The sequence below is a fragment of the Lithobates pipiens genome, unplaced genomic scaffold (assembly GCF_037356315.1).
Source record: "Lithobates pipiens isolate NorthernLeopardFrog02 unplaced genomic scaffold, aLitPip1_a1.2 Scaffold_28, whole genome shotgun sequence".
NCBI classification, from domain to species: domain Eukaryota; kingdom Metazoa; phylum Chordata; class Amphibia; order Anura; family Ranidae; genus Lithobates; species Lithobates pipiens.
This window is the reverse complement of record NW_027507789.1, coordinates 209835855-209907943: the sequence shown is the minus strand read 5'-3', so window position 1 is coordinate 209907943 and position 72089 is coordinate 209835855. Positions and strand designations below refer to the sequence as shown.

General features: G+C 44.4%; 2 protein-coding genes across 2 annotated transcripts; both read right to left on the bottom strand.

Annotated features, from left to right (window-relative positions):
• Window positions 1-17381: 17381 nt before the first annotated feature.
• On the bottom strand, window positions 17382-32149 carry FKBP1A (FKBP prolyl isomerase 1A). The gene is made up of 5 exons (XM_077460431.1): window positions 31993-32149; window positions 28352-28399; window positions 22451-22563; window positions 18824-18976; window positions 17382-17914 (listed from the first exon to the last, which is right to left on the bottom strand). The coding sequence occupies exons 1-4, from the start codon at window positions 32027-32029 to the stop codon at window positions 18848-18850; spliced, it is 327 nt and encodes a 108-aa protein (XP_077316557.1). The 5' UTR covers window positions 32030-32149; the 3' UTR covers window positions 17382-17914; window positions 18824-18847.
• A 9170-nt stretch (window positions 32150-41319) lies between these two features.
• On the bottom strand, window positions 41320-64661 carry NSFL1C (NSFL1 cofactor). The gene is made up of 9 exons (XM_077460430.1): window positions 64503-64661; window positions 55878-55975; window positions 54448-54522; window positions 50620-50785; window positions 50127-50219; window positions 47859-47968; window positions 43673-43810; window positions 42450-42614; window positions 41320-41828 (listed from the first exon to the last, which is right to left on the bottom strand). The coding sequence occupies exons 1-9, from the start codon at window positions 64605-64607 to the stop codon at window positions 41666-41668; spliced, it is 1113 nt and encodes a 370-aa protein (XP_077316556.1). The 5' UTR covers window positions 64608-64661; the 3' UTR covers window positions 41320-41665.
• Window positions 64662-72089: the final 7428 nt, after the last annotated feature.

Genomic DNA, 72089 nt, shown 5'->3' with positions numbered 1-72089 from the left:
GGGGGGGAGGAGACAGGTAGTGGTGCAGATACCTGCGGGTGGCGCGGGTATCTATGCCCGGAAGTGGGAGCAAGATTCCTGTATTAGACAGGTATCTGCTCCCCACTCCCCCCTGAAAGGTGCCAAATATGACACCGGAGGGGGTGAGGATTCTGAAAAGCGGAAGTTCCACTTTAACACAGCCTTTTCCCGATTCAGTGCAGAGTTCTCTGCTCACAGCTGACAGCTGTCAAAAAAAAAAGAAAAAAAGGCAGCCTGCCAAGTTTAGCTTAGGCAAAGCTAAGTATGAACATTGTAACAATTTCGTTCTTTAGATCAAAGGGAAGAACCTCTGTCTGTAAATTAAGTCAGTTTGAAGTTGAACTTCCGCTTACAGTGCCTTGCGAAAGTATTCGGACCCCTTGAACTTTTCAACCTTTTGCCACATTTCAGGCTTCAAACATAAAGATATAAAATTTAAATTTTTTGTGAAGAATCACCAACAAGTGGGACACAATTGTGAAGTGGAACGAAATCTATTGGATAATTTAAACTTTTTTAGCAAATAAAAAACTGAAAAGTGGTGCGTGCAAAATTATTCGGCCCCTTTACTTTCAGTGCAACAAACTCACTCCAGAAGTTCAGCGATGATCTCTGAATGATCCAATGTTGTCCTAAATGACTGATGGTGATAAATAGAATCCACCTGTGTGTAATCAAGTCTCTGTATAAATTCACCTGCTCTGTGATAGTCTCAGGGTTCTGTTGAAAGCGCAGAGAGCATCATGAAGACCAAGGAACACACCAGGCAGGTCCGTAATACTGTTGTGGAGAAGTTTAAAGCCGAATTTGGATACAAAAAGATTTCCCAAGCTTTAAACATCCCAAGGAGCACTGTGCAAGCGATCATTTTGAAATGGAAGGAGTATCAGACCACTGCAAATCTACCAAGACCTGGCCGTCCCTCTGAACTTTCAGCTCAGACAAGGAGAAGACTGATCAGAGATGCAGCCAAGAGGCCCATGATCACTCTGGATGAACTGCAGAGAACTGCAGCTGAGGTGGGAGAGTCTGTCCATAGGACAACAATCAGTCGTACACTGCACAAATCTGGCCTTTATGGAAGAGTGGCAAGAAGAAAGCCATTTCTCAAAGATATCCATAAAAAGTCTCGTCTAAAGTTTGCCACAAGCCACCTGGGAGACACACCAAACGTGTGGAAGAAGGTGCTCTGGTCAGATGAAACCAAAATCCAACTTTTTGCCCACAATGCAAAACGATATGTTTGGCGTAAAAGCAACACAGCTCATCACCATCAACACACCATCCCCACTGTCAAACATGGTGGTGGAAGCATCATGGTTTGGGCCTGCTTTTCTTCAGCAGGGACAGGGAAGATGGTTAAAATTGAGGGGAAGATGGATGCAGCCAAATACAGGACCATTCTGGATGAAAACCTGTTGGAGTCTGCAAAAGACCTGAAACTGGGACGGAGACTTATCTTCCAACAAGACAATGATCCCAAACATACAGCAAAATCTACAAAGGAATGGTTCACAAATAAACGTATCCAGGTCTTAGAATGGCCAAGTCAAAGTCCAGACCTGAATCCAATCGAGAATCTGTGGAAAGAGCTGAAAACTGCTGTTCACAAACGCTCTCCATCCAACCTCACTGAGCTCCAGCTGTTTTGCAAGGAAGAATGGGCAAGAATTTCAGTCTTTCGATGTGCAAAACTGATAGAGACATACCCCAAGCGACTTGCAGCTGTAATCGCAGCAAAAGGTGGCTCTACAAAGTATTAACGCAAGGGGGCCGAATAATTTTGCACGCCCCACTTTTCATTTTTTTATTAGTTAAAAAAGTTTCAAAAATCCAATAGATTTCGTTCCACTTCACAATTGTGTCCCACTTGTTGGTGATTCTTCACAAAAAATAAAAATTTTATATCTTTATGTTTGAAGCCTGAAATGTGGCAAAAGGTTGAAAAGTTCAAGGGGGCCGAATACTTTCGCAAGGCACTGTATATGCTCCTTCCCCCCCTCCGATGTCACATTTGTGAAAGATGATGTTACGCCATGAAAATTGTGATTTTTTATTGTAAGCAAAAAATGTGTGATTCTCATTTTGGCCAGAATCGTGCAGCTATACTAGGCTGGCATACAGAGATGGGCAAAGTACCTGTCTCTGCAGGCTGTGTAACAGAAAGGCCTCCACACATAGTCCTCACACAACAGGGATTTGTGTGCTTACACACACACACACACACACACACACCACTCCCTGTCCTGCCTCTTATGCCCGCGATCGCTTGCAGCCGGCGGTCATCACGACCATCAGCTACGAGCATCGGCACCCCCGCAGTGCACCGAGCACGCGCCTGCTATCCCACTTAAAGGAGCCAACGTACAGCTGCGAATGCTCGTGGGATCGTGCCGAGCCGCCGCAGTATAATGACGGCGGCTGGTCGGCAAGTGGTTAAAGTTGATTTTAGTGCACACAATTGCAATATATTACCAAATTCTTTGGTAATTTATAAAAGATGAGGTTGTTCAGGGTAAATAGATACCCAACATGTCAAGCCTTAAAATTGTGTGCGCTCATGAGATGGCAACAAATATCGGTACCCCATATTTTCCACAGGCAAAGCTTTAAAGGTTCCAATAGGTTACCAGTTTAGAATAAAAGTTGTTATAAAGGCAGAAGTTTTTTTTTACCTTAATGCATTATTAGGATGTACTCAAAGCAGAGGCTCTCTCTGCTCTCTCCTTATTGGCTCAGAGACAGCCATTGGCTCCTGCTGCTGTCAATCTCAGCCAGTAATGAGGGACCGAGGGGCAGGGCCCAGTTCCACTGTGTGTGTTAACAGATGCAAACAGTGAGGCTCGGGAGCGAGCCCGCATGGGTAGCCCTATAATAAGAGGCTTGCTATGGGGGCACCCGAGAAGAGGTAGACTGGGGCTGCTTTGTGCAAAGCCATTGCACAGAGCAGCTCAGTATGACACGTTTGTCATTTAGAATCACTTTAACTGTGAATAAGGGGCCTAAAATTATTGCTCTTACTCCGTGTCTGCAGCGATATTTAGCATCTGTAGTGCAATGGACATTTACGTACGCAGGCTGCTGCTTTTGCCAAACATCTGTGGCAACAAGAAGGCAATTAGCCCTTGGTTCACACTGGCTGCGGCTTTGAAATCATGCGACTTCATCTGAAATCTCATGATTTCAAAGCCGCATGTCAGTGCGACTTGGAAGACATCTGTGTGGCTTTGCAAAATCGTCAAAGGCAGTGCAGGAACTACTTTTTTCAAATCCATGCGGCACCGCAAAGTCAGCGTCACATTGATTTGAACACTGCCATTGCCAGCAATGAGGTCAAATCGCATGTCAAGTCGCTCCAATGTGACCGAGGGTTCAAGGTGCTGAACAATGGAGAATTAATATTTAATGGTCGAGAATGTGTCGCATTGACTGCAGAATACTGCCTAGAAGTTTAGAAAAGCCACCTTGCCTGTCACCAATCTAAAACGCAGATAAAATCATAGACTATTTGAGTATTTGTAAATACTTACTTGCAGCGTTTTTCCTTTTCATTAATGATTTGTATTCACTTGCAATGTGCCTTTGAAACGGATAAAACAATGTGACTACTTCCTTCGCACAGCCGCCTCCACCTTGCATGTCACAACTTCTCCTTTTCTAGGAGTGTCTAATTACTGTCTGTGCTGACCCAGCTTCTTCATCCCCTCCCTACATACGGTGCCTTGAAAAAGTATTCATACCCCTTGAAAGTTTACACATTTTTTTCATGTTACAACCAAAAACATAAATGTATTTTATTGGGATTTTATGTTATAGACTAACACAAAGTGACACATAACTGTGAAGTGGAAGGAAAATGATAAATGGCTTTCAAATTTTTTTTTTTTTTTACAAATAAATATTTGAAAAGTGTGGGGAGGCATTTGTATTCAGTCCCCTTTACTTTGATACCCCCTAACTAAAATCTAGTGGAACCAATTACCTTCAGAAGTCACCTAATTAGTAAATAGAGTCCACCTGTGTGTAATTGAACCCGTTCATGACTAAGCCTATTTTTGACATTTGGTGTTTACAAGTTAAAATCCATATTTTTTGCTAGAAAATTACTTGGAACCCCCAAACATTATATATATTTTTTTAGCAGAGACTCTAGAGAATAAAACGGCGATTGTTACAATATTTTATGTCACATGGTATTTGCGCAGCGATGTTTTAAACGCAATATTTTTGGAAAAGGGACACTTTCATGAATTAAAAAAAAAAACGAAACAGTAAAATTAGCCCAATTTTTTTGCCTAATGTAAAAGATAATGTTACGCCAAGTAAATAGATACCAAACATGTCACACTTTATAACTGCACGCACTCGGGGAATGACGACAAACTACGGTACCTAAAAATCTCAATAGGCGACGCTTTAAAAAAAAATTCCGGTTACCAGGTTAGAGTTACAGAGGAGGTGCTTTAAATAAAAAAATTTCTTATTTATTTTCAAATTAATAAACAGTTTTTTTTTTTTTAATAAAAAATTTTGATCACTTTTATTGCTGTCACAAGAAATGTAAATATTCCTTGTGACAGTAATAGGTGGTGACAGGTACTCTTTATGGAGGGATCGGGGATCTAAAAGGATCCCTCCTTTACACTTCAAAGTATTCAAATCGCCGTTTTCGGCATGACGTCGCTTCCTTGTTTACGTCAAGGAGACTGGAATGAAGCAGCTTACGGCTTCATTCCAGTCCCTCCCTAGCCGCCAGAGGCATCAGATTCGTATCGCATCACATCGATTGAACGGGAGCCCCGGTAAGAGCAGCGGGGGACGTCCCTTCCCGCTCCTCCGGCATAACAGCCGAGCAGCTTTTAGCCACATCGGTTGTTATGGCTGGAAAGCCAATCGCCCGCTATAAAAAATGGTACCGGGATGATGCCTGCAGGTGCGGGCATCATCCCGGTATAACCCCCGGAATCCGAGTACACACATCTGCGTACGCTTGGCGGCAAGGGGTTAATGTCTATAAATACAGCTGTTCTGTGAAGCCCTCAGAGGTTTGTTAGAGAACCTTAGTGAACAAACAGCATCATGAAGGCCAAGGAACACACCAGACAGGTCAGGGATAAAGTTGTGGAGAAGTTTAAAGCAGGGTTAGGTTATAAAAAAATATCCCAAGCTTTGAACATCTCATGGAGGACTGTTCAATCCATCATCGGAAAATGGAAAGAGTATGGCACAACTGCAAACCTACCAAGACATGGCCGTCCACCTAAACTGACAGGCCGGGCAAGGAGAGCATTCATCAGAGAAGCAGCCAAGAGGTCCATGGTAACTCTGGAGGAGCTTCAGAGATCCACAGCTCAGGTGGGAGAATCTGTCCACAGGACAACTATTAGTCGTGCTCTCCACAAATCTGTGGCAAGAAGAAAGACATTGTTGAAAGAAAGCCATAAGAAGTCCTGTTTGCGAGAAGCCATATGGGGGACACAGCAAACATGTGGAAGAAGGTGGTCTGATCAGATGAGACCAAAATTGAACTTTTTTGGCCTAAAAGCAAAACGCTATGTGTGGCGGAAAACGAACACTGCACATCACCCTGAACACAACTTTTCAGCACGGACAAGGAAGCTGGTCAGAGTTGATGGGAAGATGTATGGAGCCAAATACAGGGCAATCTTAGAAGAAAACCTGTGAGGCGGAGGTTCAGTTCCAGCAGGACAACGACCCTAAGGCTGCTTTCACACTGGGGCGGTATTCAGGCGTTACAGCGCTAAAAATAGCGCCTGTGTAGCGCCTGAAAAAAACCGGCCCCTTTTCACACTGGAGCGATGCGCTGGCAGGACGGTGAAAAAAGTCCTGCTAGCCGCATCTTTGGAGCGGTGAAGGAGCGGTGTATTCACCGCTCCTATACCGCTCCTACCCATTGAAATCAATGGGACACCGCGGCAATACCGCCGGCAAAGCGCCGCTGCAGCGGCGCTTTGCGAGCAGGTTTAACCCTTTTTCGGCCGCTAGCGGGGGTTAAAACCACCCCGCTAGCGCCCACAGACCGCCGCTAAAATGACGGTAAAGCGCCGCTAAAAATAGTGGCGCTTTACCGCCGACGCTGCTCCCGCCCCAGTGTGAAAGCAGCCTAAACATACAGCCAGTGCTACAATGGAATGGTTTCGATCAAAGCATATTCATGTGTTAGAATGGCCCAGTCATAGTCCAGACCTAAATCCAATTGAGAATCTGTGGCAAGACTTGAAAATTGCTATTCACAAACGCTCTCCATCCAATCTGACAGAGCTGGAGCTAATTTGCAAAGAAGAATGGGCAAAAATGTCACCCTCTAGATGTGCAAAGCTGGTAGAGACATCCCCAAAAAGACTTACAGCTGTAATTGCAGTGAAAGGCTGTTCTACAAAGTATTGACTCCGGGGGGCGCCATACAAATGTACCCCCCACACTTTTCACATATTGATTTGTAAAAAAAATTGAAAACCATTTATCATTTTCTTTCCATTTCACAATTATGTGCCACTTTGTGTTGGCCTACCACATACAATACATTTACGTTTTTGGTTGTAACATGAAAAAATGTGGAAAATTTCAAGGCAGTGTATATACATAAAGGTGATTAAATTATAATACATAAAAAAAACTTAAAACCCAAGGAGATGGCAAAGTTCAAGGTACAGTTGAAAAATCCTCAGAGTAGGATAGGAGTGTCAGTTCCAAATAGAGAATGGAAATTGTTCACAATCATAAAGGAGAAGTCCTTCAAAAATTCAATGCAGGGGTGTCAACAGAAGAAAAGCTATCCAAAAGAGTATCACACCACCCGGGTGTAATAAACAGGAGGGTTACCAGAAATATTTGACCGCTAGTAAATAGTGATCAACACACGCTTTTGATTGATAATACAATCCTCCAGACCCTTCGCCATATATTCCAAACATCTGTCATATAGCCTTAAGGTATATCTCTTGGACTCCTGTTTGTCCAAACAGGGCAGTGGTTCCCAGCCAGACCAATCAATCTCATCAATCAGACATGAAAGTGGAACAAAAATGCTAACCATGGTGAAGTCCCATTTATACAATGAAAAGTGTATTAAAAGTATTGTACTTACAATTATCCAACTGAGTATGAAGCATATACAAAATGCTAGAGGACCACCAGTCTCCAAAATGGGCGTGAGTATATCGAACGTGCGTGGAGTGACGTAAATCCTAGCTCCGCCCTACGTGTTTTGTCACATATGTTATCAGTGGCTGCGCACAGTAGCACTTCTCCTGTTCTGTATGCTGGGTATAATTCTTGGTGTCTGTTCCTATTTTGCATTCATTGCGCACGATAGCACTTCTCTTGTTCTGTATGCTTGGTGTAATTCTCAATAAATGTTATTTTGTATGAATTGCATAATATACTCCCCTCTTGATTTCAATTAAACGTTTGCTACACTATAGCTGAGCTACCACAAAGGATCACTTCATTGAAGATGAGAAACATTAACCAACGTCATAAGAACCCCATTACATAATATATTGGGTACTCTCATTTGAAGTCCAGGCCTCTGTAAAAAAAAAAAATGCTGGTCAATAACATACTTGCAGACACTGATTAGTTTACTTGCTTTCTAATGAATTATCTTACTCCATAAATAGACATGTCACAAGTTCACACACCCTCAGATAACAAAAGATTACACACCACATTCTATGTCACACGTACCCAGTCTTGTGATCTGCCAATATCTGACTTGTATATTGTCTCATGTCAATTCTAAACTTTCCATGATAAGGTAATCACTGTAGCAGAGGTGGATTAAAATTGACTAGGTAGTCATTTTACTTTGAGATCTGCATTTTCAGTGATGTCATCAGTTTCTGGTAAATTGACAGGCTGCATTTTTTTATGTCACTGGTCTCTGGTGAATGGACAGGTTGCATTATCAGCGATGTCACTGGTCTCCAGTTAATGGATAGGCTCCATTCTTAGCGATGTCACCAGTCTATGGTGAATGGATAGGCTGTATTCTCAGTGATGTCACTGGTTTATAGTGAATGGATAGACTGCATTCTTAGTGATGTCATCGGTCTATGGTGAATGGATAGAATGTATTCTCAGTGATGTCACTGGTCTCTGGAGAATGGACAGGCTGTATTCTCAGTGCTGTCACCAGGCTATGGTGAATGGATAGGCTGTATTCTCAGTGATGTCACTGGTTTATAGTGAATGGATAGGCTGCATTCTTAGTGATGTCACCAGCCTATGGTGAATGGATAGACTGCATTCTTATTGATGTCACCGGTCTATGGTGAATGGATAGACTGTATTCTCAGTGATGTCACTGGTCTCTGGAGAATGGATAGGCTGTATTCTCAGTGATGTCACCAGTCTATGGTGAATGGATAGGCTGTATTTTCAGTGATGTCACTGGTTTATAGCGAATGGATAGATTGCATTCTTAGTGATGTCACCGGTCTATGGTGAATGGATAGACTGTATTCTCAGTGATGTCACTGGTCTCTGGAGAATGGACAGGCTGTATTCTCAGTGCTGTCATCAGGCTATGGTGAATGGATAGGCTGTATTCTCAGTGATGTCACTGGTTTATAGTGAACGGATAGGCTGCATTCTTAGTGATGTCACCAGCCTATGGTGAATGGATAGACTGTATTCTCAGTGAGGTCACTGGTCTCTGGAGAATGGATAGGCTGTATTCTCAGTGATGTCACCAGTCTATTGTGAAAGGATAGGCTGTATTCTCAGTGATGTCACTGGTCTTTAGTGAATGGATAGGCTGTATTCTCAGTAATGTCACCACTCTCTAGTGAATGGATAGGCTGCATTTTCAATGATGTTACCGCGTTGTAGTATATGGAAAACAGAACAGAATACTAAAGGACCCTTTCACACTGATCAGTTTTAGATACCCTTTAGAAAAATGCATGAAAAATGTGTTCCTTTAGGGGGGGTGCTCGCAAGCAGTGAACTAAGATGGCCGCCTGGACACATCAGCCACAAAAGCACCAGTAATAAGGGCACGCTTGGCTTCCCCCATACCTTTCAGATTCCCCGCACCCTTGTGCACTTCATGGAGAGAAGATCCATGGCCACTCGATCCTCAAGTGCCAAGTCAGCTGACCGGGATCTCCCCACGTCCTCCCCTCCTGACGCCATCATGGAAGCTTCGGTCTCCAGCCAGGACCTATTCCAGCAACCTTCTCCTGAGGAGGCCATAAGTGATGCCTCGGCTGTGGCCCCACACCAACAGCCTGTGTTTCGCCATGCTGACTTCCTGGCATTCTTCAAAATTATGCTGCAAGCAGAACTCTCAGCCACGACCATTAAACTTGCCACACACCTTACCAAGGGGATCAGGGAACTTGGCTCCCGCAACAATGATCTTGAAGACAAGATGGACGTGGCCGCTACAGTCCTGGAGAACCATAAGCAGGACATCACAGATCTTAAAAAGTACCGTATTTGCCGGCGTATAAGACGACTGGGCGTATAAGACGACCCCCAACATTTCCAGTTAAAATGTAGTGTTTGGGATATACTCTCCGTATAAGACTACCCCTCTGGTACTGTACTGTAGATACTGCTGTACTGGTATACCGGTAGATATTTTACTGGTACTGTATGTGGTATAACAGCCACCTTACCAGCGATTTGCTTGTTGCTTTAAACAAATCATAGTCCGGTAAGCTCTCCCTGCCTGCCCAGCCCTCCCTGTCTCCAAGACTAATGCAAAACACGCCCCTTTCGCTTGTCTGGTCCGCCCTTGTATCCTATTACCGTACATCTGCCTCTCAGAACTAGCACATGCGCGCCTGCTCCTCTTCGCTCCAGTCCTCAGGAGCGAAAGCTCGTCAGAGAAGAGGTATGGTAATAGGATAGAAGGGCGGGCCAGACGGGTGAAAGAGGCGTGTTTTGCCGCTGTATGTCTTTTTTTTTTTTCCGGCATCCCAGACGCCTGCAGCTTGTAGCTTGCATACAGGGCGGATGTCACGGCGGCTGCGGTATTTTGGAGCTCCCTCCACGGCGATCGCAGAAGTTTCCTATAAGACGACCCCCGGCGTATAAGATGACCCCCGACTTTTGAGAAGATTTTAATGGGTTAAAAAGTCGTCTTATACGCCGGAAAATACGGTAGCTGGAAGCTGCCCACCTCCGTCTGGAGGATTTTGAAAAAAAAATCGAGCCCGCAGGGGTAACCTGCGGCACAGAGGCAACCCCAAGATGGTCACAGACCTCAGCTCCACAGCAACAGCTCTTTTCCAAGAGCTCGTTCCATTGATAGGCTGGAGTTCAACCACATCCACCGTGCGCTCGGCCCCAAGATATCACATTGTGATAAAATTCACTTATTAACAGCACAAAGGAAACCCTCCTGTGGGAAGCCAGGGACAAGTCTGATGTGATATTCCAAGGACACCGCAATCAAGTCTTCGAAGACCTTTTCCAGACCACGATCGTGAAGAGGAGACAGATGAAGCCCTACACTTCTGCACTGCTGGCCCAGCATATCCGATACCGTTGGGGTTTCCCCTTCAAGCTTTCCTTCTGCTACAAGGGCCGCAGCCACATCCTGACCTCCCCAGTTGAAGCTTAACTGGTTTTGGAATCCCTTCGCCTTCTCCCATCCACAGGAAGAAAACGGAGCCCGGCTGAATCTGCCTCCTCCTACCCTGCTACCAACCTCCCAGGCCGCATTTGGGAAATAGCGAAAGGCTACACATGCTCCCTTCCACGCACCCTGCCTGCAACTGGCTCCCCACGTTCTGACCCAGGATAAGCCCTGGAACCGTAAGTTTGGTTTTATCTGGACTCACCGGCTCCCCTCTACTACCGTCCACTGTCAGATGGTAGGCACAGCCATCTTCTCCTACCCCAACCTTAATTATTGTCATTATCCCCCACCGTTGCGTCACACATTAACTTATTATGAAATACTTCCCTTAGAATGATGCTGTTGCCCCGCACACCGCTGTGGCCGGCGACATGTGGTCCTGGGAGTTATTCCCAGGTTCGCGGGCTCCGGCGCTGTAATTGACCGCAGCAGAGATGAAGACAGCCCCTGGTAACGGCACAGCAGCTGAAGTAACGTCACGAGCAAGCCATTTCTTCAGTGCGTATCTAGTATACAGTGAATATCTCCTAAACTGTGCAAGTTAAAGGGGTTGTAAAGGTAAATGTTTTTTCACCTTAATGCATTCTATGCATTAAGGTGAAAAAACATCTGACAGTGCCTGCGCCCCCAGCCCCCCCGTTTTACTTACCTCACCCCTCGAAAGTCCCACGCTCGTCCCCCGACGTCCTTTCCATCGTTCAGCCTGGCCGCTGATTGGATGGAGTGGATGGATGGAAAGCAGCGCAGCCATTGGCTCACGCTGCTGTCAATCACATCCACTGACGCGGAGCGCTGGGGGGGGGGGGGGGGGGCGTGTGATACAGCGAACGGCTATAGCCGCCGGCTGTATCACGGGAGCGCGCCCGCAGATGCTTCTCACCATGCGAGGGAGCTCGCATGAACGTGAGGAGTACCTGCGGGAGGAAGCCGAGACAGCCGCCGAGGGACCCCAGAAGAGCAGGTTCGGGGCCACTCTGTGCAAAACAAGCTGCACAGTGGAGGTAAGTATAACATGTTTGTTATAAAAAAAAAAAAAAAAAAAAAAAAAAATTCACTTTACAATCCCTTTAAGGAAATATTCACGGTACCTACAGGTAAGACTTATTATAGGCTTACCTGTAAGTAAAAGTGGTTAAAAGGGTTTATAACCACTTTAAAAAAATTAAATAAATCCCTTTAAGCACAAGAACTGGAAGCGACTTCAGAGGTCGCTCTGGTCCTCCAAGGGCATAGAGCCAAGTGGGGGCGATCTTACATGATTTCCTGTCTATCCATCAAACAGATCAGATTGCTCCCGGGTTTACCGACGGCTCTGGTAAACTCAGAAATTACCAGAAATCGTGAGGGGAAGCACCTTTCCTACCGCCTCTAAAAGTGAGGCCGTGGTGACTCCGCAACCTGGATCACTTTTAGCAGATCCTGAATTGCCAACAGTACAAAATGATAGCATCCTTATAGCAGCTAGCTGTTGCCAAACCCCAGTATTAAACATCAAATTAATGATGTGTATATACTAGAGCTGCAACTAACGATTAATTTGTCTGTCGACTAATCTATCGATTATTTCTTCGATTAGTCAACGACTATCCGATTATTATTTTTAATTTATTTTTTTATGAATCTAGTGTTTTTTTTTGATTAGCTAATTAATCCTTTGGATAACCTTAAGAGTATTGTATTGCAGAGTATGGGCTGGCAGAGTATGGGCTGGGTATGGAGGGATGGCTGCTTCCATCCGACCTCTCCCCTCCACTGCACAGATCAGTACAGAGAGGGGAGAGAGAAACCGTCGTCATGTCATGACGCCGGTTTGTTTACAAGTGATCGCTCTGTCGGAGCGATCACATTGTAAATGCCTGGGTGTAGAAAGATGGCCGCCGCTTCGGAGCTAGGACCTCTCCTAAGGCCGAGACCGCGGCAATTGCCAATCCGAGCGGGGCGACCCGTTCGGATCACGGATCGTCTGCGATCCGTTGCACCCCTAGGGACGGTGGCGCGGAGGGGGAGAAGAGAGGGGGACAGCGACACGGGGAGGGAGAAGAGAGGGGGATGGCAGCACGGAGGAGAGCGGGAGATACGGAGCACTGTGACGCATGTTATATAAACAGGCTACATACAATACACATTACCTTTGCAGTGGACCTCACCTTTCACAAAAACATCAAGTTCCCCTAATTTAGTGAGGGGGTCCCTTCCCCTTGCTGAACAGTTCACTGAACTAACAACAACTCAACAAAACTTAGGCTGCATTCACAGCTGAGCAGAGCAATTATCTAGGATCCTTTTTTGTAATGTTTTGTGCATAAGTATACCATTCATTGAAAGGTGTATTTCATGCAGTTTCCATGTGTATTCAAGCTTGAGACAGTTTTGTTTTAGGAATATGGGGAGGAGATCAGTTCCTACAGGTTAATGTAAGCGCTTGATTTACTCAATTTAGGCATTCCCATTCATGTCTATGGAGTCAAAAAGCCCAAATTGGTCTCAAAAGTGGCTGACGTAGCCTGTTGGAGAATCATATGTGAATAGTCACCATTGAAATAAATGAGACATAGGATGTTGAGTATTTTCGAGCTACAAAGTGCTCATGTGTGATTTGGGCCTTAAGTGATACAGTGAGGGGAAAAAAAAAAGTTTTTGATCCCCCGCTGATTTTGTACATTTGCTCACTGATTAGAAATGATTAGTCTATAATTTTAAAGGTAGGTTTATTTTAACAGTAAGAGACAGAACAAAAAATAAATAAAAAATATCCAGAAAAACGCACTTCAAAAAAGTTCTAAATTGATTGGCATTTTAATGAGTGAAATAAGTATTTGATCCACAATCAGCCAGCAAGATTTATGGCTCCCAGATGTCTTCTATACAGGTAACAAGCTGAGATTAGGAGCACTCTCTTAAAGAGAGTTACAGGTTACCTGTATAAAAGACACCTGTCCACAGAAGCTTCCAATCTCTCCACCATGGCCAAGACCAAAGAGCTGTCCAAGGATGTCAGGGACAAGATCGTAGACATATACAAGGCTGGAATGGGCTACAAGACCATCAGCAAGCAGCTTGGTGAGAGGGCGAGAACAGTTGTTGCAATTATTTGCAAATGGTGGAAACGCAAAATAACTGTCAATCTCCTTCAGTCTGGGGCTGCATGCAAGATCTCACCTCGTGGAGTTTCAATGATCATAACTGTGAGAAATCAACCCAGAACTACACAGGAGAATCTGGTCAATGATCTCAAGGCAGCTGGGACCATAGTCATCAATAAAACAATTGGTAACACACTACGCTGTGAAGGACTAAAATCCTTCACCGCCTGCGACGTCCCCCTGCTCAAGAAAGCACATGTGCAGACCCATCTGAAGTTTGCTAATGAATAGGTGAATGATTCAGGGGAGAACTGGGTGAAAGTGTTGTGGTCAGATGAGGCCAAAATAAAGCTCTTTGACATCCAACTCAACTCACTGTGTTTGGAGGAGGAATGCTGCTTATGACCCCCAAGAATACCAACTCCACCATCAAACATGGAGGTGGAAACATTATGCTTTGGGGGGCGTTTCTCTGCTAAGGGGAGAGGGCTACATCTAAGAGACGATAGACGGGGCCATATACCATCAAATCTTGGGTGAGACCCTCCTTCCCTCTGCCAGGGGATTAAAAATGGGAGGGGACCCCCCGCCACACACCTAAGTTAAAAAAAACAAAAACGAAAAAACAAAAACCACATACCAGACCCTTATCTGAGCTTGCAGCCCACCAAGTCAGGATAAGGAGGGGATGAGCGATCAACCCCCCCACTCCTGAACCATACAAGGCAACATGCCCTCAACATTGGGGGGGGGGGCGCTTTGGGGCTCCACGCCTCTCCCCACAGCCCCTTGCCCCCCATGTTGCTGGGGACAAGGGCCTCTTACCGTTCTCGACAACCCTTGCCCAGTGGTTGTCGGGGTCTGCGGGCTTATCGCAATCTGGAAGCCCCCCCTTTAACAAGGGAACCCCCCAGATTCCAGCCTCCCCCTATATGAATGATTATCAGGTACATTGTACACCTACCCATGCAACATGCAAAAAAGTGGTGGTGTTAAAAATACATCAGACAGTTTGTGACTTTTTTTTTTTTTTTATTAAAAATATCTTCCCCCCACTTCTTCCTCCGGTCTTCATCCATCTTCTCCTGCATCTTCATCCTTTGGGCTTCTCCTTCTCCCATCTTCCTCTGCCACCCCTCCTCCAATGCGGTGTCCCACTGATCTGTCTGTGTGTCGATGTCAAGCATGTCTTTAGACAACGCTGGGGCTTAGCCAGATGCCACCACCCAGAGGACCCACCCCTTATGACATCACCACCCAGGTAATGATGGGTTTGTGACCTCACAAGGGGGCAGGGCCCCCAGATGGCATCATCTGATGGCCACCCACCCACTGTTATCAAAGACATGCTTGACATTAGCGTGGTTGTAGAATCGGAGGAGGGTCGTCGAGGAATTACACTAACGGACAAAGAAGAAATAAGAGCGTAAGGAGAAGCCCAGAGGAGGAAGAAGATATTTTTAATAAAAGACTTGTCAAAAACGGTCTATTGCATTTTTTCCACACTACACTACTTTTTCTTGGTGAACAGGTAGGGGTACAATGTACCCGATAATCACATAGGAGGGAGCCCCCCCACCCACAGACCCACCCAACCAACCACCAGGTAAGGGTTGTCAGGAAGAGTGCCCCGCCCCAAAGCGCTTGCCCTTCCTTTCCTGACCTGCCAGGCAGCATGCTCAGATAAGGATCTAGTATTTTTTTATTTATTTTTTACATTAAAAAAAAAAAATCCAAAGTTGGCATTGGGGTCCCCTCCAAATTCATACTAGACCCAAGGGCCGGGTATGGACTTTTTTTTTGCCAGAAATTTTTCTTCTTTTTACATTAAGCAGGGAAGCCCACTGAAGACTCATCAGTTAAGGACACAGCGGTCAGCTTCCCAGCCCCCTCCTTAGCAACCAGCAAATTCACATCAAAAATGCAGCATTTGCATTTTTTTGATGTGAGCCCATTACATGCAAAAAGCTGCATTTTGCAGGGAAAAAGTCCCCGACCCTTTCCAAAAAAAAATGCAAAGGCACAAAAATGCATTGATGTGAACATGTTGCATATGAACCAATTTAAAAAAAAAAAAATTCCCTGCATTTCTGCAAAATGCATCAAAGAACACATTAGTGTAAATAGAGCCTAAAGCGGAACTTCACTCTTTCAATCAACATTGACTATTTTAACCACTTGCCAACCAGCCACAGTACATATATGTAATTTTGCCTGTTCCAGTTTGAGGGTGCAGCACAGCCCCACACCCAGGAAAAAGTTGTCGAAAAGCTGCGGGATTATGGTTGGCTGTTGAGGAACCTATCAAAAAAAATAAATAAGGATGTATATTTAGTGTTTTATTTTCAAAATGATCTTGCTATTTGAAATTTCTTTAGTTACGTTATGGTTTATCATTAGTAATATTAACCTCTTCATGCTGGGCGAACACATAAGCAGCCTCTCTGTGTGTGGACTTTCACGCAGAGCTGGCGCATTTATGCAGCCCTGTGTAAAACACTTACTGTGCTGAGTGCTCCCCACACAGTAGCCGATGATTACCGGAAATCTCCCAATGCATACAGGAGCTAATCATGTGACCACTGTGACATCCACATGACTCGAATGCCCACCTCCTGGCGTTTAGAACACCGAAAGAGCCAAAAGGCCAGCGGGATGGGGGGTTAATATTTAATTCATTTTGATTATCACGATTATTCATTTCAATGATAAACTTTTTTTTGTCTTTTTTAGCAATTATGTTTATAAGTGTTTTTTTAAACAAATAAATCCATTTTTTGTTTTTTAAATAAAAGTATAATGCATCAGCTACATACAGTGCTGTGTTCCAGCAGTGGTATGGTGGACTTGCTGGCAGAACAAGATCATGTCAGGCTGAGTGATTCTCAGTAATTCACAGGAAGTCTTGTATTTATCAATGAATACAAGGCTTCCTCTGATTGGATGAGATGAAGATCATGACATCGTCCACCTTAGAGCAGAGGAAAATGTGTATTTTTTTTTCTTCTTTTTTTATAAACCAACCTTTTACCTATTAAAAAAAAAAAAACAATAAAAACACACACACACGTCATACCTACCTCCTTGCCCCCAGGGAGAGCAGCTCTCCCTGGGGGCACTCATGCAGGTACGCTCCAGAGTCCTGCTGTTAGAGCCATTGACAGACAGCAGGTCTCAGCCCCGTGTCACTGGATTTGATGGATAGTGTGTCTGCACGGCTATCAATCTATCCAATCAGGACTCAAGACACCGGCTGAAGCTGGTGTGCTCGTCCCCATCGCTGGACAGACCTGGCTCGGGCAAGTAAAAGGAGGACACTGGGGGGCTGCTGCATCAAAGGAGGTTTTTTACCTTAATGCATAGAGTGCATTAAAGTGAATAACCCTGGGGGTTTATAACCCTTTAAGTCTTCCTATGAATGGCCAAGAAGCACTCAGTCCCACTTGATTTTGTTCTGTCCCCATACCGCTGTCAGAACAGACCTGTACACTGTTTGTAAATGACGCCATATATAGTGTATACAGTTAATCGCTGACAGGAGTTTTTAGCCTTATAAAAAAAATAAAAAAAAAATAAAAAAAAAACACAACATGGAAGTTTGTTTTTCCTCCATTAACAAACAGATGCAGTATTTGAAACACAATCATAAGTAACACAGATTTACCAAGTTACAGATTTATTGTGACTTCAGAGCAGAGACACGAGACCTTCCAGTAGAGAAAAGCTGTTTAATGTGGACAGTGTGCGGTTGGGGCTGCATGCGGTGCAGACAAGACAGGACCCTGCCACGTGAGGGGAGGAAAGCAGGAGCTGCAGGACACTGGAATTGGGCTTGGCAGGCTCTGTAGCACACAGACAGGCAGCTCTGGAATGGTTCACAGTGCCAGTCCTCTAGCCCTACGCAGGCGGCATTAAAATAACGGAAAGAACCCCCACCATCCTTGACAGCGTTGGGACGAGGCCGGCTCCACAGAGTGACTGTCCAGCCGCAGCTTAAACCGTTTCATGAAAACATCCAGTGAAAATTTGCTCAGTAACTTCAGCCAGCCAGAAGGAAGGACACGACTCGTGGTAAAAGAAGGCAGTTTGTGGAAGAGTGGAAGGAGGGGAGAGGGTCAAGCTGTGTCCACGCTGTGATCCGCACTCTGCCCACAACACAGGGTAATCATTGCGGGCAGACCGCTCCCGACACCTGGAAGGAAACAGAAGGCACAAAGCCGAGGAGGAGACAGTCAGCCTGTGATGGAAGAGTCCGGGGGGTTAGTGTGTGTGTGTGTGTGTGTGTGTGTGTGTGTGTGTGTGTGTGTGTGTGTGTGTGTGTGTGTGTGTAACAAATTATGAGGAGTTAGATAAGTGAAGGGTGCCAGGTACAAGAGGAAGTCTTGGAATACCTATAGTAAATATAGAAGGGATCAAAAGAAAACAAAACATGGAGATATCATGCAACACTAGACAGCAGTGAAAAAACTATGGTGGATGCGTTATCAGGTAAAAAACAAAAAAGGGGGGGGGGGGGGTGTGAAGCATTACAAAAGGAGAAAAATGATTGCAGAGCTCAGCCAAATGAAAGAAAGGGCACACAACATGGAGGCAGAGTTACCAAGATAGAAAGAGAAGCAAAAATTAAACTGGCAGGTAGAGCTAGCAGAAACAAAGCAAAAAAGTCACATCATGCAGTGATAGAAGAAAAGGGGAAACAATGATAGAACTGTTGCCAGGAAGAAAGAGCTCAGGGTGTAGAATTCCAATAAAGGAGGAGGATAGCGATAGAGGAGAATTAGAATTGGGGAGTGCTTCTGAATGGAAAAATCGGACAAGAAAATTAAAAAGAATAGGAAAAATCATTTCTTAAGGTGCAGAGGCACTGATGAGATATAATCATTTTTCTCACGCAGGGATGGCAAGCACAAACTGAACAATTAGGCAAAGAGGCGATGGATGAATTGATATGGATGAGACGTCATGCAGTTAAGAGGAGATCAAGGAAAGGCAATGAAGCAGGAACTCGAAGCAGCAAACAAAGGACGGCGTATCCAGAGACCACAAGGAATGAACATGCAGACCAATCATTGGAGGAGATGTCTTTGCATGCCTTACGTACCCACAATCTTGTCCAGAGCTTCCCTCACTCTATTCGCAGCAGCTCCACTTCAAAAATTAGCGTGGCGTTAGGAGGAATGATGCCTGGATGTCCTGTGGCGCCATACGCAAAGTCTGGGCTACAGATGAGACGCGCCCTTTGCCCAACACTCATCTATAAAATGGAAAACAAAAAAAACAAAAAAAAAACATGGAGACTAGCCAATGCAGGCAGCGCCCTGATCAAAGACCTGTTTTCCACCCACCTTACCAGCACAGTATACCATATCCTACTCTCAATATACTCCTAACAGGAAATGTAATTACCAGCATTCCTTGCATTATGGGAGAAAAGTCCCAAAAGCTCTAATCTCACTTTAGGCATTTTAAAAAGCAACACATGATGATATTTAGTGAATAAACCTACAGATATCACAAGAATCAAAGCAATTTACAAACAGTAACTTGTGCTGTGTGGCAATTGCTTTGAGGAGTTGAAAAACAAATCAAATAGTATTAAAACCCTTTATAAAATAAAAAACATTTACTATTTTGATTTTGAATGCACTCCACTTCTATTTTTTTTTTTAAATGCCCCCACCCCTTGGTTAATATCCCTGGTGCAGCAGTTCTGTCCAAATTCCAGTCGGGAAGCATGGACAAAATCTCTCCCTGAAGCCCTTGTTGGCTACAGCAGACTGCACATTTAATGGAGAAAAAAAAAAAAAGTGTTCCCCATGTACAAAAATTAATAGACACACGTATCTACATAAAAGGCAATAAATCACTTTAAAAGTATGTAAACTTCTTAACCATTACCTTCTGTGCTGCCTCTGGCAGTATAGGAAAAATTGTTTCCGTCTGTCAGTCTTTATATCTCCTATGCCAGGGATATGCAATTAGTGGACCTCCAGCTGTTGCAAAACTCCAAGTCCCATCATGCCTCTGCCTCTGGGTGTCATGTTTGTGGATGTCAGTCTTGCTAGGCCTCATGGGACTTGTAGTTTTGCAACAGCTGGAGGTCATTAATTGCATATCCCTGTCCTATGCCGTTAACTGGTTGGTAGATTTTTTATTTTTTTTTATTATTATGCTGCCACCTTGTGACCACTGTTAGCATTTGTTTGCAATTATCTGTTTTCCTTCCCTTTATTGTGATGTAATTTCCTCTTCCTCCTGTGTGAGTTTCTTTATCCCCCTTCCTACAAGTCACACATGGAGGCTAGAATATTCCCTTTGACCTTCTTAAAGTGGTTGCAAACTCTTACAACCAACTTTGACCTACAGGTAAGCCTAGATTAAGGCTTACCTGTAGGTCCAAGAAATATCTCCTAAACCTACACGGTTTAGGAGATATTTGCCGAAAGACAGGCACCACTGTCTACGGCACATGCACCGTAGACAGTGGCGCGCAGGCGCACTCGCGCTTCGCTGAATGACAGCGGCAGAGAAGCGAGACCCACCAAGAAGATGGATGCGCCGGACTACAGGGGACAGCGGCGACTTCGCTGGCTCCTGTGTCAGGTAAGTGACACATAATGGGCTACTATACAATGCATAGTAGTCCATTATGCTTTACCTTTGCAGGGAATGAAAGAGGAAGTAAACGCATCAGGGTTTACTTCCTCTTTAAAGAGATGTTCCGTCTTTCCCTTTAAAATTTACATTAGGACACTTACCTGTCCTGGAGTCCAGCGATGCAAGCAACACCGCAGCTGTTGCTTACATCAGCCGTCAGGTGCTGCCACCACCACGGGGGCCCCTGCAATGTAGCCTTTCGGCTTCATGGCCGGGTCTCTACTGCACATAGCGAGTTGCTTTCTCCAACTGGTCTGGGGGGGAATTGGATAAGCGGAAGTTCCACTTTTGGGTGGAACTCCGCTTTAACACTTCCATATTAAGTCTACTGCATCTTATTGTATTGCCTCAGCATTCCACAAAAAAGAAAAAAAAAAAAAAAAAAAAGATATTAATGGACACCAAATGTTTGGTGAGCTCAGCTATCCAAAGACGACTGTCTGCGGTGATTGTCCATGCTTCATTCAGGCCAGGTATATAGGTCTGGAATGTATAGCTACTATTAGAACAATTGGAGTCAGAATTAGCTATATATTTTTTTTTTTATGGTAATGTCTGATAAGTGCGAAAAAATACCTGTAGTCGCTGCTAGAAATCTAGAGCAGTCTACAGTGTTATCCCAAGCTGTATTAGTCCTCCCCAATTCTCGCTATGCACTACACAACACACATTACCTATGGCATGGAAAAGATAAAAGCCAGTATAACCCCAAAAGACTTTGTCCTAGAGAAAGAACATTGCTCTCAAACAGGACAGGGAGTGAGCGTTGTAGCTCTACGACAGGAAGTGTGCTACTGGCAGGATCACCAAGTGAAAATGAATGATAAAAAAATAAAAAAATAAAAAAAAATAACACATGAAAAGAAAAATGAATGCAGCCACCACACCCAAGAACTAAAAAGGTGCAATATATAAAAGTTTAAGGCTATTTTTACCTTTTAAAATAAATAAATGCATGCAATTTCGCAGGTAAAAAAAAAAAAAAAATTTAACACTGCAGCCCGGAAAGCATTGCACCAGCAATCCAAGCACTGTGAATGCAATGTCAGACTCCTGCGGACACTCAGCACAGATGTCTGCCCGTGCCTCTGTACAAGCAGACAGTTAAGTGCAAGAAGAGTCAAACTACGAGGGAAATCATCAGCACTCTTGCAGTTCACTGAAAACTAGAAGCCAAGCGTGGAAGACAGGATTAGTAGTTCATTCATTAATCTCTGAATCAATAACGCAGCTGTGTTGACAGAACCCCACGGGCTTAGAGGTAAAGGTCAGCTGCTGCATAGCAACATATTATACCCTAAAGAAGGGTGTAACATGTTACAAAAAGGTGAAATTATCCTTTAATAGGTTTAGTTATGACAAAGTTAAAAAAGAAACGCCACTTTTTCTATAGTGGTCTCAAAAGTGGTGTGCTTTGGAGGATCTACGAGGACTAAAACCAGCTGCCAAACCAATCTGTGCAACTTTCCTTCCTTAAAGCGATTATAAAGTTAAAAAAAAAAAAGAAGCGGCCCATGTTATACTTACCTGTTCTGTGCAGTGGATTTGTGCAGGGCAGCCTGGCTCCTCCTCTTCTTGGGTCCCCTTCCTGTCGAGTGCCCCCACAGCAAGCAGCTTGCTATAGGGGCACCTAAGCCGAGCTGCGTCTATCCATTCAGACATGGAGCTGCAGTTCTGCCCCATCCGGACTTTCTCCTGATTGGCAGGAGCCAATGGCGCCGCTGCTGTGTCTCAGCCAATCAGGAGGGAGAGTCCCGGACGGCCGAGGGACTCGTGGATATCGCTGGTTAGAGATAGGGCTTCTGTGTGCAGCAGAATGCATTTATAAAAGCCTTCTGCCTTTACAACCTCTTTAAAGTCACTATATTCAAATGCATTCATATTTTACTACGTCAGTCCCAGGGAAAAGGATAATTGCAGTACCTGAATTCCAGCCCTTACCGTTTATGGTGACTGTGCTATCAAAAAAAAATAAAAATTCTGGAGAACGCAGCCTATCAGTTTACCAGGAATACCTGTGGAGAACACGGCAATTAAATGGTAAAAGGAATGTGCTGAAAACAGCATTTACCTGTGCAACACCTTCCTCCCAGCCACGGATCACCTCCTTCCTTCCAATGATGAAGCAGAAAGGCTTATTTCTGTCTCGGGAAGAGTCAAACTTCTTGCCATTCTCCAAATAACCTATAGATGAATGGTAAAGCATGAAAGTTATAAACCACACACCAGAGGTTATACTGAAAATAAAGGAAGAAATGGTATCACCTTGAGGAGCAAGAACAAACTGCAGCCCATTACTAACAAAAAGGTCCTATTCAATGACTAGAGAAGACCCAAAAATGTGCACCCAATTCAACCATTTCCTGCAAAATTACATAGCGGTACGTCTTTTTAAGAGCAGATGGTCAGCGCGCTCTGCCAGCTGGCCAGAGACCCAAAAAAAGCCGCAATAGCCTTTGATTGGGTCTCTGATGTAATAACCCAGAAGCAACGTCACTTCCGGATTACACGGCAGCCAAAAGGAGCCGATTAAAAAAAAAAAAAAAAAAAAAAAAAAAATACTTGAATACTTAGAAGTGCAGAGGAGGGGTTTGGGGTCTTTAGACCCCAGATTCCCCCCCCCCATAAAGTGTACCGATCCCTGCCTATTACCGTCACAAGGGACGTTTACATTCCTTAAGACAGCAATAAAAGTGATCAGAAAAAGTTCTCTTCTTTAAAAGGGACAGTGTAAAACATCCCCGTCCTCGCACATCAAAGAAAACACATACGCAGGCCCGTAAATGTAAACAGTGTCCAAATCACACATGTGAGGTATTGTCACGATCGTTAGAGCGAGAGCAATAATTCTAGCAAAAAGACGTGAAACCTTTAACTCAAAACTGGCAAAAAAAATAAAAAAGTAAAGTGTCGCCAAAGGAGATTTTTTTTTTTTTTTAAGTACCGTAGTTTGTTGCCCTACCATGAGTGCAATTTTAAAAGCGCAACATGTTAGCTATCCATTTACTCAGTGTAACATCTTTCACAATATACAAAAAAAATTGGACTAAAAATTTCGTTTTCAATTCAGTAAAGTTTATTTTATCCAAAAAACTTGTGTTTGAAAGAGCGCCGCGTAAATACCATGTGGCATAAAAAAAGTTGCAATGATCGCCATTTTATTCTCTAGGGCAGTGATGGCGAACCTTGGCACCCCAGATGTTTTGGAACTACATTTCCCATGATGCTCCACTACACTGCAGAGTGCATGAGCATCATGGGAAATGTAGTTCCAAAACATCTGGGGTGCCAAGGTTCGCCATCACTGCTCTAGGGTCTCTGCAAAAAATTATATAGAATGTTTGAAGGTTCCAATTAAATTTCTAGCAAAAAATACCGATTTGAACTTGGAACTTGATCTGGTATCAGCCTCTTGAAGCCCCTGCACTGCGGAACCAACACTGTTAGAGGAAGCATTAGCAACACAAGGCCCATGCTGCCGAGAGTGGGAAGGAGGGGCGGGGGTGAGTAAAGTGTCAGAGCTCATCAGTCCCCTTCTCCAACCATCTCCAACCACTATCTGGTAAGCCCCGATTCACACACAGGCAGCATGACTTGCAGCGCGACTCTGTAAGGCGACCTGCACACGACTTGCAAAATCATTTCTGGAACCTTTTTCTAAGTCAGAGTTGTTCCTATTAGAACGGTTCCATAGTACAGAACGTGACTTGTCAGGTGGCTAAGTCGTCTGACAAGTCACCCCTGTGTGAACCGGGCTAAGCGTTCCACAATTAAAGCAGAGAGGAAATAAAAATATAAGGACTGCTGCCCTGCTACACAAGGCTGTGCTATCTGACAGAACTCGAAGCCTCAGGGCTTTATGAACCGAGGGCCTGTTCACTGTCATTCTAGTGCTTTGCATCAACATGCATTATTTTCCACATCAAGGAAGCCTATTCAAATAAATTATTGTTGCACCAGGTGGGAGGAGCTAGAGATCTCATCCTATATACAGTGAAGTTCTCAGTGACTTACCACCCCCGATATATATTTGAAGTGGAACACCAGGCAGAGGCATTTGTTAAAATTCCAGCGTATAAAACACTGATGAGGTGTGCCAAATCAGCATTGCATCTGCCCTTTAAACCTGTAGTAAACCCCCGCTTTGCTATATTTACCTACAGGTAAGCCTATAATGCTTACCTGTAGGTAAAATGAATATCTCCTAAATGTGCACAGTTTAGGGCAGGGATGGAGAACCTTGGCACCCCAAATGTTTTGGAACTACATTTCACATGATGCTCATGCACTCTGCAGTGTAGATTAGCATAATGGGAAATATAGTTCCAAAACATCTGGGGTGCCAAGGTTCGCCATCACTGACTTCAGCGGTGCATGCACTCTGAAGGTCTGGCATACTGTGCCAGAGCTTCTTGCTGGAACCAAGACCTCCCACACGCATGCGTGGGAGTGACGTAGTCGCTCCAGCCACTCGCATCGCAGCGCCGGAGCCTGCAAAACCGGAAGGAAGGACGGGAGAAGATGTCAGACGTCTCAGCGGTGACCGGGAGCCACTGAGAGGGCTTAGTTCTAAGTTAAGAATTTCATAATATGCAAGTATGTGATGCATACTAGCACATTATGCCTGTGTCTTGCAGATTTTTCTTTTTTTTTTTCTTTTTAAGGTTTACAGTCGCTTTCAAATCTATACTCATTCATGCCAGACAGTACACCTCTAGCTATAAGAAATTGACATACACTCGTGCCATTTATCACCTCCCCTCAGCCATTCACAGAACAGAATTTGTTGTGAACGTCCAAAGGGAGAGAAGGAGCGGGTAGACAACACTAGCGCTCTCATGTATGGGAATCACTATGCTCCAAAACTACAGCAAGAGCTGAAAGTATAGATTCTGAAAAGCAGAGCTGATTCTGACAGGGCATACACAGAGGTAACCTTTTATATGACAGAAATCCCTTTCAAAGTGAAGCTGCAATTTTAGGTGGACTGACCCTATAACCAATGGTTTCTTTCTCCCCTAAATACAAAAGCTCAATGCAAATATCTAAGTGTTGTTTACTCCATTTATTGTTCGCAAGGAGTTTGCATATGGCTGGCCATAAAAGGATTCATTCTTTCCGATCAGCCAAAAGGTTGAGATATATATAGATATAGCTAGAGAGAGAGACCTGGCAGCAGGACTCCTCCGCTGTCAGAATACATTGATCAGAGGCTGCAAAGAGCTGATTGACAACAGTTTTCCAATGTTTCTGTTCAACAGAAGTTGATGGTTGGATCAACTTCTGTTGAGCATGAACATAGATCAAAATTTGCCTGGGCCCTGCTGAACCTGCCCAATTTTTAATACATCTAGCACCAGCTTAATTCCAGGCGCCTGTGCATCTTCATGCACCACTCACACAACAATGCCAAAATACACACATTTGCAAAACGTTACCCATGGTGGCAGGAGTTAAACTGTATTGAGGAAACCAGGTCCAAAAAGCACACAAGGTGTTTAACTATCAAGACTGATGGTTAAGCACCAGTCTGCTTCAAGCAGTAGTAAAGCCGGTGTCCTATCATATATGGTCCCCCATCGATTCCGAAAATAGCCAAGGATGAACAGCGCCTGCACCGTCAGTCCAGGTTCTATCCCCACCATCCAAGTGGACATAGAGTAGGAATATAAAAAAAGAGCCGAGCGCAGCAATGCCGAGTGGCCCTCTAATTTTTACAACCCTATGTCCGCTTGGATGGTGGGGCTACCACCTCCACTCACAGCGCAGGCGCCATTCATCTTCGGAAATTTTCTGAAGCTTCTTCTGCCCCGTACTGCGCATGCGCAGTACGGGGCGGACACTATATGATGGCAGGACACTATCCGCCAGAACACCGGCTTTGTAATTTCTACCTACAGGTAAGCCTATGATAAGGCTTACCTGTAGATAAAAAGTGAATACCTCCTAAAATGTCCAATCTTTAGGAGATAGTCACCCTGGATGCAGCCAGTGATGTCACCGGCACATGTGCTCTGAAGGTCTGGCACACCGTGCCAGACATTCAAAGCTTTGTGCAGGAACTGAGGGCTGGCATTGTGGATCCAGAGCCTGTAAACCTGGAAGAAAGACCAGAGGAAACAGGTCAACCCTCTCAGCGCACCGCTGAAGGGCTTCATTCTAAGGTAAGCATTTCACAATGCATACTAGTACATTATGCCATTGTGTTACGGGTGTTTGTTTTAAAACTCTGCCACGGTTTACTATCGCTTTCATGACGCAGTGTCTTAAAGTGGTACAATTTGTAAAACAAAAATATGATGTAGGTTTCAGAAAGGCAGTCAATGTACAAAAGAAACCCAATAAGTATAAGATAAGATAAGCAGTCAGAGAATCTGGAAAGTAAAACAGTCAAAGCAAATCTCTGGTGACAGAAGCAAGACAGGAAATCAGCCAGACTCCAGGAAGATCGAGGCAGCTGGACTTCCTGTACCGGAAAAGGGAACAAAAACAAATGTGTACTAATTCAATCAACCGCCATGAGTGTGTTCCACTGCAGCCTTATGCTGAGATGGTTCTACACCTTCATTTTAGTCCAGCTGTGTTTGATTATAGCGATTGAACTTGATTAGGAAATCCACAGACCTGTCTATACAAGACCCCCTTTCACACTGGGGCATTTTTCAGGCACTTTAGCGTTAAAAAAAAGCACCTGTAAGAAGCCCCATCTGCAATCCCAATGTGAAAGCCCAAGTGCTTTCACAGTGAGATCCCTTTCACACTGGGGCATTTTTCAGGCACTTTAGCTTAAAAAAAAAAGGGCCTGAAAGAAGCCGCGACTGCAATCCCAATGTGGAAGCCTGAGTGCTTTCACACTGAGGCGCTGCGCTGGCAGGGAGTCAACGTCCTGCAAACAGCTTCTTTGCAGCACTTTTGGAGCGGTGAATACACCGCTCACAAAGCGCCCCTTCCCATTGAAATCAATGAGAAACGTCTGCAAAATGCTTTTGGCAGCAGTGCTTTGTGGGCGCTTTTAACCCTTTATTTGGCCATTAGCAGGGGTTAAAAGCGCCACACTAGCGCTCGAAAAAGGCAGGTGAAGCGCCGCTAGTTTAATCGGTGCTTTACAAGCTTTTTTTTTTGGGCGCTGGCAGTGTGAAAGGGCTCTTAAAGCACTTGGGCTTTCACATTGGGATTGCAGATGAGGCTTCTTTCAAGCGCTTTAACGCTAAAGCGCCTTAAAAACACCCCAGTGTGAAAGGGGTCTTAGACCTTACAGCTCACAGTACATGTCAGCAAATGAGAATCATGAGGTCAAAGAAACTGCCTGAAGAGCTCAGAGACAGAATTGTGGCAAGGCACAGATCTGGCCAAGGTCACAAAAAAAAAAATTCTGCTGCAGTTAAGGTTCCTAAGAGCACAGTGGCCTCCATAATCCTTAAAAGGAAGACGCCTGGTACGAACAGAACCCCTCCTAGAGCTGGCCGTCCGGCCAAACTGAGCTATCGAGGGGAGAAGAGCCTTGGTGAGAGAGGTGAAGAAGAACCCAAAGATCACTGTTGCCGAGCTCCAGAGATGCAGTCGGGAGAAAGTCAACCATCACTGCAGCCCTCCACCAGTCGGGGCTTTATGGCAGAGTGGCCCGACGGAAGCCATGAAACACAGGAAAGGCCGCATGGAGTTTGCTAAAAAAAAAAAATACCTGAACACCAGTGTGTGTGTGTGTGTGTGTGTGTGTGTGTGTGTGTGTGTTAGATATAAAAATATGCCATATCTATCCCCTATTTTGTAGACGCTATAACTCTTGCTCTAATATACGCTTTTTGGGATTTCTTTCTTTTTTTTTTTTTAAACCAAAAGTATTGGCCTAAATTGATGAATAAATATTACTTTATTTTAATATGCTATATTTTATAGCCTAAAGTAAAAAAAAAAAAAACCTTCTGGGGCTGAAGTGGTTAAAGTGACAAGAATTCAGAGCAGCGTAACTTACCATCATAATGTACATAGACTTTCTGCCCTTTCTTTGGGAATGTCCGCCCTGAGAAAGAGAAGACAACATAATGAGGGATGGTGCAACCTTCAAAACTAAAGCTACCCATACACAGGAGGGAAATATACCATCAGATTATACAGATTTATTAGCCCATTATCTACAAACGCTATGCAGCTCTTTTTTTTATCTATTTTTTATTAACTCATACCTGCTCTGTGTAGTGGTTTCGCACAGAGCAGCCCCGATCCTCCTCTCGGATCCCTCACCAGCGCTCCTGGTTCCACCCTCCTGCCAAGTGCCCCCATAGCAAAACAGCTTGCTGTGGGTGCACCCAAGCAGGCACCTGTCCCTGGGCCGCTGCACTGCATGTCCATCCAGCAACGGAGCCCAAGCGTGGCCCCACACACTCTCTCCTAATTGGCCATGATGGACAGTAGAGTGAGCTTGTGGAGCTGTCTCAGCCAATGAGAGAGTCCCCGAAGACTAACCTAGACCAGTGATGGTGAACCTTGGCACCCCAGATGTTTTGGAACTCCATTTCCCATGATGCTCATGCACTCGGCAGTGTAGTGGAGCATCATGGGAAATGTAGTTCCAAAACATCTGGGGTGCCAAGGTTCGCCAACACCGACCTAGACCTTCATGCAGACTGCTGGATTGCAATGGGGCAATGAAATGAAATAGGACAGGAGACATTTCAAATGTGCTTTATGTACAGGATCTCCAGAGCTGTTATGGTAGCCCACCATGCATTGATGTGCTACAACGCCCATCCTTCGGACGTGGTGTGCTGGGGGTGCCATTAAAAATGAATGAAACGGCACTGCAACACCACAAGTTATGTGCTGCACTGCCACGCGACAACAATGCAATCATGTTGATCGATTGTTAAACTCCCCCGCCCGGCAAAAAAAAAAAAAATCTTTCAATGGGGACACTAAATTTGGGATTTCCTCCCATTGGAGAGATTTTCTCTCAGTTCCTGTTTCAGCCATGAGACAGAAAATGAAGGGAAACCAGAACTGGAAATCTTTAAGTGGGGACACCAGATCTGGAATGCCTTCATCTGGAGGAATGTCTCCTCACTTCCTGTTTCACCTATGAGACCGAACCTGATTAGTCCCGATTAATTATTACAGGGAGTGAAAGAAATGCCCCAAAATTTGGGTTGTCGCCAAAACAGAAAATCTTTCCAGTGGAAACACCAGACCTGGGATTTCATCCCATTGGAGGGATTTCCTTGTTTCCCCGTTTTGACTAGGAGACAGGAAATGAAGGGAAACCAGAACAGGCATTCTTCCAACGGGGGACACCAGATCTGGGATTCTCACTTTTGGAGGGATTTCCTCTCACTTCCTGTTTAAGCTATGAGACTGGACCAGAACAGGAACTCTTTCAATGGGGAGACCAGATCTGGGATTCTCTCACTCCCAGTTTTGGCTAGGAGACAGGAAGTGAATCTAGGTAAAGAAATCTTCCAATAGGCAGACTAGATCTGGGATTCCCTCCCAATACCTGTTTCGGCTAGAGACCGGAAATGAAGGGAAACAAGAGCAGGAATTCTTCCAATTGGCACATTATATCTGGGATTCCCTGTCACTCACAGTTTTGGCTATAAAAGTGAACCCAGAACAAAAATCTTTCAATGGGGACACCAGATTTGAGATTTCCTTTCAGTACCTGTTTCAGCCATTAGACAGAATATGAAGGGAAACCAGAACGGGAAATCTTCCAATGGGGACACCGGACCTGGGATTCTCACTCACTCCCAGTTCTGGCTAGGAGACAGGTAAAGGAATCTTCCACTGGGGACACCAGATCTGGGATTCTCTTACTTCCTGCTTTAGCTATGGGGCAGGAAAAGAAGGGTAACCAGAACAGGAAATCTTCCAAATGGGGGTATCTAATCTGGCAATGTCTCTCACTCCCAGTTTTAGCTAGGAGACAAGTGAACCCAGGTAAAGAAATCTTCTAATGGGGACTCTAGATCTGGGATCCCCTCAGATTAGAGGGCTTTCCTCTTGTTTCCCGTTTTGGCTAGGAGACAAGAAATGAAGGGAAACCAGAACAGGAATTTCATCCAATGGGGGACACCAGATCTGGGATTCTCACTTTTGGAGGGATTTCCTCTCACTACTTGTGAAAGCTACGAGACTAGACCAGAACAGGAAGTCTTCCGATGGAAGACCTCAGACCTGGGATTCTTACTTCCTGCTTTGGCTATGAAACAGGAAATGAAGAGGTAACCAGAAGAGGAAATCTTCCAATGTGGGACACCAGATCTGGGATGCTCTCTCACTCCCAGTTTTGGCTAGGAGACAGGAAGTGGATCCAGGTAAAGAAATCTTCCAATGGGAACACTAGAGCTGGGATTCCTTCCCATTGGAGGGATTTCCTCTCGTTTCCCGTTTTGGCTAGGAGACAGGAAATGAAGCGAAACCAGAACAGGAATTCTTCCAAATCTTTCAATGGGGACACCAAATCTTGTATTCTCACTTTTGGAGGGAGAACAGGAATTCTTCCAATGAGGACACCAGATCTGGGATTCTCTCTCACTCCCAGTTTTGGCTAGGAGACAGGAAGTGAACCCAGGTAAAAAAAAAAATCTACCAATGGGGACACCAGATCTTGGATTTCTACCCATTGGGAGGGGTTTCCTGTTTTGGCTAGGAGACAGAAAGTGAACCCAGAACAGGAAATCTTTCAACAGGGACACCAGATCTTGGGTTCTCACTTTTGGAGGGATTTCCTCTCACTTCCTGTGAAAGCTACGAGACTGGACCAGAACAGGAAGTCTTCCAATGGGGACCCCAGATCTGGGATTCTCTTACTTTCTGCTTTGGCGATGAGACAGGAAATGAAGGGAAACCAGAACAGGAAATCTTCCAAATGGGGACACCAGATCTGGGATTTCCTCAGGATTGGAGGAGTTTCCCGTTTTGGCTAGGAGACAGGAAGTGAAGGGAAACCAGATCCGGGATTCGCTCTCAGTTTTAGCTATAAGACAGGAAGTGAACCCAGAACGGGAAATCTTTCAATGGGGACACCAGATCTGGGATTCTCACTTTTGGAGGGATTTTGTCTCACTTCCTGTGAAAGATATGAGACTGGACCAGTCCAGAGGGGGGACACCAGATTTGGGATTCTCTCTCACTCTCAGTATTTGGCTAGGAGACAGGAAGAGAACCCAGGTAAAGGAATCTTCCATTGGGGACACCAGATCTGGGACTTCCTCTAATTTCTGTTAATAGACAGAAAATGAAGGGAAACCAGTACAGGAAATCTTCCAATGGGGACACCAGATCTGGGATTCTCTTACGTCCTGCTATGGAACAGGAAGTGAAATCCCCCCCCCCCCCCCATTGGGGACACAGATAAAATATAAAAGTGGATCTAATCCTCCCTCAGGGTCTCTAAATACACAGAGGAGCCCTTTATAATGTGGGGAGATGAGTATTTCCCGGTGGGTGTCCTCTCACCAGCAGTCGGTATGGAGGGAGGACTCCGGGCCAGGGAGAGGCCTGTGAGGGGTTCTGCAGTCACAATATGGCGGCGGCGCCCCCTCTCCTCAGCGCCCTGTCCCTCCACCCCGGTCCGGCCACCCGATGAGGAACCCCCGCCCAGAATCCCCCTCTCACCGTCCCCGTTGCTGATAGACTCCACCGTCACTCCCATCCCGCCGCTCTCCGTTCAGCTGCTTTCTTCACTTGACGAAACAGGCGACAGCCGCGCTGAGGTGAAAACGCCAAAAAAAAAAAAAACCCACGTCTTGACGTCGGTGCCCAGCTCGTGGGGTCACGTGAGGCCGGGTGCGCCTCTCCCATTGGCCATTTCGCAGGGCGGCGACGTCACAACGTCGGGAGGGGGCCTCCTCCCCCCGCAGCGGACGCTTTGTTCGCGGCGCGCCATCTTGTCTGCTGGTGGGGCCCGCGGCGGAGGGTGGGGTGCCCGCAGTAAAGATGGCCGCTCCAGGAAGCAGAAAGAGGGGGAGGTAGTCATGTGATTGATGAAGAAGCTCTTTGTTGTGGTGTTGTACAGGGTGGAGCAGCCAGGAGGGGTGATGTGAGTGCACAGGCCTGCCTGTCCACGCTTGCTGGGCCTTGTGGTTCCACAGCAGCTGGAGAGCCTCCTATTGGTTACGTTTTACATCAATTTTAATTGATATTATTATTACTGCACGAGATTTACATTATGATTTATATATAGATTGTGCAAAGTGTATTTTCATTTTTAGAAATCATAAAAAAAAATAAAAAATCTATGAAAACTGGATACAATCTTAAATGAACCACTTCAGCTCCAGAAGATTTACCCCCCCCCCCCCCCCCCCACGCCATTTTTTTTTGCGTTACTTTAACTGACAATAGCACGGGTGTTGTGAAGCTGTACACAAATAAAATTGTTGACCTTTTTTTACCCCACTAATTGAGCTTTATTTTGGCGGTCTTGGATCACCTCTGCGGTTTTTGATTTTTTGCGCTAAAACAAAAGAACGTCCGGCAATTTAGAAAAACATTTTTTTTTTACTTTCTGCTATAAAACATCCCCAAAAAAATGTAAAAAATCTAATTTCTTCATCAATTTAGGCCAAGATGTATTCTGCTAAATATTTTTGTTAAAAAAAAAAAAAAAAAAAAATCCCAATAATGCCCTGTACACGCGGTCGGAAATTCCGACTGAAAAGGTCCGATCGGATTATGTTGTCGGAAAATCCGATCGTGTGTGTGGGCTCTATCGGACTTTTTCCGTCCGAAATTCCAGCAGGATCTCAAACTTTCCATCCAAAAAATCTGATCGCACTTTTTCCGATCTTTTGAAGAGAATTCCGATCGGACAAAGTGCCACGCATGCTCAGATTAAATTACGAGACCAAAGCTATTGGCTACTAGCCTGAACGTAGTACCGTCGTAATGAACGGATGTCATCACGTTCCGAACGATTGGCTTTTCCGACAACTTTGTCCGACCGTGTGTATGCAACACCAGTTTTGGACAAAATCCGTCGGGAGAAAATCAGATGAATTTTGTGGTTGAAAACCAACGGGTTTTGTGGTCGGAATGTCTGACTGTGTGTACAAGGCATAAGCGTATAGTGATTGGTTTATATCATCTACAAACTATGGGACAGATTTATTTATTTATTTTACTAGTAATGACTGTGATCAGCGACTTATAGCGGCGCTGCAATATTGGAAGGGGGGATTCAAACACTGAGACCCCTTTCACACTGGGGCTTTTTTCAGGCATTTTTCAGGCGCTTTAGCATTAAAAAAAAAAAAGCGCCTGTAAAGCGCTTGAAAGAAGCCGCAACTGCAATGCCAATGTAAAAGCCCGAGTGCTTTCACACTGAGGCGCTGCGCTGGCAGGGAGTAAAAAAAAAAAGTCCTGCAAGCAGCTTCTTTGCAGTGCTTTTGGCGTGGTGAATACACCTCTCCTAAAGCGCCTGCAAAACGTCTGAAAAGCGCTTTTGGCAGCTGCGCTTTGTGGGTGCTTTTAACCCTTTATTTGGCCACTAGTAGGAGTTAGAAAAACACTGGTAAAGTGCTGCTAGTTTAAGCGGTGCTTTACGAGCGTTTTTCAGGCGCTGAAATTGTGAAAGGGCTCTTAAAGCACTCAGGCTTTCACATTGGGATTGCAGATGAGGCTTCTTTCAAGCGCTTTACAGGCGCTTTTTTTTTTAACGCTAAAGCGCCTGAAAAATGCCCCAGTGTGAAAGGGGTCTTACACTTAATACTTTTTTGGTGACCAGTGACACTAATACAGTGATCAGTGTTAACAAAAAAAAAATATATATATATATATATATATATATATATATATATATATATATATATATATATATATATATATATATATATATATATATATATATATATATCCACTGTCACTGTACTAATGACACTGGCTGGGAAGGGCTTAAAGCGGTAGTAAACCCGCTATTTTTTTTTTTTTAACACCTGCAAAGCAAAAGGCATAATGAGCTAGTATGCACCGCATACTAGCTCATTATGAAATACTTACCTTAGAACGAGGCCCCGACATCTGGCCCGATCCACACCGAGGGAGCTGACATGCTCCCTCTGCGTTTCTTCCGGGTATCGCGGCTCCGGCGCTGAGAGTGGCCGGAGCCGCGATATCGTCACTCTCGCGCATGCGCGCGGGAGATTTCATTCCGGCCGGTCGGCCACTGCCGGATTTTCAGGCCGAGAATCCCCTTGTGCGCATGCGCCGCTGCAGTCAGCGGCGCATACCGAGGGGTATATCTCCTAAACCGTACAGGTTTAGGAGATATTTTTTTTACCTACAGGTAAGCTTTATTATAGGCTTTCCTGTAGGTAAAAGTTAAAAAAATTAGTATACAACCACTTTAAAGCATCACCATACGGCGGACCAGACATATATTGCTACATAGTATCCGACGGGGCGGTAGATGCCAAGGACTCAGTTTCTCAATGGGAGTAGAGAGCCGCATCGGCTGTAAGTAACTTATCTCTGTATACACAATACAAAGATTCCTGGCTACCCCAGTCCAGGGTTCCATTCCGAGGATTATCAAGCCCCAGTCTGATGACATGCAGTGCTAACACTAGGCAAACTAGGAACTGCCTAGGGCAGTGATGGCGAACCTTGGCACCCCAGATGTTTTGGAACTACATTTCCCATGATGCTCAACAACACTGCAGAGTGCAAGAGCATCATGGGAAATGTAGTTCCAAAACATCTGGGGTGCCAAGGTTTGCCATCACTGGCCTAGGGTATCAAAATTCCTTGCACCAGTCCCGAAGACACGTCTAGTTTTGGATCACACTTCTCTCTCCCACACTGAAGACCAAAAAGCGGGACTGTTTCTGCATTACATGCTGTATTGTGGGTGCTTTTTTTTTTTTTTTTCTACTGAGCTATCATTCTTGCAACACAGCAGACACTTACCCCAGAATATTCGTTTATTTCAATGCGGTTGTCCACTTAAGGACCAAGCTTCGTTTTCAGATTTTGGTGTTTACAAGTTACATTTTTTTTTTTTTTTTTTTTACTAGAAAATTACTTAGAACCCCCAAACATTATATATTGTTTTTTTTCTACTAGAGGATAAAATGGCGGTCGTTGCAATACTTTTTTTCACACTGTATTTGCGCAGTGGTCTTACAATCGCACTTTTTTCTAAAAAAAAAAAAAAAATATTCACAACAGTAAAAATAGCCCATATTTTTTTTTTTATATCGTGAAAGATAATGTTACACCGAGTAAATGGATACCAAACATGTCACGCTTCGAAAATTGCGCCCGCTCGTGGAATGGCGTCAAACTTTTACCCTTAAAAATCTCCATAGACGACATTTAAAAAAAATTCTACAGGTTGCATGTTTTGAGTTACAGAGGAGTTCTACCGATCGTGGCAATACCTGACATGTGTGGTTTGACCACCGTTTTCATATGCGGGTGCTACTCACGTTTGCGTTCGCTTCTGCGCGGGAGTTCATCGGGACGGGGCGCTTTAAAAATAAATAAATTTTTTTCTTATTTATTTTACTTGATTTTATTTTTTCACTGTTTAAAAAAATGGGTCACTTTTATTCCTATTACAAGGAATGTAAACACATCACTTGTAATAGAAAAAAAAGCATGAAAGGACCTCTTAAATATGAGATCTGGGGTCATAAAGGCCTCAGATCTGGACTTTTATGCAATAATAAAAAAAAAAAAGTCATGTGAAAAAATGACATTGAAAAAAAAATGTGCCTTTAAGAGGTATGGGCGGAAGTGCCGTTTTGACGTCGCTTCCGCCCTGCTATGGTATGGAGACGGGTGGGCACCGTCCGATCACTATGGTAAGCAGCGGAGGTCACGGGAGAGCAGTGGTGGGGTGACATCTCTCCCACCGCCGATAACGGTGATCTTGCAGTGTATCCGCCACAGAGACCACCATTATTGTAAACATGGCCGGCTCCTGAAGAGATGGGCACCTCGGCTGTGGCAGCAGCAGCTGCTGCAGTTACTGAGATATCCATCCTCAAAGTGCCGACGTATATGTACAGGAGTCGGTCGGCAAGTGGTTAGGATGAGAGTGTGAAGGTTGAATAAACGTGGAAGCTGCCCCGGGCCTTGACAACCTTGTCAAATTTTAAATGAATGTGGTGGAGGTGCATTTTTTTTTTTGTTGCATTTAAATTCGTTTTTTTTTTCTAAAAATATATATATATATTTTTCTAACACCGGCTGTCTCTTTTTGAAGATTCCTCTCGGACTTTATATTTTTCCTATACAAAATTATATATATATATATATATATATATATATATGCTTTGAAGGAACACAGGATCAACGCCTTCTCTACGGACAGAACTTGTTTACACAGGCAGGCTGGCATTCTTGTCAGTGCGGGTGCCGGCGGAGATCAGGCCCACAGGACCGGCGGATCAGCTCCTGCTGTGTAAAATCATAGCGGGAGCGAGCCACCAGCATTCGCACCCAAAACTTGGAAGTGCAGAATCACCTATATATAAAAATGTGTCTGCACTGCGCAGCCGCCATGCAACAGTAAATCTGCTATGAGGCGGTCAGCTAGTGGTTAAAGCGGAAGTCCCGCAAATTTTTTTAAAGTAAGCAGCTACAAATACTGCAGCTGCTGACTTTTAAAATAAGGACACTCATCTGTCCCAGGGCACCAGGGATGTCGGCACCCGAGGCCAAACCGTCCCACGGTCCTCGGGATGTGCCGCCATTTTCGGTAAGGAAATCGGGAAATTAAGCCTTGCGGCTTCACTTCCCAGTTCCCTACTGCGCATGCGCGAGTCCCGCAGCACAATCTGGATGGTCCCTGCTGTCTCTGGGACCCGTGTGTGTCCCAGCAGACAGCGCGGGAGGATGGTTAGAGACGCAGACTCCCGTGGGAGTCCATGCTCGGAAGTGGGTGCAAATACCTGTTTTAGACACCCCTCTCCCCCCTGAAAGGTGCCAAATGTGACACCGGGGGGGCTCCGAAAAGCGGAGGTTCAATTTTTGTGTGAACCTCCACTTTAATTACTTACCGACTGTGCAATGGCTGAATTATGGCTACAGCAGGGCTGACCAGCTCCAGCCCCAGCGGGCAGCGCACCCTGTGATCGATGCGTCCTCCGGGGCTAAGAGCCAATCAGCTGCTCTTTACCACATGATCGGCTGTGTCCAATCACAGCTGACCACAGATGTAAACACAAGCCCATTGTCAGCATTTCCTGTCCTCACGGCTTGTGTTTTTTTTATTTTTTTATACACTGATTGCTGTTACAATGATGATCACTGCAACGCCAATGTTTTGATTTGTCATAAATAGGTTACACTCATAAAAGCTGTGCTTAATAGTGTTTATTTTGGCAGAAAATTTTGATTTCGTTTTAGTCTTATGCCCTGTACGCATGGTCGGAAATTCAGACGGAAAAGGTCCAATCGGATTAGATTGTCGGAAAATCCAATTGTGTGTGGGCTCTATCGGACTTTTTCCGTCAGAAATTCCAATGGAAAAAAAAAAAATTGAGAGCAGGACCTCCAATTAATGGACAAAAAAATCCGATCTGACTTTTTCCGATCGTTTGTAGAGAATTCCGATCGGACAAAGTGCCACGCATGCCCAGATCAAATTGCGAGACTTAAAGCTATTGGCTACTAGCCTCAACATAGTCCCGTCTTAACGAACGAACGTACGTCATCACGTTCCAAATGATTGGATTTTCCGACAAGTTTATGCAACACAAGTGCCGGACAAAATCCAACGGATTTTGTGGTCGGAATGTCCGACCATGTGCATAGGGCATTAGGCCTAAAATGGCACTACCCCAGAGGAGCCACCGCCATTGTGGGAGGTGAATGTTTCAGCGCACCTGCCTTCAACTAATGCAGTTCTTATAAGCATTCAGACATTAAATGAGAGAGATATAGATATAGATTATATATAAAAAAATTTTTTTTTTGACCGATATGCTGAAGCAGGAAATATTTTTGCAGCACACAGCCAACATCCTGCCCTAAATACAACACGTTGTCACATTTAAGCCCCATTCACACCAGTGCATTGAGGTAATGCACACCTTACTGCGGCCAAGCATCAAAGCACAGAGCAGCGTGTTTATTGTTAAAAAATAAATAAAAAGACACCACTCAGACTCCGAAGCTGCAAATAGCAATACACATGCATTGTCATGTACAGGAGCAAACATCTGTGCATTTTATGTGCGGTGTGGTCTTGCGTGCATTGTGGTGTCCATTGTGATTTGGATGCTTGATGCAAGGCGCCAAGCCACATCAGTAACTGAAAAAATAAAAGTACAGAAAATCACGTATGATCATTTCTTGCAGTATTTTTCCATTCCATACATTTTTTATTCATTTGTAATATGCTTTAGCAAATTTGACTTGCCTAGCACAACCCTCTCCCCCTTTGACGGCATAGCGCTCTACCCTTCGGGGGGTATTGAATTGCCATTTCAACAACGTTTGTGCATTATACCCTTTATGCAGTTGCTGGGGGGGATATTATAGGGTGTCATTTATAGTCAAAGTTTAGCCCTAATTAGATTTTAACCCAACTTTCACTTGAAAGCTTAACTCCAAAAAAAAAAAACACCCCCTCTGGATGATCTATGTATATTGCAAGGATTATGCAATTATTAGATTACATTATGACAATCTTTGTTTCAGATTTCTACTTTATGAAGAAATCCCTCTGTGCCCATGTAGGAGTGAATGAATTTAATGGGAGTGATTTCACAACTATCAATTAGCTGCTGCACCTACAGGGTTCGAATGAGGAAATCTGCTGGGCCTGCATCCCTTTAGACGTGTTCCTATTGAAAATATCTCACCAAAAAAAAAAAAAAAATTTTTTTTGTTGCAAGGGATACCTGAAACCTGACTTGTATCTGAGGCAGACTTCTGGGAAAATTGGTGAGCCAATCACACAAGCAGAAAACAATGTTTCTGGGGAGTGGTCAGTACATACCCCGTGTACAGAACAACTCCATGTAGCCATATTTCATTTATAGAAAATTACAGCAGCTGCAGATTGAAAAAGGAATGGTAAATTTTTAATAACATTCAATTACAATATGACTTGTATCGCAATTGTACACGCTATATTAATTTTTTTTTGCCATTTTTTCCCCCCACGAAAGTGGAGTTAACCTTTAAATGACAGCTCCGAGTCTGTTGGGGCTGCTGTCACCACATTCATGATGGCTACAACCATTAGCTGTCTAGCTGATTTTAGAAGCTCACATAAGGGAGGCCTTTACAGATAAACAATATGCATAAAATACAATAAATGCATGTATAGTTTTATGGTAAGATTAAGTCCAACATGAGAGAGAGAATACGTCGGTGACCTGGTGCTTAGGTAGTATAATGCCTCGTACACACGATCGGATTGTTGGCCAAGAAAACCGTGGAATTTTGTCCCAAGGCCGTTGGCCCAAACTTGTCTTGCATACACACGGCCACACAAATGTCGACCAACAATTACGGACATAGAGGTACTATGTGGTTTTTAAGCTCTTTAGCGCCACCCTTTGGGCTCCTTCTGCCAATTTTGGGTTAGTACAAGTTTGGTGAGTGTTGATTCTTGCGTTTCATTTTGTTTCTGAACAGCCATTTGTCAACTAGCCATGTTGTGGAATCGGAGGAGATAATGTGTTATTGGCCTTGGAGTTATGGCTTTGACATTTTTTTGGTTGAATAATAAATGATTTACTTTTGTATATTTTCTATATCTTTGGATGCATAGAATGCACGTTTTGGTTAAGTTCTATTGGCAGATAGCATGTCTAATTTTGTTTTCTTTTTTTAATGCACAATAAAAAAAAAAAAAAAAATTGTGTAGAATAATATTTGGCGATGTGTTTTACTTCAAATGACAGTTTGGGGGTAGGCAGTTACATTTAAAAAATACAATGTAAAATTGACAAGGGACACCAACATAGTTGTATCTTTGATCTTAAAAACTACAGGATAAATGGTGGTGTGGTAATTTGCCCAAAACAAAAAAATAAAAAAATAAGATAATATTCTTGATATCACGAGAAAAAAAAAAAAAGACCTTTGAAAATGTGTTTGCAATAACTCCATCAGTATCACCAGCAAAGCAGCTTTATTATTATCCCATTAAAGAAGAAGAGAATTGTGCGCTACATTTGGAGATTTCATAATTTGCTGCATCACGAATGTAATTCTCCATTACGAACACTAGTTTACAAGACCGGCCGGTTCTGGCTTCCCCTCGCTTCTGAGCATGCATGTTTGGACTTTGTCCACAAGCTCGGAAAATCCGACAACACACATTTGTCCACGGAAAATCTGAAAACCTGCTAGCCAACAATTGTTGGCGGAAAGTCTGACAAATTGTCAGATGGAGCGTACAAACGGTCAGATTTACCGACGACAGCCTGTCATCGAACATTTCCCATCGGAAAGTCTGATGTGTATGGGGCTTAAGGGCATGTGGCCTCAGCCAACACCGATCCAGCCTTGCCAGTTGATGCGTTTTTGCCCCATCCACTGGGGCTTGGTCACAGAGGTCTCAGAAACCTCTGTGACCAAAGCCCCCCGTGGGCAGGGAAAAATGAAATCGGGGGCGTGGCTAAAGCAGCGTGGGCCAAGGCCACTTACACTACCCAAGCACCAGGTTGGTTGAGCGATGACTTATTCTTGCTTTAATGTTGAACTCATAGTTCTGAATGGCACAGTCGCTCGCTCCCTCAACTGCTTGACTGACATGGAAATCCTTTACCTTCCAGCTTGGAGCAGCACTATAAATCTCGTGCATATCATTTTATGGGAAGATTGTTGAGGAAATGGTCTGGTGACGGGTAAAGAGATGATCATATAATTTTCCTCCATTTCTAAAGCTATTGGTCATTAAATATCAAATATGGACACCCACCTTCCAAACGTTCCAGGAGAACAGACCGAGAACTGTACATTAAAAACGCAAAAACATCATACACATTGTTGATTTTAATCCTTAGTTAAAGCAATACGTTTTACGAATTCCGGAGTTCCTTACATCCCATAAAGCCGATAAGGGGCGGAACAAGTTACCGCTTGTTGTAAATATTACACTGCAATTAGGCATTTTGTTTCCTATTTATTTATCGTTTTTTAAAGTCCAACGCTTATAACAAATCCTGCAAAATGTACGTCTAAACAGAAGTCCACCTGAAAAGCATTGAGATCCCAGGACTACAAGACAGAATGACTGCATGTCACCAGCAGAGGGGAGCGCAGTGTGTATGGGGAGGAAGTGGAATGGAAAGCCCGAGGGGGGATGGGGCAGGGGGGATTCTCATATTAACCGCTGCACAATGACAGCATTTAGGAGGTTAGCTTCTTTCAGAGTCTGGTCCTCATCCGTCAACTCCTTGTTTGGGAACGTAGTCATTAACACGAAGCTTGTGGCGGCCATTGCCGGTCGGGCACTGGCGATGAATAAGCGGATGTCACGGATTCTGAAAAGGAAGCAGGTTGCCCATTTAAAAAGTGCTGTCTGTGCATTTTAAACTGCAGTTCTACGTTAATATAGTCTGTGGTCTTTTTAACATTACACTTATTCAATTGTTCAGCAAGGGCGCAACTTCATGCGTTTTACCAAAGGAAAGTACAAAAGCCTCTGTAGTCCAGCAGGGGGTATTGTTCAAGCCCCATGAGAAGACAGAAATGCAAATACCCTACAGGAGCACAACACCACCCCCTGCTGGACAAGAGATACCTGGCACCTCTCACCACAAATTTTATCAACCTATCATGAAAGGAATAAGGCTATTGACTTCCAAAAAAGAAGAAAAAAAAAAAGAAAGAAAGAAAAAAGTGTGGATGCCAGAAATTTTGTACGACAACCAGGCAAAAAGCATTTTTTGATTAGGAGCTCAGTGATAACCGAATCTGTTTCTCAGGACAAGATTTCAGACAACCTGAACATTTTAACGAATGGTGTGTCTTGTGTTTCCATGGATCCTGTATCACTTTACAGCTCAATTTCATACCGAAATCCTTGTTACTGACGTGTTCAGGATGATGTTCGTAGCGTCCGAAAAGAATAGATTATTATTTGGCTGACCTAAAATTCTTACCTGTGATTGTGATTAAATTTCTGGACCAGCCTTCCCCCATCTGCCAGGCGGATCTGGATGTTTGTGATAGGCTCAGACTCATTGAGGGTAATGGAAGAACTGGCTCTAGCCTCATTTTCTGCTTGCTGGGATGAGGAGGCCATGCTCAGGATATTGGGAGCAGTGCTGAGAACACAAAATGAAGAACAATTTCAGGATGACTGAGGAGCTACAAATCTCATGTTGCACAGGATACACTGGGGGGAGATTTACTAAAACTGGAGCACTTAGAATCTGTGCATAGTAACCAGCTTCTAACTTCAGCTTGTTCAATAAGGCCTGATTCACACTGATGCTAGAGGCGCTCCGACTTTGAGAGCACATGTCGCACCTCATTAAGTGCAACGGAACCGTTCTAATAGGAGACTGGAGCTGTTCAGACTTAGAAAAAGGTTTCTGCGCTACTTTTGTTCTGACTTTGGCACAACTTGCATTGACTTCTGTTAAAAGAAGTCATATGCAAGTCGTGCCGAAGTTGCGCTGGGATGTCGGCTTCAAAAGTCGCATGGCAGTGTGAACCGGGCCTTAAGATGTGACAATAAAACTTAGAATCTGGTACAGCTCTGCTTAGAAACCAATCAGCTTCCAAGTTTTAATTGTCAAAGCTTAAAAAGGAGAAGTACAGCCAAAGCTGGTTTGGCTGGGCTTCTCCTATGGATCACAGGAGTGCAGTTCCTTCTGCACTCCTGTGATCAGTTTTCAGCAGAGAGCGAGCTGAAGTCCGCTCTCTATGGACGTCAGTCGGTCTAGGCTCAGCGGCATCACAACCATGGAGTCTGGATCCTCCAGATCCCTGGACTGACACCCAGCTCAGCCTCTCAGCAAGCCGTTAAGAGCCTGAGCCAGCCACTCCCACCCCCTGCACAGCCCAGCACTGAAGTCAGCAAGGAGGGGGCAGAGCAGAGAGCTGTGACTGACAGTCACCAGCTCTCTGCTCGGGGAGCTGTGAGAACCGAGCGATTGGCGTTGTTTGATCATGCAGTTCTCAGTGTTATAAGCATTCACCTATGCAAGTACGAATCTGAAAAAACAAAACAAAAAAAATACTTCTCTTAAATTGAACAAGCTGAAGTTAGAAGCTGATTGGTTACTATGCGCACCTGCACCAGATTCTGAGTACTCAAGTTTTAGTAAATCTTCTACATAATCTAAAACTTCTTGTAGAATTATTGCCAGGATCTCACCTGCCCAATTTTTGGCCCTCGCCAGCGAATGCTTTGAAGGCAGTTTTGGGTTTCACAAAGTCCTCATCGCGATGGTCCTCCATATCCAGGTTTACCTGCCCACCTTGGGCGAGTCTGCGCAGCTCTGCCGGGATCTCCCTGTACACAGGTGGAAAGAATTAAAGCTGAACTCTACCTCATCATGTAGCCATCCACGGGAAAAAAAAAATAATAAAAATCCCCCCTGCAATAAGACCAACAGTCATATATATCTATAGGTACACCTATCTATACAATCCATTCATATCCCAAAAACATATCCCTCTTACTCTCTTTTTTCCACTTTTCCCTTTCACACCTCTCTCTTCCGCTCCCTTTTCTCCTGCTATCTTTTATTTACTTTCCCTTATCCTTCCTCATTTCTATAAATTTGAAAAAAAAAAAAAAAATCCACCCCTGGGATTTCCATCTGTGACTATTATAAAAAATAAAAAAGGAATCATCCCGGGCATGCCCAACCACAAATCCCATAATTTTATGAAGCTTTATTGACCCCCTATTTCAACAAACCTGCCATTCTTTTAATACAGTGTCATTAACCTGTAGGAGTCATTCCTCGTATGTTGGCACATTCGGGGAAATCCATTTTTGTATGATTAGCTTGCGTGCAATAAACATCTTAATTGCCATCCTAATTATTGGCATGTATGTTTCTTTTTCTAGGCACCCCAGCAAACTTATTTTAGGATCCCCTTGTACCTGTATTTGGTATACTCGGTTAATAATATCAATTATTTTTTGCCAGTACCTAAATAATTTGGGACATTCCCATAGCATATGTATTGGGTAAGCTGAGGTTCTCCTACACCGGGGAAAGTCAGATGCATCTTGTCTACCCCCCTAATACAATTTAACTGGGGTCCTATACGCCCTATGAATTATGTAGAATTGTGTTAGTTTGCTGGGGTGAAACTGATTGTACTTGTTCCAAAATATTTTGCCATTGTTCATCTGTTAGATTTCCCAGGTCCTTTTCCCATCCCTGTCTAGCTCAACAGGTAGCCTTTCCCTGGAGTTGGCCAATTAAATAGCCATATATTTTAGTGATGATGCCCTTTTTCAATTGCATCTTTGCGATTAAGTCTATTAATGGCATATTTTGAACCTTTAAATTCTATCATTAAATTGGATCTGTAAATCATGTCTTAATTGTAAATATTTAAAGGTGTTCTTGATATGTTTCCAGCACCCCATCAGAGTATAATTGGACAATATATTGAAACCCGAATCTTTTCCATACCCAAAATCCTTCTAGTTTATCTCCTTATACTTTTTATTCTGCCATAGGAGGGGAATAAACTGAAATATCTATATATTGCATTTTTTTTTAATGGGGGGGGGGGGGGGGGGGGGGACACAAGTTATTTCCACAAATAATAGTGTTGATGTAATTAAAAGAAAGATAGGTGGTGGATGATGTGCATTGGCCTCTTGGTTTATTTACTGTTTTTGTTTATTTTTTTTACTGTGCATTTAGTTGTTTTTGTTCTAAGTGCTGTAAACTAAAATTGGTGTTAATAATTAGTGATGCACCGAAATTTCGGCCGCCGAAACATATCGGCCGAAAATGCCCTTTTCGGCAATTTGCCGAAAGAGAAAAACGGCCGATAATGGACCCGAAAATGGGACGTGGCCTGGGTGGGGGCAGGGCTCCGCCCCCCGCCCCTGGTGACGCCCATCATGGGGGTTGTATAGCGCAGGAGAGCCGCCTCCGCCGCCTGTTTGATCACAGCGCCGGGAACATCACAGCTTTCATTTCAATAGCTGTGTGTTCCCGGCCGCGCGCCGTCACACGCAGCCCCTCCCCCTTGTCCGGGCACTTAGATAGACAGATCATCTGCAGGATTGGATGATCTGTCTATCAAAGTGCCCGGACAAGGGGGAGGGGCTGCATGTGACGGCGCGCGGCCGGGAACACACAGCTATTGAAATGAAAGCTGTGATAAAACAGGTGGCGGAGGCGGCTCTCCTCCCTGCACAGGTTGGCTGCAAAATGACACTGGCTGCAATGGGGGATGCCTCCTGTACCATGTCGCCAGTCTCTGACCACCTCCTGTACCATGTTGCCAGTCTCTGACCACCTCCTGTACCATGTCCCCAGTCTCTGACCACCTCCTGTACCATGTCCCCAGTCTCTGACCACCTCCTGTACCATGTCCCCAGTCTCTGACCACCTCCTGTACCATGTCCCCAGTCTCTGACCACCTCCTGTACCATGTCCCCAGTCTCTGACCACCTCCTGTACCATGTCCCCAGTCTTTGACCACCTCCTGTATAAAAATATTTTTTAAAAACAGTCATTTTCGGTATCGGTGCTGTTTCGGTATCGGTTTTCGACCTAGTGTATTTTTCATTTTCGGTATCGGTTTCGGCACCAAAAAACCCATTCGGTGCATCCCTAATAATTATGAATTTGGGGGGGGGGGGGGGCTGAACTCTGGGAAATAGCTGAAGTTGCAGTGGGGCTCCCCCACACTTCAAGGGTTAAACACTTTTTTACTCTAGGGGGAACATAACCACTTTTACTTGCCTTATCCTTTATTTCTCCCCAATGCCACAGGTTGTGGGTGGAGTGCTGGTTCTGCATTGTACATGAGGATATCAGAGTGCCTGCAGCTGACAGAGCAGCCAAGACAAGTAGATTCAGTCATGCAGCTGGGAGTGGGGATAAATTAAGTGAAAGTCTCCCTAGACAAAAATGAGTACATCAGTGCAGGGGAGGTACCCACTGCAAGGAGAGTATCTGATTCTACCCAGAGTTCTGCTTTTCAAAAATGTAATGGAAATGTCAGCTTGATCAGCAGTTTAAATGCATATATAGGGCCTGCCTTTAAACACCCAATCACTGTAAAATAGAAAGTACAAAAAAAAAGAAAACCTGTTCTGGTATCCATGCCCATAATCTTAACTCTGCTGCAGGGCTATCCCACACAAAATAATTGCACCCAGAGGTATGTCACTATGTGGTTCTTCCCACAGTATTGGTTATGGGCACAGTAGGAAGAACCACAGGCATCCAATACTTATGGGCAAAGATGCATGGGGTTTAACTCAGCAGCAGAATAAAGAGTCCAAAAACAGGTGACAGGAAAAGAGAAAAGAAAAAAAAAAAAAAAAAAAAAAAACAACACATATACATACATCCTTCTCCTTTACAGGAAGCTTATTTATTTCTCCCCCTTTAGCAACAGGTTACATTTATAGCCCAGCCCCTGCTGTTGCGATATGTGGCTTTGTAATATATATATATATATATATATATATATATATATATATATATATATATATATATATATATATATATATATAGAGGGATGGCCAAACTTCTCAGATCATGCCATACCATTGCCAACTCCAACCAACCTTGCTCTTTTTGCAAAATACTAACCATCCACATACAGCGACACCAACTCTGATCTTCCTGTCTTGTTAAGCCCACCTTATTTCCTGCCCCTGCATTTCATCAGTATTCACCCGATACCCCCCCACTGTTGTTACGAGGTAAGGTTAACCAATGCTCATGTATTAGGTGGACTCTTGATCTGCTTGCTTTCTTTTTGGTTCAGCGATAACCGAATCAAAATTTTCAGGAGGTGGTCAGCAATTAGAAGCCCGCGTATTTTTCTAATGACAAGTTTCTTTAAAAGCTGAACTCCGGGATTTACACGATGACCACCACCACTTAACCGGTGTTACTTACAAAAATAATGCCTCAGCTAAAAAGGTCCTTTTATTTACCTAAATACAATGTCATGTGACATGTAACTGGGAAACTTTATATACTCTGCCCAGTGGTGGAGTCCGCAGGCTCCAATAGACAGCATAAGATGGATGACATCACTGGCTGTCACAGGCATAGACTGATGTGCTGGATTACAGGTGATCACTTCAGGTGGAAGCACCAGCAAGGGGCAATGATGGCGATATCAGCCGAGAAAAAATTAATAAATAAAAATAAAATCGAAAAAAAAAAAAAAAAAAAAATGTTCCCACCTGGTAAACAGGTAGGAAATGGAGTTTCGCTTTGCTCACAGATCTCAATATTATTTCTGTCCAGTCAAAACCTACACAAAATATTCCAGGTACCTCAAAGCTCTAGGTTAGGGATTGCTCATGGGAAGAGTAAAATATAGAAGGCAAATCTTACCCTCTGCGTATCGACTCCAAGAACTGTGCATTGCTGGGGTCTTGATAGCTGCGCATTTCTCCCTCATCTAAGCTGAATCCATTTTTCCAGAGCTTCAGGACCACGTGGACCTAAAGAACAAAAATTCAGGAAACAATTGTAAAAAAACAAAAATAAGAGTTCTTACAAGCAGCAACTCACTTGTACTCTAATTTGCCCCATCTCCAGACCCCTCACCCTATTGTAACGTGTAAAACCAACAATACCACAGGTGAGGACACAAAACAAAAGCTGGTTAATAGTTTTTTTTCTTTTTTTTTCCCCCTTTTCAGTAGCTTAGTAGATGCCCCCTATTTATTCTTCTGTAGTAGTGCAATACATGTTAAAACTGAAGCGGTAGCAACGTTTAACAAAAAAAAAAAAAAAAAAACCCTACATACTAGCACATTATGAAAGACTTACCTTGAAACAAAGTCCTCCTGTGGCGCGCTGTCACCACTGCATACACTTCCATCTTCACGCGGTCTTCCTTCCAGGTTCGCAGCCACTTGAATGGCCAAGCCCCAGTGACGTCTCTCCCGCACACGCGTACAGGAGTCACGGCCGCGGCACAGAGTGCTGAAGGAACAGCACGGGTATGCTGTTCCTTCAGATCACGTGCGCCGGTGACATCACCAGCTGCTGCTCAGTAGAATATCTCTTCAACGGTGCACATTTGGGAGATAGTCATTTAAACCTACAGGTAAGCTTCATATAAAAAAAATAAATAAATAAAAAAAAATACTTACCTGAGGTAAAAAAAAGAAAAAAAAAAAAAAAATAGCGTTTAGTACCACTTTAGCCACCCCATGCAGATATATACTGCAGCAGGGTGGCCCTCCTGCGTGAAATCACGTACCTGTAAGTGATATCATGCACGGGGTTCTGTGGCACGTGATGTCCGCCAATCGTTCTGCCTCGTTTACATAGGCAGACCGCCGTTCTGCCAGAGGGGAAAATGGAGCAGAAACCCAGATCTCCGTTTCCCCCTAGTCAAAGCACATCCCCACAGTGAGAAAGCACCCCCCCATGGACACATTTAACCTTTTGATTGCCCCTGATGTTAACCCCTTCTCTGCCCGTGTTGTTTTTAGCACTGATCACTGTATTGGTGTCACTGGTCCCCAAAAAGTTTCACTGCGTGTCAGATTTGTCCACCGCAATGTCACACCCCTGAGAGAAGGGAAAAAAAAAAAAAAAAAAACTTTTATTTGGGTGCAGAGTCACAAGATCGTGCAATTGTCAGTTAAAGCGACGCAGTGCCACATTGCAAAAAATGGCCTGGTCATAAAGGGGGTAAAACCTTCCAGGGCTGAAGTGGTTTATGTGCCATTATAGTAGGCTGGGGATGGAACTGTGCTGCAGATTTAGAAAGGGCCAGCAGAGGGCACCAAAGAGTGTACTGTGTGGAACTGCATAGGAAAGGGAAAGGACTGATGGCTCAATTTATTAAAGTCCAGCCTGAGTTCGTTTAGCTGGGCTTCTAAGGGTCACAGCAGTGCAATTCGTTTTGCACTCCTGTGACCCGTTTTCAGCAGAGAGTGGGCTGAAGCGCTGAAGTTCAGTCCAGGCACCGCATCATCCCAACTTCAGAAGTCTGGATCTGCCAGGTGCCTGGACTTAGCCTCTCGGCAAGCTGATGAGACAACCGCTCCCCGCCCCTCCGCAGCTCCGTGCTCCAGTGAGCGTGGAGGAGCAGAGCAGGACAGCTGCTGATTGACAGGCAGCAGCTCTCCTCTCGAGGAGCCAAGAGAACAAAGCCATCAGTAATGTTCGATGGCTCGGTTCTCAGTGCAGAGAGGCCGGGGGACAGAGGCAGCATCCACCCTAGGCAAGCATGAATATGGGATAAAAGCCTAACCCATACTTCTCCTTTAAAAAGAGGAGAGCACTGACTAGGTGGAGCAGGAACGTGTGATGAGGGGGGTAGGGGAGTAGATTTAGAAAACTTAGATAGGAGTGAGCAGTATACCTTTTGGGCACGGGGAGACGGCCTGAAAGTGGATGAACACACTGGCGAAAAATAGAAATGACTTTCGTCAATTGACTTAATTATAAATTTTATTTTCATCACGACAGCCTGCAGCTGAAAACTGATGAAAATATTTTCAGCAACGAAACGAACACTGGTCACAAATAGTCACCAACCGTCATTAGTATATTGTTGTTACTTTTACACTATAATTCCTCACTGAACTATCTAAGAGACAATGGATGAAAAGCAGAGCAGCCAAGTCGGGGCAAACTTACATCCTGGCCTTGATTCTGTCTCCGAGCACCAAAAACATAAGCAGACTCCTCTTCCGGGGCGGCCCCCAATCGGTAACCACCTCCAGCAAATGGCTATGGAGGGGGAAAAAAAAAAAAAAAAAAAAAAAAACATTCAAAATCAAGTCATAGTACAACGACACTCGAAATTTTGAAGATCATGTTCTTAGTAAGTAAAAATTAAAAATATATATATATACACACACATATACACACACACATATATACACACACACTATCTTTTTGACCCCAGATCTAATATTCAAGAGGTTCTGTCATGCTTTCTCTCTATTACTACAAGTGATGTTTTATTACTGTAATGTAAAGTACGTTTTTGTTTTTTTTAAACAGTGTAAAAATAAAAAAAATAAATATATATATTTTTTTTTTTAATACAAAAGCTCGGGGCTTAAGTGGTTAATGGTCAGGTAAAGCCACCTATACAGAACGCCCTCATTTGAACCCTCATCCTTACCGATCGGCTGCTTTCCCCTCCAGGGCTTTTAGCAGATCTGTCCACAGCCACGGCTCCATGTTCCTTGGCTCCCTTGAAGAGATCTTCCACAAGCTCGTTAGGGCTCCTCTTTTTTGGGGGCCCCACAATCTGCTGTCCACTCCTCTCTGAGCCCCCTGCGTAAAACCTGCCAAAAATGAAGAACCTCACTTAGACAAGATCATTATATGAAAGTACCCGAGTGAGCTGGGAATGGTCAATACTCCCGTTATTTAAAAAAAAAAAAAAATCCCTTTGGGCGTCTCCATTGAGGATTCTGCCTCACTTAAACACACAACAGTAAAATCAGTCTGTATATGCAGTAAAGCATGCTTGTTATACTCGTTGTGGAATCTAAGTGGTTACTCCTCTTCAAAAGCTGTTTCAACCAGTCTTCTCTGATCCTCCCCTTCTTCCACAGTCCCTGACCCATCTCCTGATAGAACAGAGCCTTTGGAGTTACTCAGTTTGGTGTGTATTGCTAGAGATCGGCACAGGGCCAATCAGCACTATCCAGACTGAGGGTCAGGGGTCCTGCAGCCTCATAGGACAGTCCGAGTAGAATGAAATCTCCTCCTACAAGCTTTAACCAGATGCTGATAGAAGTCACAAGACTGTTATATACTGCTGAGGAGTAAAAGTTTGTAGAATACACCTCCGTAACATCTCTAAAATTCTCCCTTTTTTAACAAATTAAACCACCAAGCTCCTCATTCACTCCCTTGTTATCTCTCGCCTTGACTATTGCAACTCCCTTCTCATTGGCCTGCCTCTCCAAAGGCTCCTCCCCTCTTCAGTCCATCATGAATGCTGCTGCCAGACTTATCCACCTTACCAACCGCTCAGTGTCTGCCAACCCTCTCCTACAGTCCCTACACTGACTCCCAATCACCCAGGGAATTCAATTCAAAATACTAACCACAACATACAAAGCCATTCGCAACTCTGCCCCGAACTACATCACCAATCTTGTCTCCAAATATCACCCAAATCGTCCTCTCCGTTCTCCTCAAGACCTCCTCTCAAGCTCTCTCGTCTCCTCCTCCTATGCTCGTCTGCAGGGTTTCTCCAGAGCCTCTCCCATCCTCTGGAACTCGCTACCTCCACCTGTCCGGCTATCCCCTACTCTCGCTACCTTCATGCGATCCCTGAAAACTCATTTTTTTTCAGGAAAGCCTATCACGTCTCCTACTAATCATCTATCACTTCCATCAGCTCATTCCCCACAGTTACAACCTTTTGTACCACCTGCCCCACCCTATTAGATTGCAAGCTCTTCTGAGCAGGGCCCTCTTAATCCGCTTGTATTTTTTTTATATTATAACTGTATTGTCTCTCTTATATTGTAAAGCGCTGCGTAAACTGTTGGTGCTATATAAATCATGAATAATAAGAAGTATTTAGCAGTTTATATTTACTAAAATAATGACATTTCAATGTTCTGTGTCCTGTGGGAGACAGATATAGTGAAAGTAGAGTCCTGGGTTTAGTAACTCTTTATTGTTCTGGAGACATCTGTACAATTTAGAATCCCCCCCCGTGCTTCCTCTCGGGGTTACAATGTTCACCCGGACAAACAGAAGGAAAATCTACAACAGCAATAAAAATCTGACATGGTTTTCACCCATCTGTCCACCAAAAAAAAAAAAAAAAAAGTTTTATCTTTAGATTTAATTCAAGTTCATTGATGGCAAGAAGAGCGTATTTATGAGTGTCTAGCCATCAGTGCAGCAAAAGACAGTCATATCTCTACTTTTCAACAGAAAAATAAAAGTTGTGTTCCAAATAGATGCTAACCAAAAAAAAAAAAAAGGGGGAGGGAATTTAATACTTCTACTGCAGGGACCTGGGTTAATTTTTTTGCCCCCTTTGAAACTTGACAGGGGCACTTCTTGGGATGTGAAGCAAAGATAAGTCTGTGATCCCAGCCCGACAGCTTAAAGTTTGGTACGCACCATTCATTTTTTCCATTCAACCCAGCGTGTTGAACGTAATAAAAAGTAAAAACTGTCAGCTCAGGTCGGAGCCGTTATACTAACTATGCAAAGTGCAGTGATCTCCCCCGCTAAGCTGTTGTGTTCTGACAGGGGGATGATTCCCCCCGCCAACACACACCAATCTAAACCATTGGCTAAGAGCGCTGATCGGGAGTTAGTTGGCTGCTGGTTTACCAGCATGCACATCTGACGGACACACGGGCCAAATGTCAGGAGTTATTTTATTTTTTATTTTTTTTTTAACCGCCCATGGTCTCAGCCAGTGTGGACCCAGCTTTAGATCCAAAGTTGGAAAAGGCAGTTTCTACATTTGTATCAGGACTGGCACACCCTAAAACTGCCTTGCTAGTCTTTGACCCCGGTATTGTCTACAGCTAATCGGCTTTTCTGTACAGGGCGTGTAGGAGAAGAATGGCCCTTTGTGCTTGTGTGGAGGGTTTTGTTACATGCTGAATTGCAATTTGTAGCAGGGAGTACAATTCTGGTATACAGGTAGACGAGACTAGCAAAAAAGGCACATTAGTCATTGCTGATCTCTCCCAGGTGAATTGGCCATTAATTCGTCTGCTTCCTCACCGTTTGCCCCGTTTTGCATTTAACTTGTGTTCCTAAAGCCTTGTACATACACAGGCCAAAGTGTGTGTGTATTTATATATATATATATTTTAAATGGTATTATATTTGAGTTTTCAATATCATGAATTTTGAAAATTGTCTGCCATTATTGGCACCTTTAGCGCAAGAAAAGCTCAAGAAAAATGCATCCCTTTAAATTCTATACATGTCTTTAAACTGGTCTTTTGCACTTTAGTAGTGGTGTTAAAATCCTGCTTGGTGCATTTTTGGCCAAAAAACAAACACACACACACTAAAAACGCAACTTGATTACTGCAGCCTATTAGAAACACTTCTGGAAGTGTCAGCTGCCTATGTCACCTAAACTATTCCACCACAGGACTCAGCAGTGGTTCTCAACCCTGTCCTCAAATACCCCCCAACAGGCCATGTTTGCAGGTTTTCCCTTTACCTTGCACAGGTGCTTTAAATCATACTCAATGGCTTGGTATTTTAGACAGCTACTTTATTTGTGAGAAGTGAGAGCGAGGGGCAAGGGATATAGGAGAGATGAGAGCGGATAGAATATAAAACATTATCTGAAGTATTTAGCAGCAAAATTATGAGTATAAAAACTTTTCATTTGGAGAGCAGCTGGGTGAGCATGTTTTTTTATTTATATACATTTTTTTTATGTGGGCCAAAAGGGTAGCAGCAAGAGGGCCAGGTACAGCTCGTAAAACACCAGTTTGACCTAACAACAATAATAGCAGAGAGGTCCCTGGTCATTTGACCAACAATCTAGGAGCAGCCATTTTACCTTAGGGAACCCTTGAAAACATTCTCAGGCGTTGGGGAAACCCCATTAAAACCAACTGGGGAGCAATGAAAAAAACCTCCCTTACATTAGCAGTCAGTGGGAAGAAAACCCCCTTATAGTGGTGGCCAGAATCATTGGAGGCACGCCGCTGACTCTGCCAAGTGGTATTGGATCTGAAACTATAAAAAAAAAAAAGAAGGTCAGCCAGCCACCGCTCAATGAACATCTATAGGAATCCTAGGGTTCCACAGAACCCCGCCTGGAAATAGCTGATGTAGAGGGTAAGAGGAGCCCCCTAAAACTATAATTAGTGTTCTGAAAAAAAAAAAAAATACAAACAAAACCTTTCATGACACAAAACAGATTGTATGCCGAATTAAAACAAAACTGCAATTTAGGTTTACTATCTCGACTAACGTAGCCAACATCAAATCTCACCTTTGGCCTTCTTCCTCCTCCTCTTCTTCCTCCTGTGCGTGCACCAGGTCTCTGAAAGACGTCACTCTGTGGTCACTGACGGTAAAACGATATGTCAGGTTTATGGATAACTGCTAGCCTATGACAAATTTTTACTTGCTTTAAAAAAGTATAAAAGACTAAATCTGACCTCTGGATGGAACCTCAGTGTTTTTTTGCTGTGCCACAATAAAGCATTTTCCGTCACTTCATGTTCTGATGACATAACAGGAAGGGACGGAAATACTCCTTTTAGACCATTGTCACAGGACCAGATATGCCATTATTAAGATGTTAACCAATTGCCTACCAGATACTTTCACCCCCTTTCTGCCCATACCAATTTTCAGCGCTGTCACACTTTGAATGACAATTGCACGGTCATGCAAGACTGTAACCATATTCATTTTGTCATTGTTTAACCCATTTTTCTTAATTTGTTAGAAAATTTAGCAAGTCATTTTTTGACTGCACCGATGAGGGGGCACTGATAATCAGTGTAAACGTGCCTGTCAGAATTGCGGGTTACCGGCTCTCCTTTCCTTTCGCTGTGAGAGCATGTGAGGAAAGTACTGCCGATAACCGGAAAGTGTGTTTACAAAGTGATCAACTGCGATTGGACACAGCCAACCACATGGTAAAGGGCCACTGTGATTGGCCCTTTACTTCGATCTGTGAGCGGCTCTTTACCTCGATCTGTGAGCATCTGTGTCTGAAGATCACTTCGGATAAACACCGCAGGGGGTCGCCCAGGAAGCGCAATCACAGAAGGAGGTCAATGAATGCCCTTTCAAGCAATGTCTGACCATGCTGTAGCCGTTATTCAGCTATAGCGCAATTGTGAAGAGCTTAAGGAGATTGTCCTGGTGGCCACAGATATGTGGGTGAAAGTGAGGAACAAGTAGAGAAGGAAAATCTTTTAATAGGGACACTTATGATGACAGAGGGGATTTTCCTCATACTGGAAGTTCCTAACTTACTGTTGCCTCTACAGGACATGAAGTGAGGGTAATCTCCCTAAAAGGACAGAGCAATCACAGAGCGGAGTTTTGGGAGGGCGACTAGCCAAGCGTGCGGTCAGCAAGCAGCCCCAGGCAATAGGAATTGCTCACAACTGGGAATGGGCTGGCAAAAGCACAGGCACCAGGACCCAATTTTTTTAGTCGCCAAGTCCTGAGATTTGTCAAACCCTGAGAGGGTGCACCCTCCCCAGCAGTATTATATATATATATATATATATATATATATATATTTTTTTTTTTTTTTTTTTTTTTTAAATACGGCTGGGGAGGGTGCACCCTCTCAGGGCTTGACACAAAAACCCACGACAGGGACTATAACTCCACTCGATCCAAAACTAAGAGTTTGGCTGCTGTTCTACTTCCCCCACAGATGAGAAATAACATCCTTACCTGGGCCCAGAGCCACGAGAAGTGGAACCTGACGGTGGCTGCGGTAATGTCACAATGTCATCATCCCCTCCATCTTCATAGAAACTTGCCAGAGCCAGCTAGGTGCAAAAAATAAAATAAAAAATAAAATAAAAATGCAAGCTCACTTCAATAGCCAAGGAAAACTACATCAAAGCAAATCGCATAGTAATATTAGAGCTGCAAAATTAATCGTTAAAAAATCGTGATCTCGATTCACTCCCTCTGAGATCTCTCCTGCAGAGGTTGCCCATTCTTTCATATAAACAAGTGGAGAAACTATCTGCTCACTCAGCTGTCAAAAGAAAACATCTGGGCAGTCTGCTGAGTTTTTTTTTACTTGCAACATTGTAACTAATCTTCCTTCTTAGATCAAAAGGGATAGAACTTTTGTGTAAATAATGGGGCCGACTGCCAAGTTTTCACAAGTGTACATGCAGGAAGTTTAACCACTTGGTATCCGCATGCCGTCATATGACTTCGTCGGCTTTGTGGGGTTATATCTGAATGATGACTGAGGCTACAGACATCATTCAGATATTGGCATTTTCAGCTGGCGATTCTCTACACAATAAGAACGATCATAGTGGCTGTTCCACCGCTTGATCGTTCTTACGGGCGGCGAAAGGGGACATCCCCCCTCCCTCCGGTGCTCCTACTGACTCAGTCACCGCAGCGATCGGTGAGTCGGACAGAGGATCCGCCAGCCCCGGATGTTGATCAGAGATTTCCGGTCTCTATGATCGGAGGCCAGGCGCAATATTATGACGTCACGCCCAGCCTCTGCATTCAAAAAACTGGCGCCGCCTCGGCTGGGAAGCAGCGATTTTTTTTTTTTTTTTTTTTTATTTCAGGCTTCCCAGCCTAGAGGTGAGATGCGGGGTCTTATTGACCACCATATCTCACTGTAAAGAGGTCCTGTCATGTCATATTCCTATTACAAGGGATGTTTACATTCCTAGTAATAGGAAAAAAAGTGATCAAATTTTTTTTTTTTTGTAAAAATAAAATTTTTGTAAAATTAACAATATATATATATTTTTTTAAAGCGCCCCTGTCCCCGTGTGCTCGCACGCAGAAGCGAACGCATACGCAAGTCCCGCCCACATATGAAAACGGTGTTCGCGGCAACACCTCACACGTGTGCTTTGATCAGTAGAGTGAGAGCGACAATTCTAGCCCTAGACCTCCTCTGTAACTCAAAACATGCAACCTGTAGAATTTTTTAAACGTTGCCTATGGAGATTTTTAAGGGTAAAGGTTTGTCGCCATTCCACGAGTGGGCACAATTTTGAAACGCGAAATGTTGGGTATCAATTTACTCAGCATAACATTATCTTTCACAATATAAAAAAATTGTGTTAACTTTACTGTTGTCTTAATTAAAATAAAGTGTATCCCCCCCCCCCCCAAAAAAAAAAAAGTGCGCTTGTAAGACTGCTGTGCAAATACGGTGTGACATTAAGTATTGCAATGACCATCATTTTATTCTTTATGGGGTTAGAAATGTTTGATTATATATATATATATATATATATTTATTTATTTATTTTTTTGGGGGTAGCAAATTTTTTTTAACCTTTTTTAAAACTATTTTAACTGTTTTAAAACAACAAATCTCAGAAAGAAGCTCAGTCCTTTAGTGGTTCATTGATTAAAAAAAAATAAAAATAAAAAAAAATAAAAAAAAAGGGAAAGAAAATCTAAATTTCTTCATTGGATATGTTTTAGAGCAGAAAGTAAAACTTTTTTTTTTTTTTCTCTTTTTCCCACACACGGTCTGTCTTTTTGTTTATAGCAGGAAAAGAAAAGAAAAGAAAAGAAAAGAAAAAACACGCAAACCTTTCCTTGGTCAAGTGGTTAATCTAAGACTGGCCATACACCTATAGATTTTCTGCAGATTTTCTATGGTCAAATGGAAAAAGTGGAACAGATTCCTCCATCTATGCTGAACGGTGTGTGGATGGAAGAATCTCCCACTGGGCCAAGCTTCCATATATTGCTAGTCGCTGGCTCTCAACCTAAACAATGCCTGCACCCAATCAGAACGTTCAGATATTGTGAGAGCCAGCGGGGCCGACTAGCAAGATACTGAAGCTTGGCCCAGTGGGAGATTCCTCCATCCACACAGTTCAGCGTAGATTAACTTTTTCCATCTCGCCATAGAAAAAGTGGAGATAATCTATAGGTGTATGGCCAATCTTAGTAGTTAGGAATATAGAGCAGTGATTTAGTAGGTAGGGAAGGATCAGCAACCCAGGAGAGGAGCCAAAAATCTCCAGAAACAAGTCAGCAAAAACAGCTCAGATAGCTGTCTGGTTGGACTGTAAATACCTCCAGATCTTACATATCCCGCTTTAAGAAAACATACAGAAACCATAGACTTTTACAAATCTCTTTTATTCAGTTAAGTGGGCATTTTAAAGGGAACCTGTCATGAAAACGTTATTAAGCTAGGCGTTTTGCCCTGGTAGAAAGCACTATAAATGTGTCTGTATATACTCTATATGTCTTTTAGCCTACAAGGAAGCAGCAATACCAGGAAGGAGCAGATGAGGGCGTGTCCACACAGGTGACAGCAGGTAGACAGGAAAGGTGAGGAAGGGAGAGGTGTACCAGATGTCTCATCCAATGTCAGTTAACCCTTTATGCACTGCTACATAGTCACAGGAGTTTGCAGTATTGACTACTGTTAGGTAGAAGTTTCCAATAAAGAAAATGTACTTTGGAGTCCCAGTAACAAATTATCCCTTTAATTTAACAGGCAAAATATGGCAGTATGACTGTATAGAGATTACTGTATGCTGTATACAGAGGACGGGGAAGGAATATATAGGGGGGTGCTGTATACAGAGGACGGGGAAGGAATATATAGGGGGTGCTGTATACAGAGGAGGGGGAAGGAATATATACAGGGGTGCTGTATACAGAGGACGGGGAAGGAATATATAGGGGGTGCTGTATACAGAGGACGGGGAAGGAATATATAGGGGGTGCTGTATACAGAGGACAGGGAAGAAATATATAGGGGGGTGCTGTATACAGAGGACGGGGAAGAAATATATAGGGGGGTGCTGTATACAGAGGACGGGTAAGGAATATATAGGGGGGTGCTGTATACAGAGGAGGGGGAAGGAATATATAGGGGGTGCTGTATACAGAGGAGGGGGAAGGAATATATAGGGGGTGCTGTATACAGAGGACGGGGAAGAAATATATAGGGGGGTGCTGTATACAGAGGACGGGGAAGAAATATATAGGGGGGTGCTGTATACAGAGGACGGGTAAGGAATATATAGGGGGGTGCTGTATACAGAGGACTAGGAAGGAATATATAGGGGGTGCTGTATACAGAGGACGGGGAAGAAATATATAGGGGGGTGCTGTATACAGAGGACGGGGAAGAAATATATAGGGGGGTGCTGTATACAGAGGACGGGGAAGAAATATATAGGGGGGTGCTGTATACAGAGGACGGGGAAGGAATATATAGGGGGTGCTGTATAGAGGACAGGGAAGGAATATATACAGGGGTGCTGTATACAGAGGACAGGGAAGGAATATATACAGGGGTGCTGTATACAGAGGTCAGGGAAGGAATATATACATGGGTGCTGTATACAGAGGACAGGGAAGGAATATATACATGGGTGCTGTATACAGAGGACAGGGAAGGAATATATACAGGGGTGCTGTATACAGAGGACAGGGAAGGAATATATACAGGGGTGCTGTATACAGAGGACAGGGAAGGAATATATACGGGGGTGCTGTATACAGAGGACAGGGAAGGAATATATACATGGGTGCTGTATACAGAGGACAGGGAAGGAATATATACGGGGGTGCTGTATACAGAGGACAGGGAAGGAATATATACATGGGTGCTGTATACAGAGGACAGGGAAGGAATATATACAGGGGTGCTGTATACAGAGGACGGGGAAGGAATATATACATGGGTGCTGTATACAGAGGACAGGGAATGAATATATACAGGGGTGCTGTAAACAGAGGACAGGGAAGGAATATATACAGGGGTGCTGTATACAGAGGACAGGGAAGGAATATATACAGGGGTGCTGTATACAGAGGACAGGGAAGGAATATATACGGGGGTGCTGTATACAGAGGACAGGGAAGGAATATATACATGGGTGCTGTATACAGAGGACAGGGAAGGAATATATACGGGGGTGCTGTATACAGAGGACAGGGAAGGAATATATACATGGGTGCTGTATACAGAGGACAGGGAAGGAATATATACGGGGGTGCTGTATACAGAGGACAGGGAAGGAATATATACATGGGTGCTGTATACAGAGGACAGGGAAGGAATATATACAGGGGTGCTGTATACAGAGGACGGGGAAGGAATATATACATGGGTGCTGTATACAGAGGACAGGGAATGAATATATACAGGGGTGCTGTAAACAGAGGACAGGGAAGGAATATACAGTGGAGGGAAAAAAAGTATTTGATCTTCCACTGATTTTGTACATTTGCCCGCTGACAAAGAAATGATCCGTCTATAATTTTATTGGTCGGTTTATTTTGACAGTGAGAGACAGAAGAACAAATAAATCCAGAAAAACGTTTCAAAAAAGTTGAATTTATTTCCATTTTAAAATGAATGAAATAAGTATTTGACCCCTTCGTAAAACATGACTTAGTACTTGGTGGCAAAACCGTTGTTGGCAGTGAGAGGTCAGACGTTTCTTGTAGTTGACCACCAGGTTTTCACACATCTCAGGAGGGATTTTGTCCCACTCCTCCAGACAGATCCTCTCCAAGTCATGAAGGTTTCGAAGGCTGATGTTTGACAACTCGAACCTTCAGCTCCCTACATATATTTTCTATTGGATTAAAGTCTGGAGACTGGCTAAGCCACCCCAGGACCTTAATGTGCTTCTTCTTGAGCCACTTTGTTGCCTTGGCCATGTGTTTTGGGTCATTGTTATGCTGGAATACCCATCCACAACCCATTTTCAATGCCCTGGCTGAGGGAAGGAGGTTCTCCCCCAAGATTTGAGGGTACATGGCACTGTCCATTGTCCCTTTGATGCGGTGAAGTTGTCCTGTCCCCTTAGCAGAAAAACACTCCCAAAAGCATAATGTTTCCACTAGGGATGCACCGAATGGGTTTTTTGGTGCCGAAACCGATACCAAAAATGAAAAATACACTAGGCCGAAAACCGAAACAGCACTGATACCGAAACATATTTTAAAAAAATGTTTTTATACAGGAGATGGTCAGAGACCGGGGACATGGTACAGGAGGTGGTCAGAGACCGGGGACATGGTACAGGAGGTGGTCAGAGACCGGGGACATGGTACAGGAGGTGGTCAGAGACCGGGGACATGGTACAGGAGGTGGTCAGACCAAGGACGTGGTACAGGAGGTGGTCAGACCAAGGACGTGGTACAGGAGGTGGTCAGACCAAGGACGTGGTACAGGAGGTGGTCAGACCAAGGACGTGGTACAGGAGGTGGTCAGACCAAGGACGTGGTACAGGAGGTGGTCAGACCAAGGACGTGGTACAGGAGGTGGTCAGACCAAGGACGTGGTACAGGAGGTGATCAGAGACTGGGGACGTGGTACAGGAGGTGGTCAGAGACTGGGGACGTGGTACAGGAGGTGGTCAGAAATTGCACACATGATACAATTGATACAATGCAGCCAGTGTCCCCTCATAGCAGCCAGTGTCCCCTCATAGCAGCTAACCTGTGAAGAGAAGAGGAGAGCCACCTCCGTCGCCTGTTTAATCACAGCGCAGGGAACATCACAGCTTTCAGTTCAATAGCTGTGTGTTCGCGGCCGCGCGCCGTCACGTACAGCCCCTCCCCCTTGTCAGGGCACTTTGATAGACAGATCATCCGTCCAATCCTGCGGGTGATCTGTCTATCAAAGTGCCCGGACAAGGGGGAGGGACTACAAGTGACGGCGCGCAGCCGGGAACACACAGCTATTGAACTGAAAGCTGTGATGTTCCCGTTCTGTGATCAAACAGGTGGTGGAGGCGGCTCTCCTGCACTATAGCACGATATATCTTTTCATGATGGGCGGCACCAGGGGCAGGGGGCGGAGCCCCAGCCCCTACCCATTTTCTGCCGTTTTTCTCTTTGGGCAAATTGCCGAAAAGGGCATTTTCGGCCGATATGTTTCGGCGGCCGAAATTTCGGTGCATCCCTAGTTTCCACCTCCATGTATGACGGTGAGGATGGTGTTCTTGAGGTCATAGGCAGCATTCCTCCTCCTCCAAACACAGTGAGTTGAGTTGATGTCAAAGAGCTTGATTTTGGCCTCATCTCACCACAACACTCACCCAGTTCTCCTCTGAATCATTCAGCTGTTCATTAGCAGACTTCAGATGGGCTGTACATGTGCTTTCTTGAGCAGGGGAACCTTGCAGACGCTGCAGGATTTCAGTCCTTCGTGGCGTAGTGTGTTACCAATTGTTTTCTTGGTGACTATGGTCCCAGCTGAGATCACTGACAAGATTCTCCCGTGTAGTTCTGGGCCGATTCCTCACCGTTTTCATTAAGGACGAGCTCCGGCGTGTTCGCACAGCCCACGCGCAGAGCCCGCAAGGAATCCAGCACTACGCCAATCAGAGGCAGAGAGACATTGTCCCGATGCGTGGTTGCAGAGATCGGGAAATGTCTCACTGCCTGTGATTAGCGCAGCGCCGACTTCCTGGCAGTCTTTGCACATGAGCTGTGCGAACATGCTGGAGCTCATCCTTAGTTCCCATGATCATTGAAACTCCACGAGGTTGCATGGAGCCCCAGACTGTGGGAGAGTGACAGTTACTTTGTGTATCCTTCATTTGTAAATAAATAATTGCACCAACCGTTGTCACCCTCTCACCAAGCTGCTTGGCGATGGTCTTATAGCCCATTCCAGCCTTGTGTAGGTCTACAATCTTGTCCCCGACATCCTTGGACAGCTCTTTGGTCTTGGCCATTGTGGGGAGATTGGAATCTGATTGATTGCTTCTGTGGATGTTTGTCTTTTCTATTTTTGTTGTCATTCTGTCTCTAGCTGATAAAATAAACCTACCATTAAAATTATAGACTGATCATTCCTTTGTCAGTGGGCAAATATACAAAATCAGCAGGGGGTGAAATACTTATTTTTCCCCCTCACTGTATGGGGCAAGGAATATACGGGGCGTGGTATATGCAGGACGATGGGTGAAGGAGAAATATACGGGAGCGCGGCGTATACAGGACAACGAAGGAGGAATATACCGGGGGCGCGGTGCATACAAGACGACGGAAGAATATAAGGGGGGGGGGGTTGGTTGCCGGTGCCTACAGGACGACGGAGGAATATCCGGGGGGGGGGGGGGGGGGGGGATGGGGTTGGTTGGCGGTGCATACAGGACGACAGAAGAATATAAGGGGGGGGGGGGGGGCGGTGCATACAGGACGACGGAGGAATATACAGGGTGCGCGGTAAATAATGGATGGCGGCGGAAGGAGGAATAGACGGGGGCATAGTATATACGGGACGGTGGAAGGAGGAATACACGGGGGGTGCGGTGTATACGGGACGACAGGGGAAGAAGGAACACACGGGGGGCGCGGTACATACAGGACGATGGAGGAAGGAGGAGGAATATACGGCGGGGGGGTGGGGGGGGGGCGGTGCATACAGGACGACGGAGGAATATACAAGGTGCACGGTAAATAATGGATGATGGTGGAAGGAGGAATTGAAGGGGGGGGTGCGGTGTATACGGGACCACAGGGGAAGAAGGAACACACGGGGGGCGGGACATACAGGACGACGGAGCAAGGAGGAATATACGGGGGGGGGGGGGGGGGTGCATACAGGACGACGGAGGAATATCCAGGGGGGGGGGGGGGCGTGGTGCATACAGGACGATGGAGGAATATCCGGGGGTGCGGTGCATACCGGACGACGGCGGAATAGACTAGGGGGTGCGGTGCATACCGGACGACGGCAGAATAGACTAGGGGGTGCGGTGCATACCGGACGACGGCAGAATAGACTAGGGGGTGCGGTATATACCGGACGGGGGAAGAAGGAATACACGGGGGCGCGGTGTATACAGGACGATGGGGAAGGAGGAATATATAAGAGGCGTGGTATATACAGGACAAGGGGGGGAAAGAGGAATAGGTATATAGAGGAAAGAAAAGGGAGGTGTACAAAGAAATGGGGGAGTATATGGGGGCTCAGTATACAGAAGACAGGCAAGGTGTAATATATATATATATATATATATATATATATATATATATGGGGTATACAAAGAAATGGGGAAGGAGTATACAGGGTGGGTGAGGGCCGGTATATAGGAGGATGGAGAGGACAGGGAAGGTATGTACAAAGGTGGACACAATATACAGAGTGGGGGGGGGGTTTAATAGAAGGACAAAGAATATAAAGAAATCGGGGGGGGGGGGGGGTATACTGACGACAGAGAATGAATATAATGGGGCGGAATGATATGGATAAGTCAGGGGGAAGGCATTTAGTGTCGGACAGCCGGGATGACAATGCGATTCTTCCCTCCGTCCTCGTCCCTCTCTCTCCCCGGACTCCCCCCAGCCCCTCTGCCCCAGTACCTGCAGGTCCCAGCCGGCGGACTCCAAAAAGAAGCGGGCCCTCTCCTCCTCCGAGCCGGTAACCAGCACAAACTCTCGCACCGCTTCCTCCTGCCGCGCCTCCATCTTCAGTGTGCGCCGTCTCCAACATTCCCCCCGGAAACAGCGAGCGGCGCGCACACAGCGTTCCGGGGGGTCACGTGACGCTCACTGCGGCTCCCACCACTGTCCCATCAGTGCCGTGGGGGGGGGGGGGGGGGGGGGGGTCACATGACACATTGAAGGACCATTTAAATCCCAAACCATTTTCTGGATGGATCAGGGGCATTTACTGTTGTCTGTGCCCACCTCACGTCTAACCCTTCCATATTTTACCCAAAGATAAATTAGAAACGCTTTGGCTGGAGTTGAGTTTTAACCACTTAAGCCCCGGACCATTTTGCTGGCCAAAGACCAGAGCACTTTCTGCGATTCGGCACTGCGTCGTTTTAACTGACAATTGCGCGGCCGTGCGACATGCCTCCCAAACAAAATTGACCTCCTTTTTTCCCCACAAATAAAGCTTTCTTTTGGTGGTGTTTGATCGCCTCTGCGGTTTAAATTTTTTGCGCTATAAACAAAAAAATAGCAACAATTTAAAAAAAAAATAACAATATTTTTTACTTTTTGCTATAATAAATTTCCCCCAAAAATATATATAAAAACTTTTTTTTTCCTCAGTTTAGGCCGATATGTATTCTTCTACATATTTTTGATAAAATAAATCGCAATAAGCGTTTATTGATTGGTTTGCGCAAAAGTTATAGCCTTTACAAAATAGGGGATAATTTTATGTCATTTTTATTAATAGTTTTTTTTTATTAGTAATGGCGGTGATCAGCGATTTTTACTGGGACTGCGACATTATGGCGGACACATCGGCCACTTTTGGCGTGATTTTGGGACCATTCATATTTATAAAGCGATCAGTGCAATTAAAAATGCATTGATTACTGTGTAAATGTGACTGGCAGTGAAGGGGTTAACCACTGGGTGGCGCTGTAGGGGTTAAGTGTATCCTAGGGAGTGATTCTAACTGTGGGGGGAGCTGTGTGTGACACGTCACTGATCACCGCCCCCGATTACAGGGAGTAGAGATCAGTGACACTGTCACTATGCAGAACAGGAAGATGCTGGTTTACATTACATTAGCATCTCCCCGTTCTTCCTCTTCGTGAGACAATTGCGGGGTATCCCGGCGGACATCGAGTCCGCGGGACACGCGATCGCTCTCACGGAACTCCCGGCCAGCGCCGCACGTGCCCGCAACCTATTTCTTAAAGTGCAACGTACAGGTACATGATTCTGCCTGTACATGCCCTTCTGCCGCAGTTTATCTGCGTGAGGTGGCCGGTAAGCGGTTAAAGTGACCCTGTTGCTCTGATTAAAATTATAATATTAATTGAATAAGAGCCCTGACCCTCATCTTCACCCTGTTATAGAGCTTCAAGTATTGCTCCTATCTCACACTTTTAAATAGAGTGCCCCCCCCCCACTGGAGGCGGTGGTTCCTTCCACCATGGACTGTGTCTTATAGTAACCTAGTCTCTTCTGGGAAGAACCACTGCATGCAGGAGGGGGACACATTATTATACACACCTAAAAAGCGTCAGATACCACCACTGCCACCCCAGAAGGACATATTCATTATACATACCTCACAACATATTGAGATGGAAATGAGGGACACCCATTAGCAAAATTAGTTAAAGTGGTGTTGCCACCAAAAAATAAAAAAATTGTTTAAAATTCTTTAAAAAAATAATTGGAATTTTTTTTTTTTTACTCACCTCTAAATACCTGTTTCTAGGGGGTCCCTCGTAGTCTGCCTTCTTCCTTGCCCTGGCTGGTGACATCACTTCCCCTTGCGCCGCACAGTCACCTGGGACCTGTCACATGTCCCAGGTGACTGTGCGGCGTATCACGGCGCCATGTGCCGCTCACGCATGCGCAGTGGGTGCCCGGCTGTGAAGCCACAGCCGGGTGCCCACAGTACGAATGAAAGGCGCCGCGAGCGGAGCGGGGAACGAGGGGGGGGGCTTCGTTCCCCCGCATCGCTGGACCCTGGGACAGGTAAGTGTCTGATTATTAAAAGTCAGCAGCTGCAGTATTTGCCATTACCCAGATGAGGCCGCACAGAGGAGAGAAGACAGAAGATCACTGCGGAGGAGGAAGAGGCAGATTAGGATGATGTGCCTAGCAACAGGCATTTCTGGTAAGTTAAAAAAAAAAATTAATTTTTTTTTTCAGATTTTTTTCTAAATTTTAATGTATTTTTTTTTTCAGGGTGACCCTCCACCGGGAAATTTGAGAACATGCTGTAAATTTTTGGCTGGCGGGAATTCGGACAGCTAAATTCCGATGGAGCGTATACACGGTCGTTTTTTTCCGATGAAAAGCTCTCATCGGTCTTTTTCTGGCCGGATTTCTGATCGTGTGTACGCGGCATAAGACTAAAACCAAATTGAAATTTGACTTCAAAATTAACACTGGTCTGTAGTGCATGTTCATACCTCAATACCATAATAAATAACATATGAGATTTTTCACATATGATATATATATATATATATATATATATATATATATATATATATATATATATATATATATATAATAATATACATCACATCCCCCTGAGGAAGACACATGATAGCCCTGTGTCGCCACGCGTAGGGGAGGGGCCAGGACGGTGCAGGAGACAGTATACACGCTCCTTGAGCAGCTGCTGATGCGGACAAGGTTATTAGCCTATTGGAGTGGATTTTTACTATCTGTTCGCTGTAGTTTGGTGTGCTGAAAGCACCATGAAAGTGTGAGTATCCTGAAGTTTTTACCTCAATAACAACCGAAGCGCGTCAGTGTCAGAAGTGATCGCTGTCAGCCACCCGCGATTGAACGAGGGCTAGAACGGGAAATCCCTGTTCTGTCAGGGGAGAGGAGACATATTGTTTGTTCCTAGTAAGTAATAACAACAATATGTCTCCTCCCCCAGTCAGTCCTATCCCCATACCGTTGTAAACACTAACGAGGGAACACATTTAACCCCTTGATTACCCCCTATGTTAACCCCTTCCCTGCCAGTGACATTTACACAATAATCACTGCATTAATAGTAAAAAAAAAAAATAATAAAAATGCCATAAAATCTTTCCCATAGTTTGTAGACACTATAACTTTATAATATACGCCTATTGCGTTTCTTTTTTAAATCAAAAATATGTAGAAGAATATATATTGGCCTAAACTGATGAAGAAATGTGTTTTTTAAAAACATTTTTGGGGATATTATAGCAAAAAGTAAAAAAATTGTTTTTTATTTTTTTCAAAATCGTTGCTTTTTCTTTGTTTATAGCGTAAAAAATAAAAACCACAGTGGTGATCAAATACCACCAAAATAAAGCTCGATTTGCAGGGAAAAAAGGACATCAATTTTGTTTGGGTACAATGTCACATGACCGCGCAATTGTCAGTTAAAGTGACACAGTGCCGAATTGCAAAAAAAAAATGGCCTGGTCATTAAGCAGCCAAATCTTCCGGTCTGTAAGCGATTAAATTGCTGATATATATGTATGAATTTGTTTGCTTATTACTATTTTGACACTTTAGCACCGCAGCACTTTATATTTATTTGCATGTTGGTTATAATAATATGGTATCGAGGACACATTTACACAGCGCTGCAATATTTTGATTTATTCAGTATTCTTTAGCACAAATTATGGGATTGTGATCATAGCTAGCAGCTGTACATCAGTTTTTCATTTATATTTTCACTACACCCAATGGGCTTGTGATCTCAGTTTGGTCATCTCTCTGGTAGCTCACAACATTCTTTGTTTATACAGCATCACCTGTAGTATCTGCAGTCTCTGACCATCTCCTATATTATGTCTGCAGTCTCTGACCATCTCCTGTAGTATGTCTGCAGTCTCTGACCATCTCTTGTATTATGTCTGCAGTCTCTGACCATCTCCTGTAGCATGTCTGCAGTCTCTGACCATCTCTTGTATTATGTCTGCAGTCTCTGACCATCTCTTGTATTATGTCTGCAGTCTCTGACCATCTCCTGTAGCATGTCTGCAGTCTCTGACCATCTCTTGTATTATGTCTGCAGTCTCTGACCATCTCCTGTAGTATGTCTGCAGTCTCTGACCATCTCTTGTATTATGTCTGCAGTCTCTGACCATCTCCTGTAGTATGTCTGCAGTCTCTGACCATCTCTTGTATTATGTCTGCAGTCTCTGACCATCTCCTGTAGCATGTCTGCAGTCTCTGACCATCTCTTGTATTATGTCTGCAGTCTCTGACCATCTCTTGTATTATGTCTGCAGTCTCTGACCATCTCCTGTAGCATGTCTGCAGTCTCTGACCATCTCTTGTATTATGTCTGCAGTCTCTGACCATCTCCTGTATTATGTCTGCAGTCTCTGACCATCTCCTGTAGTATGTCTGCAGTCTCTGACCATCTCCTGTATTATGTCTGCAGTCTCTGACCATCTCCTGTAGTATGTCTGCAGTCTCTGACCATCTCCTGTATTATGTCTGCAGTCTCTGACCATCTCCTGTAGTATGTCTGCAGTCTCTGACCATCTCCTGTATTATGTCTGCAGTCTCTGACCATCTCCTGTAGTATGTCTGCAGTCTCTGACCATCCCCTGTAGAATGTCTGCAGTCTCTGACCATCTCCTGTAGTATGTCTGCAGTCTCTGACCATCTCCTGTAGAATGTCTGCAGTCTCTGACCATCTCCTGTAGAATGTCTGCAGTCTCTGACCATCTCCTGTAGAATGTCTGCAGTCTCTGACCATCTCCTGTATTATGTCTGTACTCTCTGACCATCTCCTGACAAAAATATACACAAGAGGGTGCAAATGCCTAGTGCAATACCACAAAAAAAAAACATTTATTAAAAGCACATAACAGTGTTATACTCACAATAAGATCAGACATGCCGTATATAACGCTCCAACTGGTGAGACGGGTGACTCTACAGCCACACTGTGGAAAAGCTTATGCATTCCGGGGGACAGACCCCCTTCCCAGTTGCAGAGTTGTATACGGCATGTTTGATTTTATTTCCACTTTGTGAGTATAAAACTGTTATGTGCTTTTAATAATTTTTTTTTGTGGTAATGCACTAGGTGTTTGCACCCTCTTGTGTATATATTTTTTCAGTGCTTGGAAGGACTGCCCAGTCCGAGGAGGGCTGCATTGCCTATTTCAGTCATATTGTTTGGGGAAGTCCTGGGATTGAACGCTGAATGGAAATTTTTTGGTTTGTTTGACCATCCCCTGTAGCAAGTCTGCAGTCTCTGACCATCTCCTGTACACAGCCTGAAGTCTTTGACCATATCCTGTGCACAGCCTGAAGTCTCTGACCATCTCCTGTACACAGCCTGCAGTCTCTGACCATCTCCTGTACACAGCCTGAAGTCTCTGACCATCTCCTGTACAAAGCCTGCCGTCTCTGAACAGTTTTTTGTAGCATCACACACAGTATACTAGATATTATGTGTAGTTGGCCCTACGGTTCTGTCACGGATTGCAGGTGGGGCCTCTTATTCCTTTATAAATTGGCATCCACTGCTCTAAACCCATTGTCAGTCCCAGTACTGTAAGAAGTTTTGCACTCTCAGGACACTTTTAGGGGTCCAATCTCTAAAACAAAGGCAAAACTTCTAGTGTGATAAAAGCAAAGACGCTGCTGCTTTCTCAGTGGTGCTTACCTGAACTTACGGTCTTCACAGGAAAGAGTTCACAATGGACAGTGCAGTCTGGAGTCAGTCTGTTTGCTTGGAGAAAGGGGGGGGGGGGGTGGGGTAGAGGGAAAAGCAAGGTGGAGCCATGCCACCCTAGGCTGTGGGGCTGTGTGTTTCTATTGATGCACACAGTGTAGGGAGACACAACTCTACTTCCTGCACACAAGGGTTGCTCCATAGGATGTTGCAATCTGACCCTGAAACTGAAATTCTGAGGCAGTGGCCATGGAGTCAGCTTAAACAGGAACAAACTGTAGGCAAGGATTAAAGGATAAAGAAGCTGCACACTCAGAAATATGATTAAATCAGCTGCAGAAACTGCGTGAAAACTTTATTATCACTTTAGGTTTTTGGATAGAGAGGGAAGGAGTCAAAACTCGTGCCAGACTTAATACTAGTCCAAAACTATGATTCAGAATGCAGGCCAAATCGTGACCAATCGGAGGGTACAGGTAGGGTTGCCACTTTTTCTTCAAGCCAAACACTGTAGCGGCCTGGCACACCTTTGGGTGCCCCAAGGAGAGGAGTATTGAGGTGTGCATGGATTGCCGCAGCTAACATTGGGTGTGGCCAAATTGCAATTGCTGACACCATTGCCCTGCCCCCCCAGTGATGCCGAACCTGACCCTAGACAGCCGCCTGCAGCTCCTGGATGGCAACAGATTTGTGTGGGACTATCTTGGTTACTTGGGGAGCCACAGCCTGGTCTGAATCATGCGCCCGGGCTTCATTCTGCCTGAAACCCAGACACAGGATTTAACCACTTACGGACCGCCGCACACCAATATACGTCCTAACTTTGAAGAGGAATTTTTTTGTTATGGCAGCAACTAGCTGCCATAACCCCGGCATCCTCCTCTTCGTCCGCTTTCCGTTAATAGTGGTCTCTGCGGTGGATTCGCTGCAAGATCAGTTGTATCGGCAGTGGGAGAGGCCCCCCCCCCATACGTCGGGACTATAAACGGGCCAGTAGCCAATAGCTGTGGTCTCTTAATTTATTCTCAGCATGCGTGGCACTTTGTCCGTCGCTATTGTCTACACACAATCGGAATTTAAACGTTCGGATTTTGTTGTCGGAAAATTTTAGATCAGGCTCTCAATCTTTGTGTGTCGGAAATTCCGACGGAAAAAGTCCGATGGAGCCCCACACACGATCAGATTTTCCGACAACACGATCCGATTGCACATTTTCCATCGGAAAGTCTGACCATGTGTACAGGGCATAAGACCGCTGCGCAAATACGGTGTGACAGAAAGTTTTGCAACGACCACCATTTTATTCTCTAGAGTGTTAGAAAAAAAAAAGTATAATGTTTGTGGGTTCTAAGTAATTTTCTAGCAAAAAAAAAAACTGTTTTTAACTCGTAAACAACAAATCTCTGAAAGAGGCTCGTCCTTAAGTGGTTAAAACCCGGACCTGTCTGGGCGAATCCCAGACAGGTGGCAACCCAAGGTACAGGAAGGGGCGGAGACAGACCATGACTTCTGAAACTGAAGTCAATATTGGCTTTATGGAGCACCCAGAGTATCAGGGTATCTAAGGGGAAATCCCAGCTTAGACAGTCGTTACTGTAACAGGTCTCCCCATCAGAGGATTTACACTCTGCTCTTATATAAGTCCCTTTATATTTATATTTATATGTAATTTATATCTTTTTTAATTATATATATATATATATATATATATATATATATATATATATATATATATATATATATATATATATATATATATATATATATATAAATTATATTTATTTATATATAATTTAAATGTATTTATATATAATTATTTATATGTCCCTATG

Excerpts from the sequence above, each read along its gene's own strand:
- FKBP1A (XM_077460431.1), bottom strand. The coding sequence starts at position 32,029 with ATGGGAGTGACGGTGGAGTCTATCAGCAACGGGGACG. Across the intron at positions 28,400-31,992 it reads GTCTATCAGCAACGGGGACG|GGCGGACATTCCCAAAGAAA; the intron begins GTGAGAGGGGGA and ends TCTCTTTCTCAG. Across the intron at positions 22,564-28,351 it reads AGTCTATGTACATTATGATG|GTTATTTGGAGAATGGCAAG; the intron begins GTAAGTTACGCT and ends ATTCATCTATAG.
- NSFL1C (XM_077460430.1), bottom strand. The coding sequence starts at position 64,607 with ATGGAGGCGCGGCAGGAGGAAGCGGTGCGAGAGTTTGTGCTGGTTACC. Across the intron at positions 50,220-50,619 it reads GAGGGGAAAGCAGCCGATCG|CCATTTGCTGGAGGTGGTTA; the intron begins GTAAGGATGAGG and ends CCCCCTCCATAG. Across the intron at positions 41,829-42,449 it reads AAATTTAATCACAATCACAG|AATCCGTGACATCCGCTTAT; the intron begins GTAAGAATTTTA and ends CTTCCTTTTCAG.